Genomic DNA, 72,089 nt, shown 5'->3' on the forward strand with positions numbered 1-72,089 from the left:
ACACATCTGTTGATGTTCTGGTTTGGGACTATAATTTGTTGTCTAAATTTGAGTAGAATTTGTGACTCCAAGGAGGTGGGCTTAAAAAAATTGTTTTTGGAGATAGTTAATTGTTGTGCTGATGAGAAGCAGCTTTTTCTTTCATTTTGATATTTCATATGAGGCGTATTCTTACGTCATTAAAAAGTCTTCACACACACCCTGCTTGGATATGCCTCAGATGCACACACCACAACATGCTGAGCCAGTCTTCCCTCCCCTCCAGCTCCCTCCCCTCAAGCCAGCTGCTGCCCTTGCGCCTGCCCAGTTCGTTTTGATGGTTACAGAAATGCCTCTCACCCCCAGCAGCTTTTAATTCTTGTTCTTTTTAATTAATCTTTGCTGCCTTTCTATAGAAGACATAAGCCAAACAATACAATTAAATGACAGTCCCTGCTTATCTCTGAGTGTGCGTGGTTCTTTGGAGCTGGCACTCAGTTTGAAGCATGAGAAAAAGAAGAGGAAAAAGCAAGACTTTTCACATCCTGAACTGGCTTCTGCTCCCGTCATCCCTGGATTTTCTCTCTCTGTGCTTTGCCTTAGTATTTCCTCTGGCCTCATAAAGAAAAGGAAAGAACAAAACAACCCACAGATTATTAACTCTACAAAAGTCGTTCTCAAACAGCCTGGATGGTTGTCTGAAATAGGCATGTGTTGACTTTGCACAGGTGGTGAAACGAGTGGTCTGTGGCTAGTTTTCAGGCTTCCATGTGGAACCCTTCCGTGAGGCAGCCCTCATGAAGAGTGCTGATCCCAAAAATGCACACGCGTATGAGCAGAGCCAGCGGGGCTGGGAGTGGAAAATACCAGTGCGTAAACACGTTACAGAGACGGTGCCAGGAGTTGTGCCCCTTTCTCTAAAAAAAAAAAAAAAAAAAAAAAAAAGTTAAATAAATTCTGATGCTTTTTCCACTTTGAAATCTTTTTAGGATGTAAGAGGTAGAAGCAGTGTGCATCCCTGTGTAATTCTGCCCACTAGTCCACAGAGAGCGTGCCTGTTAAATAACCTCTTTAGGGATTTCACTTGTGCGAAGTTAAAGATCTTTTAAACATCTATACTAATCTTTAAAAATAAAGCAAAATGAGGCCAGGTGCAATGGCTCATGCCTGTAATCCCAGGACTTTGTTGGACTAAGGTGGGAGGATCACTTGAGGGCAGGAATTCGAGACCATCCTGGGCAACATAGCGAGACCCCTATGTCTACAAAAAAAAAATGAAGCACAATGGGTAAACCTTGAAGACATTATGCTAAGTGAAATAAACCAGTCACACAAAAGGGCAAATTCTTATGATTCCACTTACAGGTGGTACTTAGAGTGGTCAAATTCATACAGACAGGAAGTAGAAGGGTAGTTGCTGGAGCTGGGGAGTGGCGGGAGTTATAGTTTAATGTGTACAGAGTTTCAGTGTGGGAAGATGAAAAGGTTCTGGTGGATGGTGGTGACGATTGCACAAAAATATGACTACTTACTGCCACTTAACTGTACACTTGAAAATGGTAAATTTTATGTTATGCATATTTTGTCAATAAAAAAATGAAGCAAAGTAGGCAAGGAAATAAACTGAGGTAAAGAGAGTAGGATGGATATCTTTTCCTATCTGTTGGGGTCAGAATAAAGAAAGTAATAGGACTTTGACTTTTGGTTTCTTTTTGCTACATAAACTATGATTACTGCCTCTCTCCCACTTTTTAAAATTGTTGTTTGTTTTTGAGACAGGGTCTCACTCTGTCACCCAGGCTGGAGTGCAGTGGCGCAATCTTGGCTCATTGCAACCTCCGCCTCCCGGAATCAATCATTCTGTATGATTCCGCATACAGGAGGTACTTAGAGTGGTCGGATTCATAGAGACAGGAAGTAGAATGGTGGTTGCTGGAGCTGGGGGCAGCAATTCTCCTCCCTCAGCCTCCTGAGTAGCTGGGACTACGGGTGCGAGACACCATGCAAGGCTAATTTTTAAATTTTTTTTTTTTTTTTTTAGTAGAGACGGGGTTTCACCATGTTGGCCAGACTGGTCTCAAACTTCGGACCTCAAGTGATCCGCCTGCCTAGGCTTCCCAAAGTGCTGGGATTATAGGCGTCAGCCACTGTGCCCAGCTTCCCTTCCTCACGTTCTCTGGGAATAATGATAAGGGAAAAGGATCTTTAGCTCCAACTACAAAAAGGGCAGCAGAAATAATCTTGTCTCATTCCAAATAGATTTTCTCCCCTGCTCATGTTGCCTACTTCTCTTCTCACTCCTCTCTAAACAGGATGGCTGGATCTGATTGGCAATCGCAGCAGAGCCCAGCATCTTTCACATATAGAAGTACTCAATGAATAATACTTGTGAAAATTGAATTTCTGCCTTTTTACGAAATATGTATTTCATAAAGAAGCTTCTTTGTACTTGCTAAATGAGAATCTACTAAGAGGGAAGGATCCCTCCCACATGCAGGGGTTCCTCTGGACTGTCTTTTTTTTTTTTTTTTTTTTTGAGATGGAGTCTTACTCTGTCTCCCAGGCTAGAGTGCAGTGGCGCGATCTTGGCTCACTGCAAGCTCCGCCTCCCGGGTTCATGCCATTCTCCTGCCTCAGCCTCCCAAGTAGCTGGGACTACAGGCGCCCGCCACCATGCCCAGCTAATTTTTTGTATTTTTAGTAGAGACAGGGTTTCACCGTGTTAGCCAGGATGGTCTCGATCTCCTGACCTCATGATCTGCCTGCTTCCGCCTCCCAAAGTGCTAGGATTACAGGCGTGAGCCACCGTGCCCGGCCTGGACTGTCTTTATAGATCAGTGCAAAATAGGCAAGAAGGACAAAATAATATTTTGAGATTAAATTATGTTTCCTCCTTCGCTGCTGCTTTATTCAAGCACTTAGCTGAGGGTGTTCCTTGTTGAACTGGAGGAAATTTGGGGGCAGAACACTATAAACAATCCTTCAGAGAGCTTGTTACCTGTAGGCTCAATAAGGCCTCAGATAAGCTGGAGTTTGTCCCTCAAAATATTGATCTGTACAGTGTTTTGCTGAAATTTATATTTGTAGATGTTTAAAAATGAGATGTCACATAAAAATCTGGGTTCCTGGGTTTTCTTTCAAAATGTGAAGATAGCTCAAGCAACTTCATTTGCCTGCTTGGCAACAACCAGCTGGATCTGAACTTCAGCTGTTGCATTTAGGATGGCATAATAATTAGGATAATGTGAGCTGCTGTAACAAATCGCCTCTCATATTTCAGTGACATAGCACAAAAGAAGTTGATTTCTCACTTACATATGACAAGTCTGGTGCAGGTGATTCAGGGACCTGGGGCTCCCTCTTTGCTGTGTCTCCACTGTCCTTAGGGGCCAGGGAGTTTTTTGTTTTCAGCCTGTGGAATGGGAAAAAGGAAGTGGAGAAGCACACCCATTTCTCAACCACCCTGGCCTGAAAGTGACACACATCCACTTGGCCCACATTCCACTGGGGGGGCCCAGTCATGTGGCTCACCTAGATGCAAAGGGAGCTGGGAAACATGAAGCCGGTTTGAGCAGCCACTTCCTGCCATCAACCCTATCCCATGGATGGGGGAATCATAAATGTGCAGTGGCCGCGTGCACCTGTGCCACAAATGGACAGGTGAACTCAATTTGCCACAGTTCCCACTACTTGTTTCATATCCCTGAGTGGCCCCTGGAGGCATTTGAGTTTGTGGCTCTGGTTTAAGGTGTTTGTGGGCACAGTGTGAGGAAGAAACATGGAAAAGACAGATTTTCTCTAGACTGAAAAGGAGATTGCCCAGGGGCGGGAGGAAGACAGAGGTCAGTGGGTCCTGAGGCTGACGGTATGTGTGACTTGTGTCCCTGAAATACCATCTTGGAAACTGCAGGACCCCCGGGAGGAATGGCTGCAGGGGATGTCTTAGCAGATGAGACAATAGCCACCGCCACCCCACCCCAAATTCCTGTGCCCCTAGTGGGATACAGAAGTAGTAGGGAGCTCATCAACCCAAGCAGCCACATCAGCTTGGGCAGTGGAAACAACTCAGCCATATCTTTTGGGAACAGAGGACCAAATGGATGTGCTGTCCCTTCTCCCAACCCACTACATGGGACTGTGTATAGCCCTGGTGTTAGGAACTAACTCCAGGAAGGATGAAGGCTGACTCCCTTAGTCTCCAGTAGATAAGCTGCTAGGGGCAGCTACTAATATATAATAACTGAGTTATTTACGTAAAATAATGGATATGTGACGCTTCTTGCATGCCTGAGTTTCTGGGCTGAGATTTATTCTGTCTTGAATGTCGCGGTTTTCTTAATGAAGTTGCTGAGGAACGCAGGGGCCTTGTTCATTTTGCCTTTTTCTGGAAACTTTGTCCTCCAATTCCCAGATCCAGAGCAGTGCCTCTGCTCTCAGCCCCATACCGCCCACATTCTCATTAGGAAAAGCAAACAAAAGCCAAAGCCCTGTCCAGTTACAAGCCTTCTCTAAACGGGGCAGTTGGACTGTATATATTCCTGGCGCATCAATTTTACTCAGACAGGGAAAATATTTTTACATTAAAAGAAACTAGGTTAAATTATGGCAGAGAATGCAAAATTCACAGTTTAAAAATGATGAAATTCCAGACTTCAAAGGAACTTCTTTCTTGCAGGGTAGGGGGAGGGTATTCTGTTTCAGAACCCCATGCGGGTCTCCACTGGAGTTCTTTTGAGAAGGACACTTCTGTGGAAAAGTTTGAGCAGCTCTGGCCCTGCGCCTGGCCTGGCTAGGGGCCACCTTCTTCTGGTTTGGGCTGCAGCGCCCTATGGGTATCGCGTTCTTGTTAATATCTCCTCACGTTTCTAAACTCACAGCTTGTCAGCGCGGGCGCAACCTGAGAGCTGTCGCAGGTTTCCAGCTCACTCGTTTCCCAAAGGAGGAAATGGAGAATCAGCGACTTTAAAGGACTTGCCTGGCGGGCATCCACGCTTCCCAGGCTATCGCTCCTCCCTGCGTCCTTGGCCACCTCCGTTCTTTAATCCTGCAGGAACTCGGGACCCACGTGCAAATACAAAGAACCGTATCCACCCACCCCCGGCCCTTCTTCATCCTGCGCTTCCAACCTTGGGGGGGTCCTCTCTCTCCACTGGGGTATCTGACGCCCGTGGGGGTGCTTAGAAAAGTTTGGTAGATTAGTGACTGGTGGTTCTGGAACAAATACATCACAGCCCAAACTGGGGGCTGGTGGTGGAGAGGTGGGTGGATGGGGGCTACAAATCTGCTCGGCAACTGCCCTTTCGGCCAAGAGAGAGGAGCTGAGGTCCTCTGGGGTTGGAGGACTGGAACCGGCCAGATTGCGGGCTCAAGGGGCGAAGGCAGGTTGGCAGGGGCAGCCTCTTCCCGCCGCCCACAATCCTCGGGCGGGCGCGCAGCCGAGCCGGCTCGGCTGGCTGGCGCAATCTCGCGCGCTCCTTGCATTGATCAAAAATGGGGGTTGAAACAGTAAACGCGAGGAGGAGCAACTGCTTCGACTCGGCTCAGAAGCGCGACCAATGGGGATGTGAGCTCCTTCGCGCGAACCAATTAGCGCAGGGCCTGCGACAGCACGGGCCAATGGGGCGCCGACTGGGCGCAGGAACAAGGCGGGGGTTCGGAGCCGGCTGCAGACCCTCACCGCAGCGGCCAGGAACGCCAGCCGTTCACGCGTTCGGTCCTCCTTGGCTGACTCACCGCCCTCGCCGCCGCACCATGGACGCCCCCAGGCAGGTGGTCAACTTTGGGCCTGGTCCCGCCAAGCTGCCGCACTCAGTAAGTCCCCGCGAGCGGGCGCCGGGAGTGAGGTTCAGGCGGGAGCACGCACGCGGGTGGGTTTGCATCCCTGCGGGTGGCAGTCGGATTCCCGCTCCCTGCCTTGAGTCCCCTAGGCGCTTTGCATCAGCGTGCACAGCGGGATCAGCAGCTCCGGCAAGCGGGCTTCGGGAAGAATGCAGTTGGTGATGAAGCTCGGCGAGGCGTGCCCGTGCAGCTGCCCCTGGCCCTGACTGCTGGTGCGAGGCAGTGCACGACTCAGCTGGCCGGGGCCTGCTGTCCCGCCGGTGCCACGCACCTGCAGACGCCCGGGCTGTGCCATCTCCTGGGCCGGTCCGGGGGCTGGGGCGGGGCGAAAAAGAAAAAGCTCTGATCTCTGCGTTCGCCTCGCGCAGCTGTGCGGCGAGCCCGGACAGTGTGGAGCGGATGCATGAATGGACATAGTGTGAATGAGTGATGAACGGGAATGAACCGATGACAGGTTTTGCATATGCAGTGGATCACGTTAGCTGAAAGGGATTGCAAACTTAAAGGTCCGCGTGTGCGTGCCCCCCTACGCCTTACACCAGTGTTTGCTTTAGCCAGCACTTAGGAACACTGCTTTTCAGAAATGTAAATTTGAAAACCTTCAGTCCAACTTTCCCCTCCTTGTCCCCCATAGAACCTACCCTTTCCTAAAGCCTTTCTCCCCACCCCCCTCCTTTTTTTAACCTGCTTGTCCCCTAAAGGCGTTCGAGTATTCTAACTCTGGTAGACTTTGGGCTGCTTAACCCAATTCCCTGTTCATTTCGTTCTGGAGTAAACCGAGTGATTGAATTCTCTCCCGGGCCACAATCAGATCTTGCTGGTGGAACTCACTCTCTGCCTTCCCAGGCCCCAGCCCGGCTCCTCCCCTCCCCCGCCAAACCCACCGTCCCCAGCCCCACCCGCAGTGAAGAAGGCAAAGTCTCCGATGTGCCTTGAGCCCATTGTCAGGCGGCTGCCGCCGCCGTTAGATTTTTATTTTTCTAACCAGGATAGAGCTGATAATATGTTGGAGCAGCATGAGGCATAGCCAAGTATTTTACAATTATCAATTGTTGAGCAGAGTAGAAATCTCCCTGGGACAGAGCCTCCTCTGTGTTGTGGTAAGAACAGAGAATCCAATTTTAAAGGGGAAAGGACTTCTTACTTTTCTAGGGGCAGCGCTCACAGTAGCTGAGAGGACAGGGCTTATTTTTTCTCAGTGGTTACAGTTCATTTTAGGCGAGATTCCCTGCTCCAGCTGTGGAGATGTTTCCTGTAGCCTCCTCCTGCACCCCCCATGTTTTGGAGTGTTCCCAACGTTTGTTCCCTATGTAATTCGTTATTAATTTATTACTATAATTGTAATGGCAATTGTCATCAGTAATACAATTATTTGTTATTAATTTTTCTGGGAGGATTTTTGCCCTTGGACTGCATGTAACCTGGGGGGCAGGAGGGTGAGGGGGCAGGCAGATGTTGCTTTTTATGTATTTCCTTGATTTAGTTGAATTGTAAATATTAGAGAAGCTTTCAAACTTCTTTTGACTGTAACCTACAGTGAAAAACATGTTTACAAAATGACAAAGTATACACATTCAATTGTAACAAAAATAAATGCCTTATGAAATGATGTGTAGCCTAATTACCTGTGACATACACTATTTTGTATTCTATCCTGCTCTAGTCTGTTCTGTTTCATTAAAAAAATTAGTCGTGAGCTGGGGGTGGTGGCGCACGCCTGTAATCCAAGCAACTCAGGAGGCTAAGGTGGGAGGATCTCTTGAGCCCAGGAGTTTGAGGCTGTAGTGAACTGTGATTGTCCCACTGCATTCCAGGCTGGGTGACAGAGCAAGACCCTGTCTCTTAACAACAACAACAACAACAAAAATTGGTTATGATCCACAAAAGCAATGCATTCTTCAACTGGAAAAAAAAAACCTACTGGATTAGGGAGGTGTGATTTTTCAGTAGGAGTCTTTAAAACTCTTTGTAATTATTTTGGTTATAAACTTTTATAGAACTATTTTCAATGAATGCTGTCTATAAGAAAGATACAGTCTCAGGAGCAAGTTCAAAGATTATTCACAGATGAATGTTTCTCTTTACTAAAAGAAAAGATTCACTCTATTTTATTTGATCAGCTGGTGCTAACAAGCATCCAACATTTCAGAAAACAATAACACATTCTTAGACCCAGTCGTCAAGGCAGTCTTTTTTTTAAATCTAATTCTTTTTTTTTTTTTTTGAGAGAAGTCAAGCTCTGTCACGAGGCTGGAGTGCAGTGGCTTGGTCTCGGCTCACTGAAACCTCCGCCTCCCGGGTTCCAGCGATTCTTCTGCCTCCGCCTCCTGAGTAGCTGGGATTACAGGCACCCACCACCAAGCCCAGCTAATTTTTGTATTTTTAGTAGAGACGGGGTTTCACCATGTTGGCCAAGATGGTCTCAATCTCTTGACCTCATGATCTGCCCGCCTTGGCCTCCCAAAGTGCTGGGATTACAGGCGTGAGCCACCACGCCTGGCCTTGTCTAATTCTTTATTGTTAAAATACTGTTTTTTGAGACAAGTTGCAATCCAGTTTAGGTTATAGCTGTGTTTTAATGATGCCCTCCTTAGCAAGCATCTTAAAAAAAAAGGTGCCTCCTATCTGTAGACCTTCTCTGGCTGGTTGCTTTTGCACTTATTTTGTGTTCATTTTTAAAGCTTTTCTTTTTCTCTTTATTTTTTATTAAGGGAATCCTCACATACACAAAGATAAAAGTAGTGTAATGAACCTCCAAGGACCCATCTCTGAGACTCAACAATTATCAACATTGTGCCAGTCTTGTTGCAGCACCCTGGGACGAATCTTATTCACAGCAGGCTCTTCCTTCTTCCTGCCCACCCCACGCTTCCCAGTCTAGCACCTTAGACCAAAAGAGATCGGAAAATTGAGTTACCTGTATAATCTGGGCATAATTTTTTTATCGTTGTCCCTTTAACCCAGAACTTTATGCATTCTTTACTTTAGCTTTAGGAGAGTGGTGAATGAGATTTGTGAAGGGGACATTTTCTAGGGAATCAGTAAATTCGGGCCTTTGGAAAAAGTGTATCAACATCAGTCACATTGCCTAATTTCATGCTTACCTTGTGTGTAAGTTGCATAATCGCTGGCTTTGTGGACATGGGAAGGAAGGAGACTGGCTGTGGGTGGGGATGGATGCCTGGGGACCTCACTGTAGACCCTTCCTTGTCCCCTTGTCAGGTTTGTATGTGCAGAGGGAAAGCAGTGCAGAACATATTTAAATAACCCTATTTTCCTGTATTTTTTTCTAGGTGTTGTTAGAGATACAAAAGGAATTATTAGACTACAAAGGAGTTGGCATTAGTGTTCTTGGTAAGATTTACTTTTGAATTCTGTGAATGTCCATGTTTCAAAGGAAGCTTTTTTTTTTTTTTTTTTTTTTTTTTTTAGAGGCAGGGTCCTGCTCTGTCACCCAGGCTGGAGTACAGTGGCGTGATCATAGTTCACTGCAGCCTCCAACTCCTGGGCTCAAGTGACCCTCCTGCCTCAGCATCCTGAGTAGCTAGGACTATAGGTACACATCACCACACCTGGCTAATTTTTTTTAAATGTTTAAAACATTTTTTAAAGATCCCATGAGATGGGATCTCACTTTGTTGCCCAGGCTGATCTGAAACTCGTGGCCTGAAGCCATCCTCCCACATTGGCCTCCCAAAGTTTTGGGATTACAGGCTTGAGCCACTGAGCCCTGGCCCAAAGGGAACTAATTTAAATGCATCAAATATAGAATTACAGGGCCTATAGGGTCTTCCTATAGGCCTTTATAGATACATTTTTAAACTTTAATAGCTTGGGTTGCATGTCTGATAGAAACCATTTTGAAAATAGCATAAATGCTGGTGAGAGGTTCTGACATCTCAGCTTACCCTGTCATAATTGGTTTTTGCTAATCATAGGATTTAGGATCAGAAGATACTGTATATTTGCATAACAGTGCCTCCAAACATTTATAATATTGCTTTACATTCAATTTACAGTTTTTATTATACTTAAATACAACCTCATTAAAGTTTAAAAGTACATAAGCCTTTTATGAAGACCTCGCACATTGATAATCTTATTAAGTTTCCCCTATATTTTTTGGGAAGAGGACCTCTGCATTCTAAAACTTATTTTCTTTTATTTTTGGTGGTTCTGAAGACTGCATGGTATTAAGAGACCATAGGGTTAACTATATTGCTTATTTCTGTTAAATTTTGTTCCTGTTGGTTTGGGACATATACTTAGATTTCTGTGAAGTGAGATCACAGCACGGAATTTTGTGCTCCAGACCTAAAGGGCAACTGTTGCACATGGATTCCTGTTTGTGAGAAAGAGATGGTAAGAAGAATCACAGACAGCATCACGGAGTGATGAATTAATAAATAGCTTGCTCAATGAATGTACCACTTGAAAAATCCTTCTGCCATGACTATAAAGCTAAAATGTTTGCAATTTGAAAATCAGTTTGTATGGTCCCCTAAACTAAGTGAGCCTTGGCCCACAATTTGAATGCAGAATAACTGAAATTTCCCTGTATTGTTGTTTACTTGCAAATTTCGTAGGTATTTCTGTTCATTTGGTTTTGAGCTGGAATTTTTGTTATTGTTGTTTATCTTTCCTTTCACAGAAATGAGTCACAGGTCATCAGATTTTGCCAAGATTATTAACAATACAGAGAATCTTGTGCGGGAATTGCTGTAAGTTTTAAAAAGACCAAATCATGTTACTTTTGTTAGATACTTCCTAAATCTGGATGTCTTCCAGTATTTTCTACACTCTATTGTTTGTTCAGAATATTTCATAATTTAAAATAATCCTTGTAAGATTCTCTCCAATTCACTATTAGTACCTAATGCTTTTTGTTTGTTCCCCATCCCGTGTTTATACGTTTTTGTTTTTATTTTATGTGATATTTCCAAAGATTTGAAATCGTGTCTAGCAAAGATTTTTCAGCACTGTGGCAGTTAAACTGGCATGAAAGAGATGTAAATGACAAAGAAATGGTCATCTTTGTCAGCATAATTGACTATAAACTAGTTCAGGTGTTCTCGAAGTTTGAGTCTCATACGATTTGTCAGAGTCACCTGGTTAGGGGGAATATTAAAAAATTCAAGTGGGGCCGGGCAAGGTGGCTCATGCCTGTAATCCCAGCACTTTGGGAGGCCGAGGCGGGTGGATCGTGAGATCAGGAGATCAAGACCATGCTGGCTACCACGGTGAAACCCCATCTACTAAAAATACAAAAAAAGAAAAAATTAGCTGGGCATGGTGGCGCATACCTGTATTCCCAGCTGTTCGGGAGGCTGAGGCAGGAGAATCGCTTGAACCAGGGAGGCGGAGTTTGCAGTGAGCCGAGATCGTGCCACTGCACTCCAGCTTAGGTGACAAAGCGAGACTCCGTCTCAAAAAAAAAAAAAAAAAAAAAAAAATCAAGTGGCGGGCACCACTTAGCCCTGCTGAATCAGAATCTCTGGAGAGACGTTATTTTTAACAGGCTCTTTGGATAATTGTAAGAGTTCTGAACTGTAGGAACTGCTGCTTAGACGAAATCTCCTGGGTTATCTGTACTGCCTTTCCTATCCAGAGAATCCGTTATTCTTAAATAGATTGCTATTTAAAGGAGAGATTTTTATATATTATATAAACATGTTCACATAAACCTACGAATATAGCAAGTTTGAAAGCATACCATTTTTTTTTCCTGCTCACAGAAATAATGCACATTTATGGTAGGAAAAACACTGTAGCTCACAACTAAACTGAAATTAACTTTAACCCCACTAATCAGGGATAATCACTAATATGTTAGGACCCATTCTTGCATTATTACATTAACAAAATTGGAATTATACTGATTATTTCAAGTTTCCTTTTTCAAATTGCTTGATAAAATGATTCAGATGGGGCAGGCTTGGTGATATTTCTGTGAGGAGCCGTAGACGCTAATTGCAATGTGAATGTTCAGAGCTGGTAGCCATCTGCTTGGCTTCTCTCGTCCATTGGCCTGCTGAGTATCATGTCACATTCATAGGACAATCCTGTCCTTCATGGAGTGGGTATTTGAAACATTAGCCTGGGAGAGATGGCATTTGACCACATGGCTATGAACTTCCTCTGACTGGGGTCCCAGTTCAATTTAAGGGCCTATCTTTTCTTCTCCTAACCTGGTTCCTACCTTGTATACCTGTACCTAGACCTCGGCCTGGTTTCTTTCCATCTAATTCTTGGCCTTGTTAACTGCCCTGCATCTGAATAATGTGAACCTGGAACTCTGTCTTGGGTTATCAGTCTTCCCAGCTGCTAAGAACCTCATGGCCAGAGTCTCCTAAGACCTGCTGGTTGCTTGCTATCCTACTAAGCACTGAATATAGGCCATACATCTTTCAGGACAAGATATTTACACTCCTACCACCCCATTCCCCAAGACCCTGCCACATTGCCCTGCCCTTTATTAATTTACCTCTGTATCTTTGCTGGAGCTCTGTTTCCTGGCCATCTGGCTTCCGTACACCTATTCCCAGGCTCTGACCTTACTCAATGGCTTGGGTCCAGTTTCCATGGCCTTGTCCTTTTGGAGCTGGGCTTATTTCTACTGCCTGTAGCCATTCTCATCATTATCTTACTTTTTCATCCTGGAGTCAAAGAATTTTGCTTTTTATTTTGATGTATAATAGATACATGATTTCATGGGTAGGCCTAAAACATTATCGAAACCCCCTGCCCAACATCCACCTGGTTCATAGCATGGTGCATAACACAGGATTATTGGTTGCAAGTTATAGGACCCCCAACTCACTGGCTTAAGTAAAAAAGAAATGTATTATCTCACCTAACAGATAAATGCAGGAGAATTTAGGTGCTTCTAAATGACTGCAGGAAGGTGATTTTCCCCCATCTTCTGGCTCTGCTTTCTTATGTGTTCTCTGCATTGGGTGGCCACCATTTGTTGCAGGATTAGCTCCTACAAGTTTCTTCTTTCCCTCAACAGAAACAGCTTTCCTTACCTAGAAGTTTGAGTAAAGGTCTCAGTACCAAATTCCATTGGCCAGCCTGGGGCAGGTACTCATCCCCTTGAGCCAGGGTTGACTACAGTTGAACCATGTCGACTGAGAGTGGCAGAGGGGTAATTTCCTAAAGGAACATCAGGCTGTTGTCACTAAGAAGAGGAGGAAGAGCTTCAGGTCAAACAGTAACCCTAGGCTTTCAACACAGTCTCCAGTAAATAGTTGTCCAAGGATTGCATAAATAAATGAGTGAATTAGGGAAGACAAAGTAGTATTGGAACATTACCATATTTCTTGTAGTAAATCCACCCAAGTTAAAGCACTTGGTAGAGCATCACTTGTTCTCAATCTTTGACCACATGAGTTTATGTATTTACTGTTACCTGTGCTTCTGCCCAGAGCTGTTCCAGACAACTATAAGGTGATTTTTCTGCAAGGAGGTGGGTGCGGCCAGTTCAGTGCTGTCCCCTTAAACCTCATTGGCTTGAAAGCGGGAAGGTGTGCGGACTATGTGGTGACAGGAGCTTGGTCAGCTAAGGCCGCAGAAGAAGCCAAGAAGTTTGGGACTATAAATATCGTTCACCCTAAACTTGGGAGTTATACAAGTAAGTTCTGGGAGCTGAGCTGGGTGGTGACATGCTCAATGGTGGGTTACCCCAACCCAGGGCAATCTGTAGTTTTCAATTATTTTCTCCCCTTGACAGTTGTTAGTTCATTACCATTTAGATTGGGTGGCTGTACTAGCTAAGACTAGAGCCTATGCATACTCTTACTTTATTTTATTTTCTATTTTTTTTCTAGACAGAGTTTTGCTTTGTCACCCAGGCTGGAGTGCAGTGGCGCAATCTCAGCTCACTGCAACCTCCGCCTCCCAGGTTCAGGCGATTCTCCTGCCTCAGCCTCCCAAGTAGCTGGGATTACAGGTGCTGGCCACCACGCCTGGCTAATTTTTGTATTTTTAGTAGAGACAGAGTTTAACCATGTTGGCCAGGCTGCTTTTGAACTCCTGACCTCAGGTGATCCGCCTGCCTCGGCCTCCCAGAGTGCTGGGATTACAGGCGTGAGCCACTGTGCCTGGCCTATGCATACTCTTCTTGCAGAAGCTAGTCAGTAGTTAGTAGTAGTTTTTCAGCTAATTAGCTGAAAAAGTCCAGGGGCTGGTTTGGCTTTAGATATGGCTTGATCAGGGGCCCCAACAATGTCTCCAGGACCTGGTGGCTCCACAGGCAGAAAAAGCTGTCCCTTTCTTGAAAGGTGGCTGCAGCTGCTCCTGACCTTATATTCTCCCAAGTTTCAGTGCCTTTATGGAGCATTCCCAGTAACGGTCTCATGTCCTGTGCCCCATTCTGAATCAGTCCCTGTGGCCATGCCTGAGTTGCATTCTACCTCTGGGCTGTGGGTTTCATTGGCTCCCCTGGAACTACATGGGCTGAGAGTAGGTGAGGGCTGGGGTTGCAAGAAGAAGCTACTAGTCCAATGGATGTAGGATAGATGGATACTGGGTGACAAGTAAAAACTCAGATATCTCCCATGCCTTTTGAAAAAATTTACTTTATTTTATTTTGTTGAGACAGAGTCTTTCTATGTTGCCCAGGTTGGAGTACAGTGGCTCTTCACAGGCAGGATCATAGCACACTGTAGCCTCCAGCTCCTGGGCTCAAGTGATCCTCCCACCTTAGCCTCCTAAATATCTGGGACTATGGGCACATACCACCATGCCCACCTTCCCATGCCATTTTTGAAGATGATTTGTTCCCAGTAAAAGTCAAAAGGTTGGATCGCTCATCCTCTCAGGATGTTGGTAATGATGGTAACAAAGGATGAGGCTGGGAGGGTGCTTTCACTCGTGCAACACTTTGGAGTCAGTTAGTCTTTCCCTGCTAGGGGAGGCCTGTCAGTCTCCTGGTTGACTCCCATCTATGTAAGGAAAGAGGAGAGTGAAAAGTGCAAAGTCTCAAACTTGTCTTCTGTGATAGAAATTCCAGATCCAAGCACCTGGAACCTCAACCCAGATGCCTCCTACGTGTATTATTGCGCAAATGAGACGGTGCATGGTGTGGAGTTTGACTTTATACCCGATGTCAAGGGAGCAGTACTGGTTTGTGACATGTCCTCAAACTTCCTGTCCAAGCCAGTGGATGTTTCCAAGGTGGAGTATAAAAGGCAGGGTGGGGGGAACCCACTGACTCGGTTTCTGCAGGGACATTTTAATATATACAAGAGCGGGAAGAACCATGGGTGTTTGAGGCCTGCAGAACCCCTGAGCCAGTGCAGCTGCCAGTGAGCAGGCTGCCAGGTGCGAATTCCCAGCTGTTGCAGTGCCTGAGTCCTGCTGTTCCCAGCCTCGTGGTGATGTTTGCCTCACAGGGTCCCACTCGAGTCCTTGGGGAACTACCTGCTTTTGAGAGTGGTTCTTAGAAACGTGTTTGGTCAACAGATGGGGAGAGACTTGTCTTCAAGAGCAGATGCAGATTATCCCGAGCCCAGGGGACCTATGTGAGGGAGCTTCCCCTTGCCTGGTACCCACCTCCAAAAGCATCAACAGGATACCGTTTTATGAGTGGCTTGCCAAGGCAGTGCAGTGGGACCTGCGCTGTAGGTACATGCCCCAGGGGGCGATGTGGGTAAAGAATCTAAGAACAACAGTTGAACTGACTGAGTGGTATTCTCCCTTTTTAATTGGGATAAAATATAACAAATTTTACCATTTAATATAAAATATACCATTTTAACCATTTTTAAGTATACTGGTCAGTGGCATTGAGAGCATTCACATTGTTGTGCAGGCATCACCACCATCCATCTCCAGAACTTTTACATCTTCCCAAATGAAATCTGTACATTAAACACTAACTCCCTCTCTCCCCACCGTCCAGCCCCTGGCAGTCTCCATTCTAGTTTCTGTCTCTGTGAATTTGACTACTCTAGGTATCTCTAGAAGTGAATCATGTACTATTTGTCCTTTTGTGTCTGGCTTATTGCACTTAGCAGAATGTCTTCAAGGTTCTATTGCACTTAGCAGAATGTCTTCAAGGTTCGTCCATGTTGTACTGTGTGTCAGAACTTCCTTTCTTTTTAAAGGCTGAATAGTAATTGTTTAGATACACTGTATTTGGTTTATGGTCTGCTTTTTATTATTGCCAGGCACTGGCAATTTTAAATAACTATAAATTACTTTCCCCCACCCCCAACTTCCTGCCAACGCTCAATTTTCCTAAGGGTTTCGTGGAGAGAGGCATGGGAGAGGGTTCTGTAACTTGCACAACAGAATTACCTAAAGTACCTTTAAGCCTTTGTTTTCTATAATTTCTTCTCCCTCAAGCAGCTTGTCCCATCCCTTCTCTTTGTCATAGCAGTCCCTTTCTCAGCACCTTCTGACTGTTCTTTCATACAGATGTAAATAGATTAAAAAATCTGTTTTGGCCAGGTGCAGTGGCTCAGGCCTGTAATCCCAGCACTTTGGGAGGCCGAGGAGGGTGGATCATGAGATCAGGAGTTCAAGACCAGCCTGGCCAACATGGTGAAACCCCATCTTTACTAAAAATACAAAAATTCGCTGGGCATGGTGGCACACGCTGTAATCCCAGCAACTCGGCAGGCTGAGGCAGGAAAATTGCTTGAACCCGGGAGGCAGAGGCTGCAGTGAGCCGAGATTGCGCCACTGCACTCCAGCCTGGGTGCCAGAGCAAGACTCCGTCTCAAAAGAAAAAAAAATGTTTCTTCTCTTGGTAACCAGGGAGAGTTAGAGGCCCCACTTTAAAGACTCCTTTCTACTTTGGGGGTAGAAAGGAGGTGTGCAGAGCGAATGTGAATATGTGCCAGGACTTCGCAGTGATGGGCTTGGGTTAGCCCCATCCAGGTGAGGACCAGGCTGACGGATCATCCTCAGGCTTTGGAACTCTGAGTATGGGTTTGCTGTCCACATGGAGATTGCTTTAGAACATGAACTGCTCCCTACACAGGATAGAGTCATTTCCTTAAAAAAATTGTGCTTCGGGAAGAGTTGGGAAGTTTGCATACATGTATGAAAAATGGCCAAATCCTTCTTAAGCAGCATGTCTTTCTCTTTTTAAGTTTGGTGTGATTTTTGCTGGTGCCCAGAAGAATGTTGGCTCTGCTGGGGTCACCGTGGTGATTGTCCGTGATGACCTGCTGGGGTTTGCCCTCCGAGAGTGCCCCTCGGTCCTGGAATACAAGGTGCAGGCTGGAAACAGCTCCTTGTACAACACGCCTCCATGTTTCAGGTAACTCTGGGAGTCAGTCTTGTGGACCCAGGGAGGGGTCTCACTATTTTTCATCAAAGCGGAGGTTACATTTTAAAATAAAACATGTAAGCCTGGGCGCGGTGGCTCACGCCTGTAATCTTAGCAATTTGGGAGGCTGAGGTGGATGGACCACTTGAGGTCAGGAGCTAGAGACCAGCCTGACCAACATGGTGAAACCCTGTCTTTACCAAAAATACAAAATTATCCAGGCGTGGTGGCACATGCCTATAATCCCAGCTACTAAGGAGGCTGAGGCAGGAGAATCTCTTGAACCGGGGAGGTGGAGATTGCAGTGAGCTGAGATGGCACCATTGCACTCCAGCCTGGGTGACAGAGGGAGACTCCATCTCAAAATAAATAAATAAATAAGCAAACAAACAAACAAATAATAAGTAAAATAAAGCAAAGCATGTTTCCAGGAGCCGGTGATCAAATGCCCCAGATATCCTATCAGATTCTCTGCCCAGCTCACCTCTCCCTCTGCACCCTCTCTTTACCATTTGATCAGCTTTTCCTCTTGTTCTTTTCTGGGGATGTTGTTTTTTGTTTGGTCTTGGTAATCCAGGATCCGGTGGTTCACCATTAACCCAAAAGCTCTCTATACATGAGGTGCTGTGGCCTGCATCTCAAACAGCCAGTGCAGCTTTGGAGAAGAACTTTCAAAAGCTGGGCCTCCCCTGCCTTCATTTCTTTCTCTGTCGGGCCTGCGGGAAGCTGGCTGCCTGACAGAACATACTGGCTTAAATACCTTTCTGGGTTTTGTTGTTGTTGTTTTTTGAGACGGAGTCTCGCTCTATTGCCAGCCTGGAGTGCAGTGGCACGATCTCGGCTCACTGCAACCTCCACCTCCCAGGTTCAAGCGATTCTCCTGCCTCAGCCTCCCGAGTAGCTGGGATTACAGGCACGTGCCACCACGCCCAGCTAATTTTTGTATTTTTAGTAGAGATGGAGTTTCACCATGTTGGTCAGGCTGCTCTTGAACTCCTGACCTCAGGTTATCCGCCGGCTTTGGCCTCCTAAAGCGTTGGGATTACAGGCATGAGCCACCACAACCGGCCAACATCTTTCTGTATTTTAGCCTAATCTGAAGGGGTCCTTTTAGCCTGGCTCTCATTCGCTGAGTGGGGGCTGCGTTGCAGCACTTCAGGAAGAGCAAGGTTGCTCTGCCTCAGGATCCTATAACTCCCAAACTTGGGTATTTTGAGAAAATCTTCATGGCTCTTAAGATTTACAATTGCCTAAGGAGTCTAGTATTTACTAGCTGTGTGACCTTAGGCAAGTCACTTAACGTGTCTGTGTGGTAGGTTCTAGAAGTAATAGTAGTACCCCTTTCACTGGGTTGCTGTGAAGATTAACATACATATAAATAAATCTGTGTATATATATAAAAATTTTAAATTTTGCACTGAGTACCTGGTACTTGGTGATTGATAAATATTAGCTGCTATATTATTATTGTTATTGTGAGTTCTCAGAGCCTCAGCAGGAGCAGACACAAGGGAAGAGCTGGAGTTTGTAGATTTAACTTTCCAGGGCCACTATGATGCAGAACGGTGATGCTTTATGTGTATGACCGTTTAATCCTCCCAACCACCCTAGTAGGTAGCCAGTGTTATGATCATGATTCCCATTTTGCAAGTGAGGAAGCCAAGGTCATATTTTAGGAAGTGGCCTGGCTGGGGTGTGAACGCAGGCCATCTGACTCTAGATCCTGGGTATGTACATTCTGCCATTAGTGCTCTCTCTTCACCAGCAAAAGGATGAGTGTGGATTTGCATGTGTTTGCAGGATTCTGCCTTAGGAGAATAGTTCACTGTTGGAGTCCAGCTCTTCCCTCAACAGGATTTTCTTGTCTTCCTGGAAGTTCTCTTAAAGGAGCGTAGGAAAGAGGAGGCTCAGGTTGGTGCAGTTAGTGGTTCCATCTGGGCCAGGATTTTGTCAGAGCTTCCCCTCCTCCAGGTGCTGCTTAGGGAAAATGTCTTCTACATAATTTACTATGGAAAGGAAAGAGTTTTTTTTTGTTTTTTGTTTTTTTTTTTGACAGAATCTCGCTCTGTTGCCCAGGGTGGAGTGCAGTGGCGTGATCTCAGCTCGCTGCAACCTCCGCCTCCCGGGTTCAAGCAATTCTGTCTCAGCCTCCCGAGTAGCTGGGACTACAGGCGCCTGCCACCATGCCTGGCTACTTTTCGTATTTTTAGTAGAGACGGGGTTCCACCATGTTGGCCAGGCTGCTCTCAAACTCCTGACCTCAGGTGATCCACCCGCCTCGGGCTCCCAGAGTGTTGGGATTACAGGTGTGAGCCACCGCCGGAATTTTTTTCAATGTTAGAATTCTGGTGAAAATTCTGCTGGGTTTCTGCTTGGTCACACGATGCAGAGCAGCAGCTCCTCACATTGTGTCTCCCACTTTCCTCAGGGGAGTGTTCTGGGATGCACTCTCCTGGTCACCTCTAAACCCTACTGTCTTTTACCTTGGTTGAAATGTTTCTAAAATGCATGGTAGGGATGGGAGTGGGGCTGAGTCTTACCTCCCACTCGCCTGTCTTACCTCTGGGGAAGCACCAGTGGTCACTGGCCAACTGGGACACAAGAACTGGGCAGGCTGAGCGGTGAGGGTGCAGCTGGGGACCTCAAGTGCTGGCCTCCTGGAGAAGGGGCCGAGATGCCAGGCTGCACATGGCAGGTAGAGGTACGGGAGGCTGTCCTTACCTGTTTGGAGATGGGGCCAGGGCCTGCCTTGCAGCTAGAGGAGGCTTTCAGAGGAGCCCAAGACCATCACCCATTTCAGAAGTGAGAAGGTGGGAGGGGCAGGGAAAGAGTGCTGTTCCTGAACTGTCCCACAGCCTGTAGGCCAGCAAGTTGCGATCAGGGTACAGCTTGGGGCAGGGCAGACAGTCACTCTCTGGTACCTTCTTCAAGGGTTACCTTGAAGAGCATTTTTTAAAAAAGGAATGAACACGGCCGGGCGCGGTGGCTCACGCCTGTAATCCCAGCACTTTGGGAGGCCAAGGCAAGTGGATCACAAGGTCAGGAAATCGAGACCAGCCGGACCAACATGGTGAAACCCCGTCTCTACTAAAAATACAAGAATTAGCCGGGCATGGTGGCGGGTGCCTGTAGTCCCAGCTACTCAGGAGGCTGAGGCAGGAGAATCCCTTGAACCTGGGAGGCAGAAGTTGCAGTGAGCCGAGATCAAGCCAGTGCACTCCAGCCTGGGTGACAGAGTGAGACTGTCTCAAAACAAAAACAAAAACAAAAACAAAACAAAACAAAAACCATGCAAGGTTAGAAAATCATTGCTCACCCAATGAGAACAAGCTGCAAATGGAGACATCAAGATGTGTGCAAAATCCCCTCCCCAGTCTGTGATGTGAGGCTGATGGGGTACCTGGAGCCCTTCAGAACTTTGTATCACAGAGTAGAGTTCTTGAAAAGGCCTCACTTTTGAAAAGATGCCTTTTTTTTTTTCCCCACAGAGTCTAATGACCATAGGCCCTGGGAACTTTGATTTAATTGTGCTGGATAAAACTGCCTTCAAATCGTTGCTCTGTAGCCCTGAGTGATGAACTAGAGTGGAATAAAGAACACACTGCTGTTCTCTTTAACCCTTCAGTAGGACAAACTAACCCCAATTAGTGCATAGAGAAAAAGATCCCTAAACTTCCCTTCTGACTGCACAAAATATTTTTTACTTACCATGACTAACTGAATACACAAGCATACGTTTGTTTTAGCTGCAGTATGAGGTGAAGTAACTAATAAAAATACAAAACAAATAGACCATTAATCTTAGGCCACCTGTTAAAAGAATGAGAACAGGCCAGGCGCAGTGGCTCACATCTGTAATCCCAGCACTTTGGGAGGTCGAGGCGGGTGGATCACCTGAGGTCGGGAGTTCGAGACCACCCTGACCAACATGGACAAACCCCGTCTCTACTAAAAATACAAAAATTAGCCAGGCATGGTGGCACATGCCTGTAATCCAAGCTACTCGGGAGGCTGAAGCAGGAGAATCGCTTGAATCCAGGGGGCAGAAGTTGCAGTGAGCCAAGATTGTGCCATTGCACTCCAGCCTGGGCAATAAGAGCAAAACTCCATCTCAAAAATAATAATAATAATAAATAAATAAAAGAATGGGAACATGCAAATTAAGTTTGTGGGCCTGTTTGGAAGGCTTCACTGGTCCCAGACTACCTTCTCCCAGTGGGATGGGGATGCCTGGAATCCTGGAATTCACAGAGGGGTGTGTAGTGGAGCCAGTTTTGGGAGCTTTCCTCTGGGAAAAGTGCTCAACTCGGTGGCTACATTCACCGATTCCTGAGAAAACTGTGCCATAACATCAACTTCAGAACCTCATCTGCAGAGCTGGAGTCTTAGAACAGCCAGGGAGAGTTTTCCAGGGGACTTTCTGGTGTCCTTTTCTAAGCCCTGGTGCACAGGGACTATTTTGTATTGCTTTAAAAAATTTATAACAGTGATATACTCTTAGGCTGGGTGTGGTGGCTCACGCCTGTAATCCCAGCACTTCAGGAGGCCAAGGCGGGCAGATCACCTGAGGTCAGGAGTTCGAGACCAGCCTGGCCAACATGGTGAAACCCTGTCACTACTAAAAATACAAAAATTAGCCGGGCGTAGTGGCGTGCACCTGTAATCCCAGCTACTCTGGAAGCTGAGGCGGGAGATCACTTGAACCTGGGAGGCGGAAGTTGCAGTGAGCTGAGATCGTGCCACTGCACTCCAGCCGGGGTGACAGCAAAACTCTGCCTCAAAAAACAAACAAACAAAGAAACAAACAAACAAACAGTAACATACTCTTAGCAAAGACTTGCAAGTGGGCAGAGTCACCAGAGTAGCCACTGTTCACTACTTGCTTTGTATCCTAACAGACCCTTATCTGGGCATAAGCAAATATACAGAGTCATATATTTAATCATGCAAATGGAACTTGAACTTTACCATACAAATTGTTCTGTGAATTCTATTTTTCCACTCCACAATATACCATGAGCATTCTGCTATGTCAGCTCAAATGCCTATTTTTATTTTTTACTTTTAAATTTTATTTTTGTTAGAGACAGGGTCTTGCTCTGTTGTCCAGGCTGGAGTGCGGCAGTGTGATGATAGCTCTCAGAAACTGCAAACTCCTGGGCTCAAGTGATCCTCCCACCTCAGCCTCCTAAGTAGCTAGGACTACAGGCAAGTGCCACCATGCCTGGCTACATTAAAAAAAAAATTTATGGCGACAGGGTCTCAATATGTTGTCCAGGCTGGTCTCAAACTCCTGGCCTCAAGCTATCCTCCCACACTGGCCGCCCAAAGTGTTGGGATTACAGGCATGAGCCACCACACCTGGCCCTTTTTTGTTTTAAAATATATATGGTGTCCTGTAGAATGGACATACCTCGATTTATTTAATCATTTAATAGGCAGAGTTAGGAACCCTATCCTGTGTGTTTGCAGGTGGCATTTTAGAAATGAAGGCATAAGTCTTAAAAATGTCACACTGGTAGTGGGAAGAATTGAGACCACTCTATAAGCTGTGTAAGCATTTTAGATCCCTTGTGTTTTCAAGATTTTAGATGGTATGGGAGTTGAAACATGAGTTAATAAAGAACTGGAAGCCACGAGAGTCTTGTGTTAAGTAGAGCCGCAGGGGCTAGACATCAGTGCTCTGCAGAGGGCTGGGTGGGAGGGGAGGCAGGACCTCCTATCCCAGGGATGTCTTCAGTCTTCAGGACAGCTTGCTTGCTTCTGAGTTGTCCGCCTCTTATTGAGGCTTCATAGAGCCAAGTTATGGGTGCTGGCTCCAGGCAGCCCCTAAAAGTGGGTGAGCTTTCTGCTGGCCTTGTCTCCTCAGATCCCATTAAGAAAGCCAGAGAGCATGGGCGGCGAGTGTGAGCATAGCAGTCAGCTAGGGGTTCAGGCGTCGGTACTGAGGTCTGGCTAGGACGGTGGACCTGACATGGGCCCTTGCTGCACTTTGGATTTAGAGAAACCAAATCCACAGTGCAGCAAGGGCCCATGTCAGCTTTGAAACCCTGGGCTAACACAGAGCTGCAGGCAAAAGGGAAGCTTGGTCACCTGGAAGTATTGTTGGTGACCTGGACTCTGCTTGGATTCAATCACATGGCAGGGTGTGTTTCTGTGGTTCTGTGTGGAGGTGGGGGGTGAACAGGCTGCAGGTGTGGGAGAGGAGCAGTTGGAAGTGAAGTGGGAATTGCAGAGCATCTGATGAACAGAGGCCTGGGCAGCCTCGTGTCTGGAATGCACACCCACGTGCATGTGTGCTGTGTGCTGGACTTGGCCACTGTGACTGGTGTGTGGTGATAGCTCTGCAGTCCCACTCGCAGGGGAGCTAGTGGCTGGAGCCTTGCAGCCCCTGGCAAAGCAGAGGGCCTGGATACTTGTGGGAAGAGCTTGCATTCTTGGAGTCAGACAGGCTAGAGTTGGAGTCCTGGCTTTAAGCTGCTTGCCAGATGACTTGAGGCAAAGTTAAGCTCTCTGAGCCTCAGTTTCCTCATCTGGAAAATGGGATGACGGTGGCTCTAACCCGAGGATTATTGTGATCAATAAAGATAGGCTGAGGCCACAGTAGACTTCAGGAAGTACTCATTCCCTTCTCTTACTTTCTCTCTTCTGTCTCTTTTGTCCCTCTGACTTCTTGGACGTTAGCCAGAGAGCTACCGCTGAGGCTGTGGATATTCTCAGGGGCTGTTTCCTCTTCCTCCCTGCCTTCCCTTTCTGCCAGCAGCCACTCTTGCTCTTTCTTCCCAGTGCTGTCTGGGGAGGTAGGCTGGGGAAGCTTCAGGAGAGGTTGTTGGATGTTTGTGGCTGCTGGCTGCTCCCTGCCTAAGGCCCCTCTGGGCAGCCCGGTGTTGGCTTTTGCCAACATGAGCTGGCATGAGCCACCGCACCCAGGCCTTGGGTCCCACTTGAGACAGTGAATGAGCCAGTTGGTATAGGGGGCTTCCCTGTGACAAGCTGCTGGCTGTTAGAGCATTTTCCAGACCCCATAATGTCCCCTCCTGTTAATAAAGGAGGAAGCAGCTGGGTATCCCCACCCTAGATCTTAGCTGAGCATTGACTCCCAGTAAATTTTTGCACAATTCCCATAGGGGATCTTTGATTCACACCTCTGGAGAGGGCATAGTTGGCAGCTGACCTCCAGACTCCCAGCTCAAGGGAGATGGTGTCTTCCCTGGGCGACCTCTCCTCCTGTGCCCTGAGCTTTTACTGAGTACACGTGGAGCCTTTAGCACCTTCTTAAGGAGAGGGCTTTTCAGACTGGGGAAAACCATGCACCGCTCCTCAGTGTTTCATATTTTCAGCTTAAGTTTGAAGGGACTACTGACTGCCATTTGTGTGGCCCACCTGCCACGTGCCAGGCCCTGTGCTAAGCATTGGTCTGGCAGGAAGAAGTTGAAATACTTGGTTCAGAAAGGGATGGTCCTGAGCTGCGGGAAGGGCCCAGGTGCAGCTGGACTTCCTGGAACCAGGGACACAAATCCTCCTCCATCTGCTCTCCACTTCTGATCCTGGCTTCTCTCAGCGGGAATGTTGGCTTCATTTTCAGATGGGCCTTCTTCAGATGTTTCCTAGAAACATGATCCCCTAGGGCTCTCATCTCCTGTCTCACAGTTGCACTAATATTCTGCCGCTTTTTCTGCTCTCCCCACTCTTTCTCCCCACACCCAATTCAGAAAATCTCAGGGAAGGCCCTGATTGGCCCAGTTAGGTCCTATGCCGAACTCTGAGACCAGGGAGCCAGGGGCCTTGCTGGACCTGCATACTGGCTGGAGGGTGGAGTTGGGAAGAGCAGGATGGATAAAATGCCAGGTGTCCACCACAGGTAGGTGGATCTCCCGGTTCCAGATGGGAAAACCGAGGTGACAAATTCTGGGTAGTCTGTTAGTGAGTGGCTGCCCTACAATGGGAGTCAGGACTGGGAGGGGGAGCCCATCCTTTTAACCCCTCAGCCACAGTGCTCTCTGCTGGCTGGAAGGCACTGTGCTAAGGCTGTGGGTAGAAAAGATGAACAGCGTGGGCTTCTAGCCTTCCAAGACCACAGAGGCCAAACAACAGGCACACAGAAACTTAAAAGAGCAAGTGGAAAAAAACTATGCAGGTAATATGGGCAAGGCGCTCTGGGAGTTCAGGAAGTGAAGAGCTCGCTCTGGGTAGGGGTGGGATTGGGGTCTGCTGATGCCTTCTGGTGGAGATAAGGAAGTGTGTTCTGGCTCTCAAGAAGAGTTTACATTAGGGCTTAAGCTGGACAAGGAGGGACTGATATGATGTTTAGTGAAAAATCTGATTAAACCTTTTTCTGAATGGCCCTCAGGGATCTAGAATTGGGTTGACCCTAGTCCTTGCTTGATGACATGCTCTTGTTCACATGGGCCCTGCTTTTGTCTTGTGTATTTTCTTTATTTTTTTTGGAGACAGGGTCTCGCTCTGTCACCCAGGCTAGAGTGCACTGGTGTGATCATAGCTCACTGCAGCCTCGAACCCCTGGGCTCAAGCATTCCTCCCTGCTCTGCCTTCCAAGTAGCTGGGACTATAGGCACATGCTATCACACCCAACTAATTTTTCAATTTTTATGGAGACGGGTCTTGCTATGTTGCCTAGGCTGCTTTCCAACTCCTGACCTCAAGCGATCCTTCGGCCTCGGCCTTCCAAAGTGTTGGGATTACGGGCGTGAGCCACTGCACTTGACTATCTTGTCTATTTCAAATAATGTGTTTAAGTCTGTTTTAATGCACCTTAAACAGCAGTTTGCTTGAATATAGTTCTACTTTTGCAAAGATGAGCTAAACGGATTTTTTAAAAATCTTCATTTTAGCATCTACGTCATGGGCTTGGTTCTGGAGTGGATTAAAAACAATGGAGGTGCCGCGGCCATGGAGAAGCTTAGCTCCATCAAATCTCAAACAATTTATGAGATTATTGATAATTCTCAAGGATTCTACGTGTAAGTCAATGGATTTTATCTCCTATTTTGCCTCTTGTGAATTTAAAACTGTGTATATACTGTGTACCTTTGAAAAGTGGACATATTCACCTTTCTCTGAGACATTAAAATACTGGGAGTGTGTGTGGTCCTGGGCCCCATGAGCAGGGGAGTGGGTGGTGAGTTCTTCCCTCCTGTACCTCACCCCAGGGCTCTTAGGCTTTGGGACCTGTGTCCCAGTGGGTGGTGATGTTTCTCACACCAAAGACATCGCCCTGGGGAAGAATCTCAATTCACCCCCTGGGGTAGGTCCCGTCTACTCCCTCCTTTGTATATCTTCTGGGAAAAAAACAAATGTACTTTCTGAAATGTGTCAATTTAAGGACTCCTCTTAGCGATCTTTGGGATAAATACTCACTCCTGGCCTCCTCTTCTGCGTTATTTCCCTTTTTAAGAAAATTCACTCCTTTCCTTATTATAAGACAGATGCTGTTATCCCAGAGTCTGTGAATGGAATTGGCTTTGGCATGGGCTGACTCCAGTTTAAATATTCCCATGAACAAATGATTAATGAGTATGTCTTAACCACTGCCCCTGCACCTGGGAATTCTGCAGAAAATGTCTGGGTCTTGTATTAGTTTCCTGGGGCTGGTGTAACAAAGTACTACAGACTTAGTGGCTCAAAACATCAGAAAACTGATTCTCACTCTTCTGGGGCCAGAAGTTCAAAATCAAAATGTCAGCAGGGTTTTGCTCCCTCCAGAGAGCCATGCCTTGCCTCCTTTAGATTCTAGTGGCTCAGGGTGGTCCTTGATTTGTGGCTGCATCACTCCAGCCTCCACATCTGTCTTCACATGGCCTTCTTTCTGCCGTGTCTTCCCTTCCGTCTCTTAAAAAGAGAGGTCTTTGGATTTAGGGCCTGTCCAGATAATCCAGGATCATCTCATCTCGAGATCCTTCACATAATGACATCTGCAAAGGCCTTTTTTTCCAAATAGGTCGTATTCACAGATTCTGGGGGTTAGGACATGCGCATACCTTTTCAGGGTCACCATTCAATCCACAACAATAGGCCCTTCACCAAAATGCCAGATGGGAAGCACCTAGTGCGGTGCCTTGGATGCAGAGAAGTGTAACAGGTGGTATCTTCATTTGCTTTTCCCTTTCCCTTAAGGTGGGTACAGGTATACAAAGACCAGACTTTCTGCTGTGTACATGTATGTGTGCCTACACATATACATAAATGCTTAAACTCACCAAACTGAGAACCCCCTTCTTAGTGGCCATTGCTCTTTGGGGTTCAGTCTATAGTAACAAAAATATCTGCTTGATGGTAAGTTGGAAATTTGCCCTCTCTCAGATAATTCAGTGGCCACATGGGACCGACAAAACGATGCCTCTGTCCTAACTTAGAATTGTACTTTTTAGCCAAGACTTAACTAACACATCTCCATAACCACCCATGGGCGGGCAGTGCTGGTGTACTTTTTGGATGGCATGCTGCTGTCACCTTTGTTCTTGCAATGCTTGTTGCCTGTTTCTGTGAGCTCTTGACATGCAGTGGCCCTCCTCCAGCTGCAAGCCCAGGGGGAGTTAGGCTTGGCAGGATGGCTTGGCCTTTGGGCTCCTTTCCCAGGCACCATCTCAGGGAAGGGGTACACACTCTGCATTACTGCCTGTTCTCTGGTTCTGTGCAACAGAGAAGCAAGTGCAGGCTGGGGGCTTAGTGCTGGGGAAGCTTCCACACTAGACCTTGATGTGTGAGTTTGGAGGCCAGGATACCCTGCCTGTGCTCACTGAAGCCATTTAAAGTGCACGATCAGCAGTAGGTATCCAAAGATTTCATAGCCAAGGGCTAAAGAATGTGGCATGAGCCTGGAAAAGGGGTATACTCTTTGGTTGGAGTGAAGAGAGGGCTTTTGCATGAGCTTATTATGAGCCCTGGTCATGAGTGGAATTAGGCAGAGAAGAGGGCAGAAGTACTTTTAGAAAGGTTAGAATCATCCCCGCAAAGGCACTGAGGGAAGAGTGTACAGTGTGTTTGGGGAGCAGAGCATGGGCTGCTTGAAGGGCATGGTTTATGCTGGGATTGGGAAGAAGGTCCGTGGAAGTGTGTGAGGGCGTGTTTAGTCCACCTATTTATTCATTCATTCGTCTACTCACCCACCCATCCACCCACCTACCCATCTATCCATCCACTCATTCATTCATTCATCCATCTGTCTACCCATTCATCTATACATTCATCCACTCATCCATCCACCATTGACCCACCCATCCATCTATTCATCTACCACCTGCCTACCTATCCATCCATCTACCCACTCACTCATCCATCTATCCATCCATTACCCACCCATCCTTCCACCCACCTATTCACCCATCTACCCATTCACCCATCCACCCATCTATCCACCCGCCCATTCATTCACCCATCGACTCATCCAGACGTCCATCTGTCCACCCATTCATCCATCCATCCATTCATCCACCCACTCACCTACCCATCCACTCATCCATCAATCTTCCATCCATCCATCCATCCATCTATCCATCCATCCATCCATCCATCCATCTGCCCACCCATCCATCCATTCACCCACCCATCCACACACCCACCTATCTATCCATCTACCTACACACCCACCCATCCATCTATCCATCCATCACCCACCCATCTGTTCATTCACCCTTCCACCTATCTACCCATCTATCTATCCATCCATCCATCCGTCCACTCATTCATCCACCCACCCACCCACTCATCTGTCCATTCACCCTTCCACCCATCCACCCATCTATCTACCCACTTGTCCATCCATCCATCCATCCATCCACTCATCCATTCTCCCACCCACCCATCCATCTATCCATCTGTCCATCCATCCAACCGTCCATCCATCCATAAAATGGCTCCTGAGGACCTGCTCTGTACACTAGCCTTGTTCTAGACTCCTGGAAGACCGAGAAGAATAAATCATCTTCCCTGGCTCCCTAAAAAGTGCTGAGAACCTGAATGTGAGTAAAAGCACTTGGTGGGTATAGCGGACGGGAGACCAATTTTTCTACTAGCTTTTAGCTCTATATATTTCTCAGGAGATGTGTAGACATGATGTTAGAGGACAGAAAGAACGGTGATACCAGTGGGAAAAAAATTAAGGGCATCAGGAACAAAATAAGAAAGCATAGAAGGAATTCTGGGACTCTCCTGAATCCCCCCCGCCACCCCTAGGTCCTTTAACTCCAAGCACTAAACCTGGGCCTCTCCCAGAAGGCAGTCTGCCAAACTAATGTGGCAGGCAGGTCATCTCCTGGGCAGGTCATCTCCTGGGGAATCTGGTCATCCTTCACACCCAGAGCTCTTCACTCATTTCTGAACTGCCTTGACCCAGGACTTCCAGTCCTTTTAAGAATAAACCTCTTTCTAGGAACTCCCACCACCCCCTCAGTTGCCTGCCTGGAAAGCGTCATCCCAGGCACTTGGTGTTCTGTGGGACCTTGTTACTGGAGTAGAGAGGAGGCTGTACTCTGTCTCTCCTCTGTTTGTAGCTGGAGACTCCCAGGCTGTGCCTGAACTCACTTAGATTTTCAGGAAATTCTTCTTTTCTTTGGAACTATGGAAATAGTTGAGCAACATGGCCCCATGGGAGCTGGGCACTTTTAAAGAGGAATACCTAGAATTAGAATTTGCAATTTACCACCACCTTTGCTCCTCATTTTTGTCTCTGAGAAGATGCACCCCCTTCCCACTTCCATGCCCCCTGACTCGTAAACCAGCTCCTTAACATAGTTCCAGGTTGTTTGCTGGGGGTTTCACCAGCCCAGCCAGTGACATTGGCAGGGAATTCTGGGACTAGATAAGACAACTATCGAAGCCTCCAAGTTGATTCCATAGCCCAGTCACCCACACTGTGCTGACTGACCCCATGTTGAGCCCACGTGGGCCGTTTAGCACCTTGGGCTTAGAAGCCCCATTTTGCCACGGTGGTGCGTGTGACCTCGTGCAAATGACCTAACTGCTCTAAGCCACAGTTTTCTCATCTGTACAATGGAGGTAATGATACATACTTCTTAAAATTGTCAAGAGAATTAAAAGGAAATGCTTCTGAATCAAGAGTATATAATATAAGGATTGAGAGCATTTTTACATTAAGGATTGAGGACTCTTGTGCTGGTTAATTTGTATAAAGTGCTAGAAACAGTGGTTGGCACATAGGAAGCATTCCTTGCATGTTAGTTCTTAATATCATTATTTGTGGTTATTGTTATATAAAGCAATTATGATATTCCTGACACACAGTGCTTATATAATATAAGCTTATGTAATATAATTAATTATATAAGTATATAATATATATTAATTTTATTATATAAGGATGTCCAAGTGACAGATTCCATATCTGGATCTGAGGTCACCTTTATCACCTTATGTGGGTACCAGGCCTTAGGAAAGAGAAGGAGGCAGGTGATGGGTCTAGCGAAGACCCTAAAATAAAATGAAGCAGGCAGAGTCCTAGGCACCTTACACGTGTGAATGCATTTTGTTGTCATCACAACCCTGTGAAGTAGACATTGAGCCTATGCAGCAGAAGCACAGATAGGACAAGGATGCAGCTGGAAAGTGGGACCAGCCAGGCTACGAACATGGGGGTGGAAGGCTCATTCCAGAACCTCTGCTGCTGTCTATGTCCAGGAGTGCAGAAGGCCTTAAACATACAACTCAAGCTATAAAGTAAAAGAATGACATATTTAATTACATGAAAATTTTAAAATTTTATATGGCTTAAGACATCATAAACAGAATCAAAAATGACAGAATGAGAAAGATTTTGTAGTATATTAAACATAAAAGTTACTATCCTTAATTTAGGCAAGAACCCACAGATGAATGAAAAAGGATAAAGAAATAAAAGTGGGGGTGTGGTGGTTGCTAACAGTATGAGGAAACAACTCAGAAGAAATGCAAGCTGCCTCATAGACAAATGGAAAGATGCCACCTTCATTAGTTCCTTAGGAAATGCAGATTAAACCCATGAGATATGTTTTGCCTTTCATCTGCACACATTAAAAGGATTGATAACATCTGGTGCCAGCAAGGGCATGCACTTTTGGTGAGAGTATAAATCTGGACAAATTTGGAGCAAAGATTGCAGCACTCATTATAATTCAAAACTTACATGGGCTTTGACCAAGGATTTTGATGTCTACAGATTTACCCTTCCCCAGCACTCTGCCTGGGTACAGTGGTGTGCACAAAATTAGGGACCAGCAAGTCCAATGTAAGATGTAATGGTGAAAATATGGAGTTGTGCCCATCAGTAGGGGTCTGATGAAAACAATTAGGATCTGTGGGTAATATGGAATGACTGCATTGAGAAGGATGAAGCGGGTCTCTTAGCAGACATGGGAAGATGACTGTGTTATGTCATCAGACCAAAAGGAGCAAGAGCAAGTGTAGGAAAAGACAAATCTATTAGTCTTTAAAAACTACAACAAGGCCAGGGACAGTGGCTGATGCTTGTAATCCTAGCACTTTGGGAGGCCAAGGTGGGAGAATTGTTTGACCCCAAGGAGTTTGAGACCAGCCTGGGCAACATAGTGAGACCTCGTCTCTACAAATAATAATAATAATAATAAATTAGCCGGGTGTGGTGGTACATGCCTGTAGTGCCAGCTGCTTGGGAAGCTGAGGCGGGAGGATCGCTTGATCCCAGGAGGTCAAGGCTGCAGTAAGCTGAGATTGGACCACTGCACTCCAGCCTGGGTGACAGAGTGAGACCCTGTCTCAAACAAAAACAAAAACAAAACTACAAGAGTTATATATACATACATATTTACACATAGACACACATACATGTATACATGCATATACACACAGACGTACATGTGTATATCTAAAATGATCTTCAGGAATGCACAGCAGACCATTAGGGTAGCCACCTCTTGTGGGAAGAGGGGTGGCAGATCTTCATATTTTTATTCTAGATTTTTATAATCATGTACAAATTTAAAATTAATTTTTTGTTGACAAAACCAGGCAGTAAGGAGAGGCCTACATAGGGTTGCATTTGGTAGGCTTCTCTTCACATACTCTTCTTTCTCATTCCCTGTGTATCTGACACATCCTTTCAGAGGGGCCTGACTGTGGAGTGATGTTTCTTCACCGCCTGCTCATCTCCTGTGACTTTCTTGCGTTCCCTTCTGAGCCTTACCACCTTCGTGGGATGGGTGTCCCTGGCTGAAGGTGTACCTCCGCCATGTTCCCCTCCTCCAGTACCTTGGAAAGTCCCGGTGTGTCCCTGAGCAGCGTGTCTCCGAGGGGATTGTCTGGAACTCTCATCCCCACAATAGGAAGGGTTTTTCAGTCATGGGGGAACACTGCGTTCCTGTCTGACCTCCTGGGGTTCCTCATTTACGTGGTCGGTGAGCTGTTGAGAGGCTTCAGGAAGTCAGGAGTGAGGAGGCCTGCCTAGCTCTGTGAATGCAGCTTTCCTAAGTTTCTCTGGCCATGGAACCACTTTCCCAGAATGCCTGTTGACATCTTCGTGCTCCACCAAGATGTTGGGAAGTGCGGCTCTTTCCCTGGTTCCCACTTGGACTTTCTCCTTAAATCTTTGCAGCCCTGGGATTTCCAGCTGGTTCCATGCCCATCCATAGCCCACATAGTCTCTCAGTCTGCCTTGGCCCCTTCTCCTACCTCGGCCCTCAACCCATTCAAACAACAGACCTGGTCACCTCTGAAATTTGGTGTTAACTCCAGGGATTGATTGCTCACTGGGGAGCAGGGGCTAGATCCAGCCCACAGTGGTGCTTGACGGGGTCACCCATGTTTAAAAACACAACTTGAGCCAATATTGGGCTCTTAGAGATCTGGTTTCTTATTCCATAATCCATGTGCCTGTGAAAATGGGAAAAAGAAACTTTGACAGGGATAGCCATATGTTTCAGGAAAAAAAAAAGGGAGAGCCTCTTTTTCAGACTAGTCCTCCACGTTTAAAATGTGAGAGAGCTTGTTTGCACCTTCCACACCGGCCCGTCCTACTCATTTATGTGAGTGGTGCGGGGACATGCTGGCTTAGAGTTTGCCGCCCATGCTTGAAGCTCCTCGGTGCCGGCACCTTGGTACAGGCCCTAGCTCTTTTGACCTAGAAAGCTTTTTTGTTTGTTTGTTTCCAGCCATTTCCTTTTTTTAATTTACAGTTTGCGTTCAGTGCAAACCCATAGCATGAGATGTTACTATGAATCAAAATGTAAATACACAAACACAATATAGAATCCAAAACAGAGGTGCAGCATTCAGGAATGAAGCAGAAGACAGGTTCATTCACATGCACAGTAGCTTCAGGGCTGTGTGATCTGGTTGTTCCCATGTAGCCTCCTAAAGATGGAAAAAAATGATTTTGGTCATCAAGACTACTGTGGCCATATTAGATACTGGAACCGTAGGAAGTTCTTCATAAGAGCTTTCCAGCAGGTCTGTGTGTTCCCAGTTTCTTCACCCCCCAGTCTCTCCTCTGTGTGCTGTAATTATTTTTCTAAAACACAGACCGCATTTTGTTGTACAAACTGGATTACGCCTCATTGCTCAAGGATCCAGTCCAGTTCCCAGCAGGGCACTCCACAGCCCCGGCCCTGTAGGTCTTCCAGCCACCCCAGCCAGGAAGCCAGTGCTCCAGTTAAGTCAGCAGACTTGCCGGAAGCCTTTGTGCCTTTGCAGATGCAGCTGTCTGCCAGATGCCCTTTCTTCTCATCTGTTGGAACCATGCCTTGTCCCCTCCCCTGAAACCTGTCAACCTTGCCGCTGCTGAATTCCTTATCTGGCTTCTCTGCCTTTGCAGACCTTGGCTGTTACAGCACTTCGTACGTATAATTGTGATTCCCTCCGGAGCCATCTCTCTGTAGATTGGGAGCAGTTAATTTCCCTTAATCTTTTTTTCTCCCCCCAGCCCCATACTAGAGACACTCTCCCATGGGTAGTGCATAAATATTTGTTGCATGACAATTTAGTCTTTAATTTCTCACTTTTATGACATTATTGCTTTGTGATATCTTCTACTTTCATGATAGGATGGGTAAATTGCAGGGAGAGGAACTGTAAATACGGATGCTTAATTCTTCCTGCTTTCAATTTTTTTCTCTTAAGTTGAATGTGCTTTTTGTTGCTCCACCTCTCTGATTGGAGCCTCACATTGGGAGCCTGAGGCAGTGGAATATCAAAAGAGGGTAGCCGTTGAATGTTTATTTTCAATGTCAGCCGTGAAACCTACCACTTCGAATAGTGGGGCCTGGAATTCAGGCTCAAAGTCTTTTCCCCATATTTGTTTCCCACTTTGGCCTCTCTTTTGCTTGAAGCTGTGTACTAGACTCTCATTAACTTTAACAAGAATTACGGATGTGCCCTCAGGGGGCCTCTCACACTGCCTTTATTTGCTGTAATTTTAATGAATTCCACCCGTAGAAGTGTAAGAATAAAAGAGGATATACTTGAGCAAAGGGAAAGAGAGGGTTATTACACATTGTACCTTTTTTTAAAAAAATTGCAGAGTAATGTCAGCTATTCTTCCATTTGTCTCCTTTGGTTGCCAGTGAAAAATAATTTTGGCTGCTTATTTTCCAAAGCAGAAACTGAAGTCAAACACGAACCTTTCCTAGATAAAGATTCACTCATAATCATTTTCGAGAGTTGATATGTACCTTATGCAAGGTGCTGGGAATAAAAAGATGAATTTATTCCCATAAATATGTACACGTACTATGAACCCAGAAAAATTTAAAATAAAAATTTTTAAAAAGATAGATGTATTAACAGGTACTTATATAGCATTTAATATGTTGCAGACATAGTTTTAAATTGTGTCAGTTATTTGTTTCTGCATCATAGAACACCTTAAAACTTAAGTGACTGAAAACAACCACCATTCACTTGCTCGTAGTTTTTTGGGTCAGCAGGTTGGGCTGAGCTCAGCTAGGGGGTTCTTCTGCTGGTCTTGGGATGCCTCATTCTACTGAAGTCATCATCTGGTTATTCATTTGGAGCCAGATGGTCTACAGTGGTTTCACATATCTGGCAGTTGGTGCTGGCTGTTGGCTGGGACACTTATCTCCAGCACTGTAGCTCAGACATGCTTAAGTGACAGCAATATATATATATATATATATATATATATATATATTTGTTGTTGTTGTTTGTTTGTTTGTTTTGTTTTTGTTTTTGTTTTTGAGACAGAGTCTTGCTCTGTTGCCCAGGCTAGAGTGCTGTGGCACAATCTTGGCTCACTGCAATCTCCGCCTCCCGAGTTCAAGCAATTCTCCTGCCTCAGCCTCCTGAGTAGCTGGGATTACAGGTGTGTGCCAGCACGCCCAGCTAATTTTTGTATTTTTTTTTTCAGTCGAGATGGGGTTTCACCATGTTAATCAGGCTGATCTCAAACTCCTGACCTCGTGATCCACCTGCCTCGGCTTCCCAAAGTGCTGGGATTACAGGTGTGAGCCACCGTGCTTGGCCATCACAGCGATATTTTAAGAGAGTGGGAGGAGAGGCTGTAAGGTCTTTTGAGACCTAGGCTTGGAAGGTGCAAAGAGTCTGTTGTAATCTCTTGGCCAAAGCCAGTCAAAAGGCCAGCCCAGATTCAAAAGATGGAAAACTAGATTCCACTTCTTCTTATTTTTAAATGGGCCACAAAAATTCTCTATAAAGACTGACTTATTTAATGCTTACAACAACTTGAGGTAGTTGAGGTAGGTTCCTCTATTATTCCCACTGTTCAGATGAGGAAGGTGAGGCATAGCAGAGAGGTTAAGTAACTTGCTCAGGGTCACACAGCTTGGGGCAATACACCATGGTAAGTCCTTTGGAAGTTGCTGCTCATTATTTTTGCCTTACAGCCACTATAGGACCAACTTATTATTTCTCTGCAGCCTTGCAGAGAAAGAGGTCACTCACATTTGCCATGCAGCTGCCATGTGTTGGAAGCTTCATATATGTAGTACCACTAAACCGTCACAACTAGTCTGAAATGGAGATATTATTATTCCCAGTATTCAGGTGAGGAAACTGAGGCTGATGGAAATTAAGTACACGTCATACAAGGGGATGATAACCTACTGTTCCATATGCAAGAGTTTGTTTTCCCTAAGTAAACAATAAATGTGCTGGGGCAGATTTTTTGTTTTTTGTTTTTTAAAAAATCTTCTGCTTGCATCTAGGAAGTGTTAAGAAAAAAAAATCTGTTGATTTGTTTATGACAACCCATACATTTCAGAAAAGTAGCTGGAATAATAAACATGTTTTTCAGTTGTCCAGTGGAGCCCCAAAATAGAAGCAAGATGAATATTCCATTCCGCATTGGCAATGCCAAAGGAGATGATGCTTTAGAAAAAAGATTTCTTGATAAAGCTCTTGAACTCAATATGTTGTCCTTGAAAGGGCATAGGTGAGTACATCTGCAATGCACGAGCTTGGCAAAGAATTAGCTTAGTTTTTCAAATGCAGAATAAAACAAATCTATAGGAGCCTGCTTAGCTTGGAGTAGCAGTTATGTAATTTGTTGGGCCAACCCAGTTGTTATAAGGATGTGCCTTCTTCCTGTTGTTTATGGAACCCTTTGCATAATTCCCCAGCTGAGAGTATAATGGAGCTCCATCTTCCATGAGGGTTTTGGCAAAATTACCTTTGAAAATCTCTTACACTGCTCGTATAGCACAGAGGTTGCCATTCCATCTCTGATGAGGCCAGCACCACTCTGTTCTGGAGGTAGAGAATCATTATTATTCCAACTGAACATCAAATTAGTAGCTAGTCTTGCATGCTCTATGAAAAATAAATGTCCTCACATGAGAATAGCAGCAGGGAGATGCCCAGCCCCGATCTTGCTGGCACTGTCACGACAGGCTCATGAATGTTAAACAGAATCGCTATCTTCTTCCAACTTATCTTTTCTTCCCCACATCTTGCTTGCTTTCTTTGCCAAGAGTGAATAGTTCGAATGACTCTAAATGTGAGCATGGTGAACCTTCACAGCTTAAGGGAGAATTTTCTGATGACTGAGACGTGTGAAGCTCTGTGCCAGGTGTCGGGAGTTTTTAGGTAGGAGACCGGAAATGATGGTCTCAGGTGCTGCAACTCTCAGGAGCCAGTGGCTAGAAAAAGGTGTTTTGATGCGAAATTAGACGTTTTTGTTCTCAATGCCTGGATCTTTGGTCATTCTAGGTCTGTGGGAGGCATCCGGGCCTCTCTGTATAATGCTGTCACAATTGAAGACGTTCAGAAGCTGGCCGCCTTCATGAAAAAATTTTTGGAGATGCATCAGCTATGAACACATCCTAACCAGGATATACTCTGTTCTTGAACAACATACAAAGTTTAAAGTAACTTGGGGATGGCTACAAAAAGTTAACACAGTATTTTTCTCAAATGAACATGTTTATTGCAGATTCTTCTTTTTTGAAAGAACAACAGCAAAACATCCACAAATCTGTAAAGCTGGTGGGACCTAATGTCACCTTAATTCTGACTTGAACTGGAAGCATTTTAAGAAATCTTGTTGCTTTTCTAACAAATTCCCGCTTATTTTGCCTTTGCTGCTACTTTTTCTAGTTAGATTTCAAACTTGCCTGTGGACTTAATAATGCAAGTTGCGATTAATCATTTCTGGAGTCATGGGAACACACAGCACAGAGGGTAGGTGGGGCCCTCTAGGTGCTGAATCTACACATCTGTGGGGTCTCCTGGGTTCAGCGGCTGTTGATTCAAGGTCAACATTGACCACTGGAGGAGTGGTTTAAGAGTGCCAGGCAAAGGGCAAACTGTAGATCGATCTTTATGCTGTTATTACAGGAGAAGTGACATACTTTATATATGTTTATATTAGCAAGGTCTGTTTTTAATACCATATACTTTATATTTCTATACATTTATATTTCTAATAATACGGTTATCACTGATATATGTAGACACTTTTAGAATTTATTAAATCCTTGACCTTGTGCATTACAGCATTCCATTAGCAAGAGTTGTACCCCCTCCCCAGTCTTCGCCTTCCTCTTTTTAAGCTGTTTTATGAAAAAGACCTAGAAGTTCTTGATTCATTTTTACCATTCTTTCCATAGGTAGAAGAGAAAGTTGATTGGTTGGTTGTTTTTCAATTATGCCATTAAACTAAACATTTCTGTTAAATTACCCTATCCTTTGTTCTCTACTGTTTTCTTTGTAATGTTTGACTACGAGAGTGATACTTTGCTGAAAAGTCTTTCCCCTATTGTTTATCTATTGTCAGTATTTTATGTTGAATATGTAAAGAACATTAAAGTCCTAAAACATCTAAGCCCTTGTCAATGAATTTCTCTACCTGCTTTTTAGACAAATTGTTCTTTTTAAAACTTTATGATGGGAAAGCTTGAGGTCTAAAAATAGCACCTGCTAAGGGTAATTTAGTTCAACCAAAGATCTAAGACTTAATTCTTGTGCATCCATTTAAAAAAATTCAACACGGTGTGGGAGCTTTCCATTTGCTTTTGGAATGGGCGTTATCAGCAAACCACCTTCCATTGCAGCTGAAGGTGTAAAGTTCTTTTTTTTTAGATGGAGGCTCGCTTTGTCGCCCAGGCTGGAGAGTGTGGTGGCGCAATCCTGACTCACTGCAACCTCCCCTCCCAGGTTCAAGCAATTCTCCTGCCTCAGCCTCCCGTGTAGCTGGGACTACAGGTGCTGGCCACCATGCACGGCTAATTTTTGTATTTTTAGTAGAGACGGGGTTTCACCATGTTGGTCAGGCTGGTCTCGAACTCCCGACCTTAGGTGATCCGCCCACCTCTGCCTCCCAAAGTGCTGGGATTACAGGCATGAGCCACCGTGCCCAGCTCTGAAGGTGTAAAGTTCTATGAGCTTTGTCCCATTTGCCCCAGAAACATGCCACTAGGACTGTTTTGAGCTATCTTCCTGGTTTATTTGATTGCATAATGACTCCACCAGTGTCTTGTCCCATCTCTGCGCTGGTTAGTTGGCTCCCCTGTTCAGGTCACAGCCTCCAAGGCTTGGTTCTGTCATCTGTAACAGGAGGGTTGAAATAACTCCCCCACGACTTACCTTAAGGATGTTTAAAAGTTTAAAACAAGGGCTCGATGCAGGATGTGAATAATTACCACAATGAAGTTTTAAGTAGCAAAAGCCAGGCAGTCCATGGATTCCAACTAAGTGTTCACACATAAAAGTCATGCTCAGAGTCAGCCTCCCCTCCTTCCTCACCCTTTCATATGTGGTTGCACATCCCTGTCATGTGTATCAGACCTGTGCTTCTCAAATGTCTGCTAATTTTCATTCCATTGCTATGTCAGCTCTGCTATGTCAGCCCTCAGTGGATTATTCAGCAGTCTCTTCTCTGCCCCCATATTCCCCTCCCACCACAGCCAGTTGAACTATGACTTCCCCTTGTGCTCTTTGTTGATGCATACAAAGTCCAGTACTCCCAGCCTGGCAGTCAGGACTTTGTAGCATGGGACAAGGCCTCTTGCACCTCTCCTGTGTTTGTGATTCTTGGAAAGTGGCATGCATTTGCCCACACTATGACATAAGCCTGGAGTTTCTGTGTCCACTCAGGAAGACCAGATGACACCCGCCAACCTCTTCCTAAACTCATTTGTGTCCTTTCCATTGGGACAATGTTTTCCTTTGTTTCACCAGGGGGATCCTTTTCTCCCATTATACCATCTCTGTTTTGTTCTTTACTGTGCCAACGTGGCTGCATATGTGCCTTCCCCATACAGCAGCATGGAAAGAACGATGGTTCTCTACCTCCAGCACCTAGTGTCCTGCCTTGCGCTTCGAGGTGCCCAGTGAAGTCTGTTCTTTTTAGAGACAGGGTCTCGCTTTGTCACCCAGACTGGAGTACAGTGGCGTGATACTAGCTCACTGCAGCTTCGACCTCCTAGGCTCAAGTGATCCTCCTGCCTCAGCCTCCCCAGTAGCTAGGACTACAGGTGTATGTCACTGTGCCTGGCTAACTTTTTAAATTTTTTTGTAGAGACAGGGTCTCGCTATGTTGCCCAGACTAGTCTTGAATTCCTGGCTGCAAGTGATCCTTTTGTCTGGGCCTCCCAAAGTGCTGGGATTGCAGGCAAGAGCCACTGCGTCTGGCTGAATGAAAAATCTTAATGTAGGTCATGTTGGTCTTTCTGAGTACTGTAAACTGAGCTTGGAGTAAAGGCAGAGAGGTATGATCTGTCACATAACATGGATCTTTTGTTTTTTTTTATGGAGTCCGTCTCTGTTGCGCAGGCTAGAGTACAGTGGTGTGATCTTGGCTCACTGCAACCTCTGCCTCCTAGGCTCAAGTGATTCTCCTGCCTCAGCCTCCCAAGTAGCTAGGATTACAGGCACTTGCCACCACGCCTGGCTAACTTTTATATTTCTAGTAGAGACAGGGTTTTACCATGTTGGCCAGGCTGGTCTTGAACTCCTGACCTCAAGTGATCCACCTGCCTTGTGCTCCCAAAGTGCTGTGATTACAGGCATGAGCCATCACCACATACATGGACTTTTAATATATATATTTTTTCAAGAGCTTAGTATCCAATTTCGTTATCTACTAAAATGGTCAAATATGATTCTGTGGTTGAATGAGGAAATTTAGTGTCTTGTGAGTTCCCCCAGAATCATCTTTATAAATCTGAAAGCTTTTGGAAAATGGTTAACTACCACATACAGACAAGGGGTAATCACTGGTGTCTGGCCAAACAGGGAGGTTCTGGAATAGATATTGCTGGAAAATATTCATCAGAGCAAAAAACTTGACCTTTGTATGTCTCAAGGGAATGAACTGATGCCAACCTGCTGACCACGCAGAGAGGGGTGAAAAGGGGAGATAAAGATACAGGCTTCTGGGTCAGCAAGCTGCAGGAGTCAGAACTGGTTGGTCTTTCCTTGAAGATTAAAATGGAAAGCAAGGTAGATTGCAAGGTGTCTTTGCAGCCTTGCAGAGGCTGGGAGAGGGGCTGCCTCATATTCCTTTGGAGCCTCTAAATTGTACTTCTTCCCCAAATGAAACTTGGAACTTTTTTTTTTCTTTTAAAATTGGTTAAGGCCGGGTGCAGTGGCCCACGCCTGTAATCCCAGCACTTTGGGAGGCTGAGGTGGGCGGATCACCTGAGGTCAGGAGTTCGAGACCAGCCTGACCAACATGGTGAAACCCCGTCTCTACTAAAAATACAAAATTAGTTGGGTGTGGTGGCACATGCCTATAATCCCAGCTACTCAGGAGGCTGAGACGGGAGAATCACTTGAACTTGGGAGGCAGAGGTTGCAGTGAGTCAAGATTGTGCCATTACACTGTAGCCTGAGCAACAAGAGCAAAACTCTGTCTCAAAAAAATAAATTAATTAAATAAAATACAATTATTTACAACGTGTAATCATTATAATGCCATACAACCAAGAAAAACCAAATTTTTTTCTTGTGTTCCTTGTGTTTACCTCTATGCCCTGCTTTGTCTCCAATACTACAATTCTGTTCTTTGCATGAGAAATAAAATCATGTTCTGTCCCTAAGGCCTAAATCCCCTGCTAGAGCCCATTGATTGAAATGCCTAATGCTGTCTCATCATAACTTACCTGAAGCTGGCAGGTTTGGCATGCACTTAAGTGAATTATGTGAGGTAACAAAGAAGTAGTCCCTCCTCCCTCCTCTTAGAGCTGAAGGGGCTCTACAAGCTGAAGACACATAAAAATGGACAAAACATTAGATGTTGTCCAATTCTGCCAAAGGCATTACCAGGTCTGGCCTTGCCCTCCATGATTAATGTTTGTTGTATCACGTTCTTTGGAAGGAAAATAAAACGAGGAAGAATTTTTTCACATTTGATGGGAATGAGTATAATTAAAAAGTGAAATGCTACTGAGTCTGCTAAGAAATCGATCATTTTAATTGGAAGGAAGATTCCTGGTTTCTGTCAGTAATTGGGCTCTTGGTAATTTAAAGATGGAATTCCTGACAGTTTGTGATAAATTGGCTTCTTTTGGGCTAAAGAAGGTAAGAAGTTCTAATTACCCCTGGATTATTATTCCAGAGTGGACAGAATCTTGGTCTTGATCCTGATCAAAGAGATTGGAAGAGAGATAGAAAAGCTAGCAATGAGCAAAGGCTTATTGAATTTATTTTAAGAAGCTAAAGAATAAAATTGTTCATTTGATGTGACAGAAATAAGAGCTTGTGGTATCTGAAATCCTAGAGATGTCGATTGGATTTTCTAAGAAAATAGGAAATAAGGCATATTAGAAGAAGTTTATGTTTGCAAAAGTTAGGTTATGCAGAAAGCTCTGCTTATTTGTTAGCACACACGAGAATATTAACAAACTTAGACCTCACTTAGGGACAAGTATGGAATTTGTGCTTTGAGTGTTTAAACATATAAGAAATCTGCATTAGGTTTAAGGAAGTGTAAAATGTTTTAGTCTAGTGACAAAATAAGTTAATAGGAATATAGGCAGGGCCCTGATTAATGTATCCACTGACCCTGTCTCTGTGGGTAGCCTGCCTTTGCTTCTATATATATTGCCTAAGAATACCTGAACCTGGGAGGTGTTCCAAGATGGCCGAATGGGGACAGCTCTGGTCTGCTGCTCCCAGTATGATGGACGCAGAAGACGGGTGATTTCTGCATTTCCAACTGAGGTACTTGGTTCATCTCATTGGGACTGGTTGGACAGTGGGTGCAGCCCATGGAGGGCGAGCTGAAACAGGGCGGGGCGTCACCTCACCCGGGAAGTGCAAGAGGTCAGGGGATTTCCCTTTCCTAGCCAAGGGAAGCCATGACAGACTACCTGGGAAAATGAGACACTCCCCACCCAAATACTGCACTTTTCCCAAGGTCTTAGCAACCAGCAGACAAAGTGATTCTCTCCCATGCCTGGCTCAGTGGGTCCCATGCCCACAGAGCCTTGCTCACTGCTAGCGCAGCAGTCTGAGATCAATCTGTGAGGCGGCAGCCTGGCTAGGGGAGAGGCGTCCACCATTGCTGAGGCTTGAGTAGGTAAAAATGTGGCCAGGAAGCTCAAACTGGGCGGAGATCACCGCAGCTCAACAAGGCCTACTGCCTCTAGACTCCACCTCCATGGGCAGGGCATAGCTGAACAAAAGGCAGCAGACAACTTCTGCAGACTTAAACATCCCTGTCTGACAGCTCTAAAGAGAGCAGTGGCTCTCCCAGCACAGCATTTGAGCTCTGAGAACAGACAGACTGCCTCCTCAAGTGGGTCCCTGAACCCTGTGTAGCCTAACAGGGAGACATCTCCCAGTAGGGAACAACAGACACCTCATATAGGTGGCTCCCCCTCTGGGATGAAGCTTCCAGAGGAAGGATCAGGCAGCAATATTTGCTCTCTGCAATATTTGCTGTTCTGCAGCCTCCGCTGGTGATACCCAGGCAAACAGGGTCTGGAGTGGAACTCAAGCAAACTCCAACAGACCTGCAGCTGAGGGACCTGACTGTTAGAAGGAAAACTAACAAACAGAAAGGAATAGCATCAACATCAACAAAAATGTCATCTGCACCAAAAACCGATCTGTAGGTCACCAACATCAAAGACCAAAGGTAGATAAAAATCACAAAGATGGGGAGAAATCAAGCAGAAAAGCTGAAAATTCTAAAAATCAGAGCACCACTTCTCCTCCAAAGGATCGCAGCTCCTTGCCAGCAACGGAACAAAGCTGGATGGAGAATGAATTTGACGAGTTGACAGAAGTAGGTCAGAAGGTCGGTAAATTACAAACTTCTCTGAGCTAAAGGAGGATGTTTGAACCCATTGCAAGGAAGCTAAAAACCTTGAAAAAAGATTAGATGAAATGGCTAACTGGAATAAACAGTGTAGAGAAGACCTTAAATGATCTGATGGAGCTGAAAACCATGGCATGAGAACTTCGTGATGCACGCACAAGCTTCAATAGCTGATTGGATCAGGTGGAAGAAAGGATATCAGTGACTGAAGATCAAATTAATGAAATAAAGTGAGAAGACAAGGTTAGAGAAAAAAGAGTAAAAAGAAACGAACGAAGCCTCCAAGGAATATTGGACTATGTGAAAATAGCAAATCTACGTTTGATTGGTGTACCTGAAATTGATGGGGAGAATGGAACCAAGTTGGAAGACACTCTTCAGGATATTATCCAGGAAAACTTCGCCAAGCTAGCAAGGCAGGACAACATTCAAATTCAGGAAATACAGAGAACACCACAAAGATACTCCTCGAGAAGAGCAACCCCAAGACACATAATTATCAGATTCACTAAGGTTGAAATGAAGGAAAAAGTGTTAAGGGCAGCCAGAGAGAAAGGTCAAGTTACCCACAAAGAGAAGCCCATCAGACTAACTGCGGATATCTCAGCAGAAACCCTACAAGCCAGAAGAGAGTGGGTACCCATATTCAACATTTTTTTTTTGTTTTTTTTTTTTTGAGACGGAGTCTCGCTCTGTCACCCAGGCTGGAGTACGGTGGTGTGATCTCTGCTCACTGCAAGCTCCGCCTCCCAGGTTCACACCATTCTCCTGCCTCAGCCTCCCAAGTAGCTGGGACTACAGGTGCCTGCCACCATGCCCAGCTAATTTTTGTGTGTGTGTGTATTTTTTAGTAGAGATGGGGTTTCACCGTGTTTGCTAGGATGGTCTCAATCTCCTGACCTCATGATCTGCCCACCTCAGCCTCCCAAATTGCTGGGATTACAGGCGTGAGCCACTGCGCCCAGCTCAACATTCTTAAAGAAAAGAATTTTCAACCCAGAATTTCATATCCCACCAAACTAAGTTCATAAGTGAAGGAGAAATAAAATCCTATACAGACAAGCAAATGCTGAGAGATTTTGTGACCACCAGGCCTGCCTTACAGGAGCTCCTGAAGGAAGGACTAACCATGGAAAGAAACAGGTGGTACCAGCCACTGCAAAAACATGCCAAATTGTAAAGACCATCAATGCTATGAAGAAACCTCATCAATTAATGGGCAAAATAACCAGTGAACATCATAATGACAGGATCAAATTCACAAATAACAATATTAACTTTAAATGTAACTTGGCTAAATGCCCCAATTAAAAGACACAGACTGGCAAATTGGATAAAGAGTCAAGACCCATCTCATGTGCAAAGACGCACATAGGCTCAAAAATAAAGGGATGGAGGAAGACCTACCAAGCAAATGGAAAGCAAAAAGAAGCAGGTTGCAATCCTAGTCTCTGATAAAACAGACTTTAAACCAACAAAGATCAAAAGAGACAAAGAAGGCCATTACATAATGGTAAAGGGATCAATTCAACAAGAAGAGCTAACTATCATAAATATATATATACCCAATACAGGAGCACCCAGATTCATAAAGCAAGTCCTTAGGGAACTACACAAAGACTTAGACTCCAACACAATAATAATGGGAGACTTTAACACCCCACTGTCAATATTAGACAGATCAGCGAGACAGAAGGTTAACAAAGATATTCAGAACCTGAACTCAGCTCTGCAACAAGCAGACCTAACAGACATCTACAGAGTTCCCCACTCCAAATCAACAGAATATACATTCTTCTCAGCACCACATTGCACTTATTCTAAAATTGACCACATAATTGGAAGTAAAGCACTCATCAGCAAATGTAAAAGAACAGAAATGACAACAAACTGTCCCTCAGACCACAGTGCAATCAAATTAGAACTCAGGATTAAGAAACTCACTCAAAACCGCACAACTACATGGAAACTGAAAAACTTACTCCTGAATGACTACTGGGTAAATAACGAAATGAAGGCAGAAATAAAGATGTTCTTTGAAACCAATGAGAACAAAGACACAACGTACCAGAATCTCTGGGACACATTTAAAGCAGTGTGTAGAGGGAAATTTATAGCACTAAATGCCCACAAGAGAAAGCAGGAAAGATCTGAAATCAACACCTTAACATCACAATTAAAAGAACTAGAGAAGCAAGAGCAAACAAATTCAAAAGATAGCAGAAGGCAAGAAATAACTAAAATCAGAGCAGAACTGAAGGAGATAGAGACACAAAAAGCCCTTCAAAAAAATCAATGAATCCAGGAGCTGGTTTTTTGAAAAGATCAACAAAACTGATAGACAGCTAGCAAGATTAATAAGGAAGAAAAGAGACAAGAATCAAATAGATGCAGTAAAAAATGATAAAGGGCATATCACCACTGATCCCACAGAAATACAAACTACCATCAGAGAATACTATAAACACCTCTATGCAAATAAACGAGAAAATCTAGAAGAAACGGATAAATTCCTGGACACATATACTCTCCCAAGACTAAACCAGGAAGAAGTTGAATCTCTGAATAGAGGAATAACAGGCTCTGAAACTGAGGCAATAATTAATAGCCTACCAACCAAAAAAAGTCCAGGGCTAGATGGATTCACAGCTGAATTCTACCAGAGGTACAAAGAGGAGCTGGTACTATTCCTTCTGAAACTATTCCAATCAAGAGTAAAAGAGGGAATCCTCCCTAACTCATTTTATGAGGCCAACATCATCCTGATACCAAAGCCTACCTAGAGACACAACAACAACAAAAAAAAGAGAGAATTTTAGACCAATATCCCTGATGACCATCAATGCAAAAATCCTCAATAAAATACTGGTAAACTGAATCCAGCAGCACATCAAAAGGCTTATCCACGACGATCAAGTTGGCTTCAACCCTGGAATGCAAGGCTGGTTCAACACATGCAAATCAATAAACATAATCCATCACATAAACAGAACCAATGACAAAAATCACATAATTATCTCACTAGAGGCAGAAAAGGCCTTTGCCAAAATTCAACAGCTTTTCATGCTAAAAACTCTCAATAAATTAGGTATTGATGGAACATGTCTTAAAATAATAAGAGCTATTTATGACAAGCCCACAGCCAATATCATACTGAATGGGCAAAAACTGGAAGCATTCCCTTTGAAAACTGGCACAAGACAAGGATGCCTTCTCTCACCACTCCTATTCAATCTGGTGTTGGAAGTTCTGGCCAGGGCAATCAGGTAAGAGAAAGAAATAAAGGATATTCAATTAGGAAATGAGGAAGTCAAATTGTCCCTGTTTGCAGATGACATGACTGTATATTTAGAAAACCCCATTGTCTCAGCCCAAAATCTCCTTAAGCTGATAAGCAACTTCAGCAGTCTCAAGATATAAAATCAATGTGCAAAAATCACAAGCATTCCTATACACCATTAACAGACAGAGAGCCAAATCATGAGTGAACTCCCATTCACAATTACTACAAAGAGAATAAAATACCTAGGAATCCAACTTACAAGGGATGTGAAGGACCTCTTCAAGGAGAACTACAAACCACTGCTCAATGAAATAAAAGAGGACACAAACAAATGGAAGAATATTCCATGCTCATGGATAGGAAGAATCGATATCATGAAAATGGCCATACTGCCCAAAGTAATTTATAGATTCAATGCCATCCCCATCAAGATACCAATGACTTTCTTCACAGAATTGGAAAAAACTACTTTAAAATTCATATGGAACCAAAAAAGAGCCTGCATTGCCGAGACAATCCTAAGCAAAAAGAACAAAGCTGGAGGCATCATACTACCTGACTTCAAACTATACTACAAGGCTACAGTAACCAAAACAGCATGGTACTGGTACCAAAACAGATATATAGACCAATGGAACAGAACAGAGGTCTCAGAAATAATGCCACACGTCTACAATCATCTGATCTTTGACAAACCTGACAAAAACAAGCAATGGGGAAACGATTCTCTATTTAATAAATGTTGCTGGGAAAACTGGCTAGCCATATGTAGAAAGCTGAAACTGGATCCCTTCCTTACACCTTATACAAAAATTAATTCAAGATGGATTAAAGACTTAAACGTTAGACCTAAAACCATAAAAACCCTAGAAGAAAACCTAGGCAATACCATTCAGGACATAGGCATGGGAAAAGACTTTATGACTAAAACACCAAAAGCAATGGCAACAAAAACCAAAATAGACAAATGGTATCTAATTAAACTAAAGAGTTTCTGCACAGCAAAAGAAACTACCATCAGAGTGAACAGGCAACCTACAGAATGGGAGAAAATTTTTGCAATCTACTCATCTGACAAAGGGCTAATATCCAGAATCTACAAAAACTCAGACAAATTTACAAGGAAAAAACCAAACAACCCCATCAAAAAGTGGGCAAAGGATATGAACAGACACTTTTCAAAAGAAGACATCTATGTAGCCAACAGACACATGAAAAATGCTCATCATCACTGGTCATCAGAGAAATGCAAATCAAAACCACAATGAGATACCATCTCACGCTAGTAGAATGGCAATCATTAAAAAGTCAGGAAACAACAGGTGCTGGAGAGGATGTGGAGAAATAAGAATGCTTTTACACTGTTGGTGGGAGTGTAAATTAGTTCAACCATTGTGGAAGACATTGTGGCAATTCCTCAAGGATCTAGAACTAGAATTACCATTTGACCCAGCGATCCCATTACTGGTTATATACCCGAGTGACTATAAATCATGCTACTATAAAGACACATGCACATGTATGTTTACTGCAGCACTATTCACAATAACAAAGACTTGGAACCAACCCAAATGTCCATCAATGATAGACTGGATAAAGAAAATGTGGCACTTATACACCATGAATTACTATGTAGCCATAAAAAAGGATGAGTTCATGTACTTTGCAGGGACGTGGATGAAGCTGGAAACTGTCATTCTCAGCAATCTATCACAAGGACAGAAAACCAAACACCGCATGTTCTCACTCCTAGGTGGGAATTGAACAATGAGATCACTTGGACACATAGTGGGGAACATCACACACCAGGGCCTGTCATGGGGTGGGAGGCTGGGGGAGGGATAGCATTATGAGAAATACCTAATGAAAATGATGAGTCAATGAGTGCAGGAAACCAACATGGCACATGTATACCTATGTATCAAACCTGCACGTTGTGAACATGTACCCTAGAACTTAAAGTATAATAATTTTAAAAAATTGTTTTTTAAAAAAGAATACCTTAACCTGAGGAATAGGTTGGATTTTAGGTTGATGCACTGGGTTATCAACTTATGCACTCGATTATCAACTTATTTTGAATGGTGTGTATATTACATATTTGCAGCTATCTATCTGTATCTCTATATGTTATACAGATAAAATTTCAAACTTAGAGAAAATTTGCAAGATTAGTGCAAACACCTCTTATTCTTTACTTCACCCATATTCACCAATTATTAACATTTAGCTTCACTGCCTTTGGCATTTACTCTTTTCATATATACATATTTTTTTCCTGAACTGTTTAAGGATAAGTTGAAGACATTGTGCCCTTTTATCTCTAAATAGTGTTTACTTCCTAAGAACAAGGACATTCTCCTACATAATTACAGCACAATTATCTAAATCAGAAATTTAACATTGATACATTTAACTAATCTACAGGCCATATTCAAAATTAGCCAATTATCCCAGTAACATCTTTTGTAGCTATTTTGTGAGCTCAGTATGCAGTTCACAGTCATGCATTGCACTTACCTCTCATGTCTCTTAATCTAAATATGAACTAGTTCATCGGCTTCTTCACTCTTCATTTTATTGACGATTTTTGAAATGTATAGGCCAGGCTGGGCACAGTGGCTCACGCCTGTAATCCCAGCACTTTGGGAGGCCAAGGTGGGAGGATTCCTTAAGCCCAGGAGTTTGAGACTGGCTTGGGCAACATAATGAGATCCCATCTCTCCAAAAAAAAAAAAAAAAAAAAAATTAGCTGGGCTTAGGGGTGCTGTGTGCCCATAGTCCCAGCTACTCTGGAGGCTGAGGTTGGAGGATCACTTGAGCCCAGGAGGTTGGGGCTGCATATTGCTCCACTGCACTCCAGCCTGGGTGACAGAGTGAGACTCTGTCTTAAAAAAAAAAAAAAAAAAAAAAAAAAAAGAAAGAAAAGAAAGAAGAAAAGAAGAAAAGAAAAGAAAGTATAGGCAAGTTGTGGCATCTCTCAGTTCGGGTTTGTTCAAATTTAGTTCTTCATGACTGTTTCAGGTTAAGCATTTTTGGCAGGGTTACCATGGAAGCGATACTGTGTCCTCCTCAGTGCATCCTGGGAGGAGGCACCTGATGTTGGTTCGTCTTATCGGTGATATAGTCGCTGGTGTCTTGGTTCATGTGGTGTCCACGAGGTTTCTCCACTATCAAGCTATTACTTGTCTCTTTGTAGTTAATAAGTGATTATAAGGAGATGTTTTAAGACTCTAAATATCCTGATAGTCACCAAATAAATTGCATAGACGTTCCACAAAAAGGATAATACGAGAGGAATTATTTGATGGGAAAGGTGAAGTGATTTATTACTGCTTTTCTACCAGTATTTCTTGCAACCTATTCTTCCTCCTCCCAAAAAAAACACCTTAAAGTATAAGCAAAAGTGTGCAAAAGATACACTGGGAAGTCAAAAATCAGTAGTAGTAGGATATATATTCCAGCAACCCTGAGAGTAACAAATGCATTTGAGAATATAAATAGTCTGGGCAAGTGTGCTTTTTGGTGAACCAGGAAAGGAGGAAAAGAATTCCCTGATCAAAATATAGGGACTCAACTTGTAGAATTTTCATTCCCCGTCTGGTCAAGTTTGTTTATCTCTCAGTATTTTCAGAAGTGCAGCCCTTTGGCAACACATACCTTTAATCGAATAGCCAGATCATGAGCCATACAGCCTGATTATACTTTGAAAGATATCATATAACAGCCTAAAGTTAAAGCTGCCTCTGATGGCTCTGGCTCAGCAGAATAGTCCCCAAGAGAATAATAAAATCTTGGCTTCCATCTAGCCGGGTAAAAAGCCCAAGGCATCTTAAATGCCTGAGAAACGAGACTTGAAGTTGAAATCTAAGAATTTACAGGTCATTTGGGGGGAGAAAAAAAAAGATTATCTTATCCAGCAGAGTGAACAGCAGATAGAGCCGAATCATTCCTTTCTGCTCCCTTCCCCAAGTTTAAAAGCCTAGTTTCTTGAGGTCGAAAGTCCAGGGCTGAAGCAGAAATATATTCAGGAGTTATTGGGAAACGACAGGTGAGCAGGTTAATCTCAGGTAGCAAACATTCTGCTATAAAATACACAGGGAAACACTTTAGGATTTCAGATGCATTTAAATCTAGGGCAATGTTACACACTTTCTAAGGAAATAGGTTCAAATTAAGGCTTCAGCTGTCACCCCCTCTATTAAGCCACCCCAAATTCTCCCGGCTGCACATTATACAACAGATACAGTAGTTACTCAGCATCTTCCACGAGCAGGGTTCTTGTGGATACAGGGACAAACAAAACAATGAATGTTTTGTATCAATTAGGATTTGATGTTCACAATAAATAGAAAACTTGATCCAAACTACCAAAAGCCAAAAAAGAAGAAAAATTGTTGATTGATATAATCTGCTCTTGCAGTCAACGATCCAGTCCCACAAGAGCAAGAACTCACTCTCTAGAGAGACTGAATTAATCCCTCATGAGGGTGGATCCTTCAAGACTCAAATGCCTCTTTTCCAGTTTGTCCCTGGATCTAAACAAACAAACAAACAAACAAACCAAAAAGATCCCACCACCTCTCAACACGTTTACATTGGCAATTAAATTTCAGCATGAATTTTGCAAAGACACACCATATCTAAATCAGAACTCAGGGCCAGCCCCAGGTATGGTTCGCTCCAAAGGGCCTGCTTTTTTAGGGCTCAGTGACTTTGCCCTTCTTCATGTCTTGTTTTATTCTAATCACAGGGCACAGACATTCCTGACATTGCCTCTTCATATGAGGTTGCCCAGGTGACAAAAACGGGTATCTCAGCCTCCCCAGTGATGGTGTCAAGGCTTGTTCTGATTGGACCATCTTAGGTCAGATTCTCATTTCTAAACCAATGAGGAAGGGCTATGCTAATTGGCAGAAATAAAAATCAGGGCCCACCTTGGAGCTGGGTGTGGAGTCAAGCACACCTAAACCAAATGGAAGCCTGGGTAGTTCGCTAAATAAACTCTGCTTTCTTTTGCCCTCTTAGAGCTTACAGCCTAGCTGGAGAGCCAGACATTAACAAGTAAACAATTGGATGTAAAATATGAAGTGAAGCAACACAGAGCTGTGAGACTGTATGTCAGAGGGGCACCATCCAAACTGGGATGTGGGAGGTAACATCTGAGCTAAGATCTGAACGGTAGAGCAGGAGTTAATTTTTTTGAAAAGCGATTAAGGAGAGATGAGCAATTTGGGCATCTTTGAAAGGACATTTTTCATTTGACTTTCTCTTAAGAGAGTTGGTATGTGATACTCAAAATGTACAAGCAATATGGTACCCTCCAGAGGCTGACGTTCTTGCAAGTGGCCACAGGAAGAAGCACTCTCATATATTGTTGATGGGAATACAAAAAGGTATAACTCCGATGAAAGGCAATTTGGCAATATCTTTTTTTTTAATTTTATTATTATTATACTTTAAGTTTTAGGGTACATGTGCACAATGTGCAGGTTAGTTACATATGTATACATGTGCCATGTTGGTGTGCTGCACCCAGTAACTCGTCATTTAGCATTAGGTATATCTCCTAATGCTATCCCTCCCCCCTCCCCCCACCCCACAACAGTCCCTGATGTGTGATGTTCCCCTTCCTGTGTTCATGTGTTCTCATTGTTCAATTCCCACCTATGAGTGAGAACATGCGGTGTTTGTTTTTTTGTCCTTGTGATAGTTTGCTGAGAATGATGGTTTCCACTTTCATCCATGTCCCTACAAAGGACATGAACTCATCATTTTTTATGGCTGCATAGTATTCCATGGTGTATATGTGCCACATTTTCTTAATCCAGTCTATCGTTGTTGGACATTTAGGTTGGTTCCAAGTCTTTGCTATTGTGAATAGTGCCACTATAAACATATGTGTGCATGTGTCTTTATAACAGCATGATTTATAATCCTTTGGGTATATACCCAGTAATGGGATGGCTGGGTCAAATGGTATTTCTACTTCTAGATCCCTGAGGAATCACCACACTGTCTTCCACAATGGTTGAACTAGTTTACAGTCCCACCAACAGTGTAAAAGTGTTCCTATTTCTCCACATCCTCTCCAGCACCTGTTGTTTCCTGACTTTTTAATGATCGCCATTCCAACTGGTGTGAGATGGTATCTCATTGTGGTTTTGATTTGCATTTCTCTGGTGGCTAGTGATGATGAGCATTTTTTCATATGTTTTTTGGCTGCATAAATGTCTTCTTTTGAGAAGTGTCTGTTCATATCCTTTGCCCAATTTTTGATGGAGTTGTTTGTTTTTTTCTTGTAAATTTGTTTGAGTTCATTGTAGATTCTGGATATTAGCCCTTTGTCAGATGAGTAGATTGCAAAAATTTTCTCCCATTCTGTAGGTTGCCTGTTCACTCTGATGGTAGTTTCTTTTGCTGTGCAGAAGAAGCTCTTTAGTTTAATTAGATCTCATTTGTCAATTTTGGCTTTTATTGCCATTGCTTTTGGTGTTTTAGACATGAAGTCCTTGCCCATGTCTATGTCCTGAATGGTATCGCCTAGGTTTTCTTCTAGGGTTTTTATGGTTTTAGGTCTAACGTTTAAGTCTTTAATCCATCTTGAATTAATTTTTGTATAAGGTGTAAGGAAGGGATCCAGTTTCAGCTTTCTACATACGGCTAGCCAGTTTTCCCAGCACGATTTATTAAACAGAGAATCCTTTCCCCATTGCTTGTTTTTGTCAGGTTTGTCAAAGATCAGATAGTTGTAGATATGCAGCATTATTTCTGAGGGCTCTGTTCTGTTCCATTGGTCTATATCTCTGTTTTGGTACCAGTAATTTGGCAATATCTTAACAAATATATGTGTATTTAACATTTGACCTGGCAACCCCATGTCTAGGAACTTATCCTGAAGACATAATTCTAACAATATGAAAATACATATGCACAAAAAGTTATTTTACTGCACCATTATTGATACTTGCCACACATTAGAAACTACCCAAAATGCTCAAACAGAGGAAATGGTTCAACAAACTATGGTACATTCACAAAATGAAATATTAACACCTTGCAACTGTAAGATGGTCCATTCACTGGAATAGGGGACAAAGGAAGAAGTGGGTATTGTGCATCATTCGCCTGTTTGATTCAGATGCACTTCCTGGCTTTCCACTGCTCTGTTCAGTGTCACAGGGGGCTGGCCCTGAAAATGTCACCTTCCAGAGCTCTTTGTCAACTCTTCCAGGTAGGTTCAGCCAATGGAAAGCATTGGCAGGAGGCTGGAGAACAGGAGCAAGAGAGAAGCCAGAGTGTTTCTTCCTCTCTGTCTACTCAGGCTGTTCCAGCAGCTGCAGCTGTGGCAGGGCTACTGGCTGCTCTGTCTCTGGAGTCCCTACCCTCACCAGGCAGCTCTGTGCTAGGGCTGTGGCCACACCATCTCCTTCATTCACCCCCAGCCATGGGGTGGCTGTGGCTTCCAGCTGTTGTGACTCTTTGGGCTGTTTTGACCTCCCGTTTGGCCTTTTGGCTTTTCCATCATCAGGTGAAATATGCTTCGTTGAATGACCTTTCGTGGGCTGTTTTTCTGACCAAACATTGACTAATGTGGGTGAGTTGAGTTTCAAGTGTCCATATGAGACATTCAAAGGGAGATATTTCACAGGAAGTCATATATAGAGGTCTAAAGCTGTGGAGAGTGGTCTTGGAGGGAGACAGATTTCAGCCAGGGGAGTCGGAGGAATCCTCCAGGGAGACAGCCAAGGAAGAGAGCAGAGGACCTAACACAGAACCCGAGAAACACCAAAAGGAAAGAGAAGCTCAGAAGAAGACCGAGAGGGCATGGTGTGAGGGAGAAAACCATTAGGAGGGTGGTGGCACAGAAACCCAGGAAAGAGCTATTTTCAAGCTAGAGGCATCATTTAAGAGGTTCAACTCTGCTTGGAGGTCACAAAAGATAAGGATTGAGACATAGTGCTTTGGATTTGTCAACAAACAAATCATCATGGGCTTCAAGGAGAGCAGTTCCTGTAGAATATTGGGGCAGAAACCAGACTGCAGTGGACTGAAGGGGAGAGGGGAGGGGAGCAACAGGAGGCAGGTGGAGAAACCCAGTGGTGGAGGGAAATACTAGAGGACTGGACAGAGGGACGCCAAGGACAGAGGAGAGGGAGGGCATTTCCCACAGGGTAGAGCCTGTGGCTATTTCAATGTGGGCGGGAAGGAGTCGAGTCAGTAGAGAAGGAAAGTGTAGGATGTAGGAAGAGAAGATGGCCTGCTGAGCCCACGGGACACTGGGCTCATGTCTTCGCTAGGATGTCACTAAGTGGACATTCCCTTTCTCTAGTTTTCCACAGGCTCTCTGGAGGGTGCCCCTTGACTCCTTGGGTCGGCAGCCCTTGATTCATTTGCCTTTCTTTCTCTTCTCTTTCAGTACATCGAAGTTATATGCTATGGGAAGTTTAGATTCTTTTGCAGAAAAATTAATAGTATTATTATATTTTTTCAGAAACGGGGTTTTGCTATATTGTTCAAGCTGGTCTTGAGCTTGTGAGCTCAAGAGACCCTCTTGCTTTGGCTTCCCGAGTAGCTGGGACTATAGGCACGTGCCACAGTGCCCAGTGATAAATTTTTTTTAATTGACAAATAATAATTGTACATATTCATGGGGTACATGGTGATATTTTGGTGCATATGATGTACAGTGATCAGATCAGGGTAATTAGCATATCCATCATCTCAAACATTTATCATTTCTTTGTGCTGGGACCGTTCAATATTCTTCTGGCTATTTGAAACTATATATCATCCTTAACTATAGTCATCCCACACTAGTATTGAACATTAGGACTTATGCTTCCTGTCTAGCTGTAATTTTGTAGGCTTTAACAAATCTCTCCTTATCCTTCCCTTCCCACTATGGGAAGGTTAGGCTCTTGAATCAGTACATCAGACCAAAAAAATTCCGTTGATAATGGTTAATTATTTTTGAAAAATTCCCTAGGCCTATACCATTTGGGAGACCTACATGATTGTTTCTCAAAGAGCCGAAGTAGTCCATTTTTCTCCTCTCATTAGGAGAGATTGCTGTTTCTTTGAGAACCAGATGAAGGGGTCGCTTGCCCTTAGGAATATTTTTGCTTGTGTAGAGCAGGCAAAACTCTACCTGTATACTCTTAGGGTCATGGCTGGGCTTGAGAACTAAATTGACATAAGATAGAAGAACAGGAGAAAAGCATTTCAGTTTTATGTGACATGGGAGCCCTTACAAAGAAATGAGGCCCCAAAGAAGTGGCAAAACCCACATGCTTTTATATTAGGTTGAACAAAGAGAGGCAGTTATAGAAAAGTAACTAAATTATATGGGGAGGCCAAAAGAAGATAAGAATTATTTGAACAAGGTCTGTGTGTACAGAAATCTCCTGGCCATGGCTTCCCATTGAAGAATGTTTCTTTTCCCCTGGCACATCTTTCACGCTTGAGTTTTTATCTTCTGTTTTTAGGAAGAAATGGGAAGATTAGGATGTTCTTCTTGCATCTACTATTTTTAAAGTACCTTTTGCTCAAAATAATTCTTATACCAAAGTGGTATATTTTGGGATGCATATTCTGTCAACCTTCACTTGAAAAATGCAAAAAGCAAGATGCTTCTGGAATGAGAGACTCCCAAGGACTGGGACTTCTTGAGAGAACAGCAGATCGACACTCCCCATTTCCCTCTGACTCTATGCTCTGAACTCATTGAGCAGATTGGTGAGTGAAATCATGGACATGGTTTCAATGATCATTTTCTCTCTTTTTAATTCAGAACAAATTTAATTGAGTTTATATAAGATATATAAATTAAATATCCATATTATGGGGCTTGTCTGTATCCTCATGATCGCCCTTCCCTTGTTCTTTTCCTACGTCCACCTCCTCTGGGCCTTCAGAACTGAACCCCATGTCATCAGTCCACCCAGCTGCTCCACGGAGCGTGTCTTCCTCCTTCTCATCTGGTTGTTGGTGACAACCTGTTTTTCTCCCTGACTTGTGGTGGTCTCATCCCTCCCTGGTGGCTGTAAGCCCAGGGAGATGGACTTTGAGCAAGTGGCTGTCAACTCCATGGATAGGTGGAAGTGATGAGGACACCCAAGTGAGCCAACCCTGAGTCATTTATACTGATGGGCATCATGGAGGATGGAAAAATTAACAGCCACACAGAGCCTCAGAGGTGTAGAGACACATATGCTGGGATCCACATGTTACACACCCAGCCTTGCCCTTTGCGGTTCTCTGTTTTGACTCCAGTCAGGTTTCTGTCCTTTCGTTTCTTAGGAAGGTCAGTACCAGCCCAGGGATAGTCCCCTGATTCTTCCTACTGCCAAGCCCTAGTTAAACTTCATATCCACTTCCTTGGGTTGCCCTGTCAATCAGTTTAACATGGGGAGTGACTTCCTGCCCTAGGCTACCTTTCTGGCATCCTTCTTTATTGATGATCTTAATGCTGTGTTTTCTTCCAAATGTGTACAACTCATATAATGCAAGTGTAATCAAAATTATACAAAGAACTAAACATATACTTCCCATTATACTCTAGAGGCACCAGTTGGTGTTAAATTAGCTTGTTTCTTCACTGCTCTTATTCTTTGGACTGTTTTTTCATCCAAGTCTGTTTTTCTTCAGATGATTTTCTGAAGAAAATTTATATATATTTATATAATATACATAATTACTATAAATATAGAAAAGTATTTATATATTTATATAAATATAGAAAAATTTTTTGAATTTGGTTAGATCATTATATTTTACCCTCAATTTCAATTTACCATTACTCTCTAATAATCATTGAAGTGCTATTTTTGATATGTTCATACAGGGATTCACAATAACAAAAATGCTTTTGAAAAATAGTCTGTTTGCAGAGGAGCTCACATACAAGAGTGAATTCTTTTTGTTTTTTTTTTTTTGAGACAGAGTCTCACTCTGTCGCCCAGGCTGGAGTGCAGTGGCGCGATCTCAGCTCACTGCAACCTCCGCCTCCTGGGTTCACGCCATTCTCCTGCCTCAGCCTCCCGAGTAGCTGGGACTACAGGTGCCCGCCACCACGCTGGGCTAATTTTTTGTATTTTTAGTAGAGACAGAGTTTCACTGTGTTAGCCAGGATGGTCTCGATCTCCTGACCTCATGATCCGCCTGCCTCAGCCTCCCAAAGTGCTGGGATTACAGGCGTGAGCCACCGTACCCGGCCACAAGAGTGAATTCTTAATTCTTTCCCAAAACCTAGCTGATCCTGGCTGGAATTGCTTCTGCATCTGTGGGGTAAGCTAGGGGTTGGCTGTCAGAGCAGCCCATGGGGCTGATGAGCCACATGTCTCTCATCATCCAGCAGGTCGCAGGGGCTTGTGCTTGTGGCTGCAGCAGGGCTCCAGGTGGGAGAGTAGCAGATGCAAGTCTTCCAAAGGCTTAGGCTCCCAAGTGGCCCACCATCATTTCTGCTACATTCTTTTTTTTTTGTTTTTCTTTTTTGAGACAGGATCTCGCTGTCACCCAGGCCAGAGTGAAATGGTGTGATCTCAGCTCACTGCAGCCTCGACCTCCCCAGCTCAAACGATCCTTCCACCTCAGCATCCCAAGTAGCTGGGACTACAGGTGCGTGCCACCATGCCCTGCTATTTTGTTGTTGTTGTTGTATTTTTTCTAGATATGGGGTTTTGTCATGTTGCCCAGGCTGGTCTTGACCTCTTGGGCTCAAGCCAGCTGCCCACCTCAGCCTCCTAAAATGCTGGGACTACAGGGGTAAGCTACTGCACCTGGCCATTTCTGCTGCATTCTGTTGGCCAAAGCAAGTCAGAGTCAACCCAGATTCACAGGATGGGGAAACAGACTCCACCTCTTGATGGGAGAAGCTGTAAAGTCACATTGCTAAAGGGGAGGATATAAGGAGGAGACTAGTTGGAACCATTTTTGCAATTTTGGAAGATAACTGCTATCTTATTCAAGGAGGTCACACAACCTCTCACTTTTCAAACATCCCAGATTTCTATAAATCTCCATCTCTGGCTTGGTGGCCCCTAAGAATTCTCAATCCATTTTGGTGAGGGGACATTTAGTGATGAGTGTTGTCTTGCTACATGAGTAGTTCTATTATTGGCATTCCCTTGCTACTCATCCATTATTTATAATGCTTTCCTGTATGTATGTGCAATTATATTTCTGTGTATATTTTGAGAAATAAATTGCACTGGTCCCTTTTCTTTCTCACCCCCTAGAGATGTTATAGAGACAGTAAAAGTGTCCAAATTTGTGAGAAATTGGAATAATCAAGCATTACCTGGATGGAATGCTATTAATGATAGCAATTCACGCTAGAGTCCCTTTCATCTGAGACACTCAGGGTCTGTTAAGAGATTAAAAGTACTAAAAGACACTGATCTAGAGAATTCTTATTATCTTGTGCTCTGAAAACTCAGAATTTCATTGGTTTGAATGGGCCTGAAAATACATTTTTATTACTAGGGGCATAGAAGCCTCTAGCAGCATTCTTAATAAAGCAAGGTGAGTTATAAGCAATCCTTGGATGAAGGGTAAATGTACCATACTCCATTTTAAGAAAAATACAATATAAAAGCCTTAGCATGGAAGAAAATCTTTATATGATCTTTTAAGAAAACTCAAGAAAAATAGAGACATGACACAATATTAAATTTAAAGCCAGGGACTTAGAAGCAAAGAAAAGCAAAGACAGTCTGATTAAGGTTGTTGCATTATTCTGGCATTTTTTATGTCTCTGCCGTTTCTCTGGCCTTTTTAGATCATAAGCTTTTAGGGCACATAGAACAACTCCATCTTGATATAGTACTGAGCAAACGCACCAAGAGGTTCTCAATAAATGGGCATTAAATCCTAAGTCCAGAAGGGACCTTGAGATGTCCTCTGTTCACTCCCTACTACACCTGGTGGTACTGTGTTTTAAGCAACCCAGAAAAACAGATTCCTTTTTCTTTAAGTCTCCAAATTCAGAGACTCCACAATATGAATTCATTTCTCACCTTTGCCTTGTGCTCTTTTTTAATGTCAGTTTTTTTATTGTGGTAAAAAACACATAACAAAATTTACCATCGTAACTATTTTTAAGTGTCTAGAATAGTAGGGTTAACTATACACACAGTGCTGTACTACAGATCTCTAGAACTTTTTCATCTTGCTAAACTGAAACTCTACACCCATTGAACAACCACCATCCTTCTTCCCTTCCCTCCCAACCCCTGGCAACCACCACCTTACTTCCTGTTTCTAAGAGTTTGACTGTGTTAGGTACTTCATATGCAGTATTTGTTTTTTTATGATCTGCTTATTTCACTTAGCAAAATGTCCTCAAGATTCATCCATGTTGTTGCATGTAATAGAATTTTCTTCCTTTTAAAGGCAAAATAATATTCCATTGTATGTATAGACCCCATTTTGTTTATCCATTCATCCATCAATAACATTTGGGTTGCTTCCACATCTTGGCTATTATGAATAATGCTGCTGTGAACATGGGTGTACAACGTCTCTTCAAAACCCTGTTTTTAACTGTTTTGGATATATTCCAGAAGTGGGATTTTTGGATCATATAGTAATTCTATTTTTAATTTTCCTAGGAATGTTCATACTGTTTTCTATATCAATTGCACCATTTTACATTCCCACTAATAGTTCACAAGGGTTCCAGTTTTTGTGCATCCTCTCCAACACTTGTTGTTTTCTGTTTCTTTTTTTTTTTTTTTTGTAGTGGTTTTACTAATTGGTGTAAAGTTATATCTCATTGTGGTTTACCTTTGCATTTCCTGGATTGTCAGGGATATTTAGCATTTTTTCATATGCTTGCTGTTCATTTGTATATTTTATTTGGAAAAATATCTATGTAAGTTGTTTGTTCATTGTTAAATTGTTTTTTTTTTTTTAATTTTTATTTTTGAGACAGAGTTTCATTCTTGTTGCTCAGGCTGGAGTGCAGTGGCATGATCTCAGCTCACTGCAACCTCCGCCTCCCAGGTTCAAGCAATTCTCCTGCCTCAGCCTCCTGAGTAGCTGGGATTACAGGCACACACCACCACGCCTAGTAGAGATGGGGTTTCACCATGTTGGCCAGGCTGGTCTCGAACTCCTGACCTCAGGTGATCCACCTGCCTCGGCCTCCCAAAGTGTTGAGATTACAGGCGTGAACCACCACGCCCAGCCAGGTTATTTTTGTTGTTGTTGCTCAGTTATAGTTTAAATAATCTGGATATTAATTCAGTTATTTACCATATTATATGGTCTGCAAATATTTCTTACCATTTTGTACTGCCTTTTCACTGTTTATTTTGATGGGCAGAAATTTTAAAGTTTATGTAATCACATTTATCTATTTTGTTTTTGTTGCCTGTGCTTTTGGTGTTGTATACAAAAAATTATGCCAAACCAAATCCAATGTCATGAATCCTTTCCCCTGTGTTTTCTTCTAGAAGTTTTATAGTTTCACATCTTATACTTAGGACTTTAATTTTTTTTTTTTTTTTTTGAGACGGAATCTCACTCTGTCGCCCAGGCTGGAGTGCAGTGGCACAATCTCAGCTCACTACAACCTCTGCCTCCCAGGGTTCAAGCGATTCTCCTGCCTCATCCACCTGAGCAGCTGGGATTACAGGAAACCGCCACCATGCCTGGCTAATTTTTGTATTTTTAGTAGAGACAGGGTTTCACCATATTTGCCAGGCTGGTCTTGAACTCCTGACCTTGTGATCTGCCTGCCTCGACCTCCCAAAGTGCTGGGATTACAGGCGTGAGGCACTGCTCCTGGCCAGGACTTTAATTTTCAGTTAATTTTTGCATAGGGTATAATATAAGGGTCCACTTTCATTCTTTTGCATGGGAATATTCCATTTTTACAACACCATTTGTTAAAGAGACTATCCTTTCTGTGTTTTGTAGTTTGGCACCATTGTGGAAGATCATTTGACCATATATGTGAGGGCTTATTTTTGGATTCTTTATTCTGTTCCATTGGTCTATGTGTTTGTCCTTATTCCAGTACCATACTGTTTTGATTACTGTAGATTTGTAATATGTTTTGGAATCATGAAATGTCTGGCCTCTAGGTTGTTTTTCTTTCTCAAGATTGTTTTGGTTATTCAGGGTTCTTTGGGATTCCGTATGAATTTTAAAAATATTCCCCCTATTTCTGCCAAAAAAAATGCCATTGAGGTTTTCTTAGGAGTTGTGTTAGATCTACAGGTTGCTTTGGGTAATATGGATATTTTAACAATATTAAGTCTTTCAATCCGTGAACATGGGATGTTTTCCACTTATTTGTGTCTTCCTTGATTTCATTCAGCTTTGTTTTGTAGTTTTTAGAATACAAGTGTTTTGTCTCCTTGGTTAATCCTAGGTATTTTGTTCTTTTTGATGTAATTATAGATGGCTTTATTTTCTTAATTTCCTTTTTCAGATTGTTCATTGTTAGTGTATAGAAATGCAACTGATTTTTGTGTGTTGATTTTGCATTCTGACCCCAGGAGTAGAAAATGTCTGCAATGTGAATACTATAATCCACTTGCTTCATGAGCATTGGCCTGTACCACAAAGTCAAGGTAAGCAGAGGAGCCCTGTAGGCCTTGACTCCAGCTCCAGGCTGCTAGAATTAGAGGTAGATGATCTGGGTTTAAAAACTGATTCTCCCAGTTGCTAGCTGTGTGATCTTGGGTAAGTTATTTAACCTCTCTGTGCCTTTCTCTCCATCAGCAGCATGGGCATAATAATAGACCTTCCCCCAGGAGGCTGGATTACTGGAATTAAATGAGATAATAGATACATGCCTGTAGCAGCACCAGAACAAAGTAAGCATGCAGTGTATGTCATCTCAGCTCTTATTTTTATTAGGAGACAGGTATTGTTAGAAGATACAGTGTAAACAGGACTAAATATACTCTAAAACAAAAGCTCCTACAAAAATGTCAGTCTCCTTTCTTCCTGAAGCTTGCACAAACAGGAAGGGAATGGCTGGAGTAAATAACCCCACACTAGGGACCTCTTGCCTCCAGCAAACAGGGTCTAAGAATTACTACAAGGGCAGGTATGTCAGTCCCTGTCACCCTAGGCTTCCCTTTGATTTCTCTCCCTTATCCTCTGTGGGTGGATTTCCCTTTTATTGCAGGAAGAGAGAAGGAACTTGCATTAAAACTAAATCTATGCTTACTTGGAAACTTCATGACTTTTTAAATTGAAAAAATTCCTGACCAAGAGAAAGAAGCCAATTCAGGATAGGCTTTAATTGGCTATTAGAGCACTTACTGGGTGGTGGAAATCACTCGGCCTTTGGCTTCAGGCCGTGCGGGGCATCCATGGCAGGCATTAATAGCCCATTAACGCACACCCTGTCACTGCTTTATTTCCTAATTAATACTGCCTGCTTTAGGGATAGCAGAACACAGCTATAAAATTGTTTTATCTATTGCTTCAGCAATGAGGGAGAAAAAAATGTTATTAGCATCTCATGCCTGTCACACATTTGTGGCTGGACTAGAAAATCAGAAGGATCAGTATGGGATTTATTTTCTGAATCTTCACCCCAGAGTGGAGAAAGGTCAATCCCAAACCAAACCCCAAGGAGGCTTGAATTTTGATGGTATTGTCAGCTCTTGGGTTTCCTTTAGCATCTTAGAAATTTGTGAAGCAGAAAGAAATGATCAAAGGCAGGGCAGATTAGCCTTGTTCTCCTTTCAGGCTTGAGGAGAGAGAGAAGGGGAGGACGGCCGCATACAATTGGGCAGGTTGTGCACTGTGCAAGGGCCGGGGGCGGGGGGGTGCCTCTAAGACAGCCCAATTTATACCATAGATATAGAATGTTTACATATCTTGCCAGGTGTGGTGGTTCATGCCTGTAATCCCAGCACTTTGGGAGGCCAAGGCAGGTGGATTGCTTGAGCTCAGGAGTTTGAGACCAGCCTGGGCAACATGAAGAAAACCTGTCTCTTCAAAAAATACAAAAATTAGCTGGGCATGGTGGTGTGTGCCTGTGGTCCCAACTACTCTGGAGGCTGAGGTGGGAGGATCGCTTGAACCTGGGATGCAGAGGTTGCAGTGAGTGGAGATCATGCCACTGCACTCCAGCCTGGGTGACAGAACAAGACCCTGTCTCAAGAAAACAACAAAGAATGTTTACACATCTTATAACTTTCTGACAGATGGAAATAAATGTCTTAAAGTAGTATTTTTTCTTCTGTTTCTCTTATACTGTAGAAGAGTGTTTCTCAACAGGAGTTATTTTGTCCCCTAGGGGATATTTGGCCATGTCTAGAGATATTTTTGGTGTCACAAGTAGGCAATGTGCTTCTTGCATCTAGTTGGTAGAGGCTGGGGATGCTATGAAGCATCCTACAGTGTTCATGGCAACCTCCCACGACAAAGAATTACCCAGCGCACAATGACACTAGTGCTGAGGTGGAGAAGCTCTGGTCCAGAGGATAAAGGCAAGGTTCTCTGTGTCTCAGTCTGACATCTCTTCTCTGCTTGTTCTGGATAAATGACTGCTGGAGAGGATGTGAACCATTTCTGACATTATGCCCTAGCAGCCCATGGCGCACCCTAGGTGCCTGCAGGGGCCAACACGCCCAGAGGAACATAAGGCCACCTGACACAGGCCCATGTCCCTGGCAGGGCGGAAGATCAGGGTGGCAGCCATCCTGGGAAAAGCCTTCCTGTCCTGGGGACCTCAGTTCATCAGGCTCAGGTGTCTCTTCTTTTCATCCTGTGGCCTCTGAGATGAACCGGCTTTCCTTGTCTTTCCAAACCTTCCCAACTTGTGATTCCTTGACTCTGAAGAGCGGGACAGAGTATCCTCAGATTTGCCTTCCACATTGCCTCCAAGACCCGTTTTGGAAGGTTTTGTGGATGATCAATTGGGGGATAGGGGCAGTAATTTTGAGACACAACAGAGAATTCTCCGGCTGGTGACTGGGTTTCAATCCCAGCTTTTCCACTTGCCAGATGCATGGCCCGTTCACTGAACCTCTCTGTGCCTCAGTTTTCTCATCTGTAAAATGGGGTTGATTACAATAGTGCCCATGTCATAGGGTTTTGGTGAGGATTGAGTTAATACATGTGATGTATCCGGAGCAGCTTTTGGCATGTAGTAAACACCACATAGGTGCTAGCTAATCTAGGCCTCCTTTCACATTCATATTCATACTCTTGATGGCAGTGGCAAGCCATCCAAAGCGGCCACTACCATCACGTTGGCTGCAGCAGGGAGGCACAGGCAGTGACGGCAAGAGTGGCTGTGGGAGCAGCGTGGTCGAGCATGGAGGGGTGGGCAGAGAGGGGCCCCGAGGTGGAGCTGGGCCCAGAGCAGTGCTGCACTCCACCGAGCCCGTAGGAGCCAGGAGCAGGCAGGAGCCCCACCCTCCCAGGTGCAGCTGCAGCCACCCAAGTCGCGGCTGTGGACCCAGGCATCTCTGCACTCTCAAAGGTCTGGAAAGGGCCCCCGTTTCCCCCAACAGGCTCGGAGTTGTCTGCTCCCCGTGCCTGGCCCCTCCCCACTCCTGCTGCCTGCTCCAATCTCAGAGCAAGGCTGGGCCCAAGACTGGGCACTGTTGCAGCCTGACCGGGTGTGCACAGTATTGGGGCAGCGCTGACATGCCAGCCCCCTGCCATCTTGGCCCCCTCCACGGGCAGACTTTGGGCACCAACTAGCATGGGAGGAAGGCCTAGCAAGGGCTGAGGGCAGTTTGGTGTGGGCCTGTAGGCCCCCCTTGGCACGAACAGCCTGGGCGCCATGAACGGTGGCGGGAGGCAAATGGCTCCTGGGTGGAACGGGGTGGGTCCCCAGGGAAGTCCCACCTTTAGGCTGGGGAGTGCCTGAAGCCTGGAGGCCTGGCTGCTGGTCCCGCGGGAACTTGTGGTGCTTTTCCCAGGCACTCCCATGGCCTCCCATGGACCAATCAGCACACACTTCCTCCCCTCTGAGGCCCATGAAAAGCCCCAGACGCAGTCAGACCAGAAGAGACGTTGGGCCAACCAGCTGCAGAGGGAAGCTATCTACCCCAGGGTCTTCTCTCTGTTGAGTGCTGAAGAGATGACGGCTTGACCTGCCTGCAGAGAGGAGCTACCGTCTCTGCTGAGAGCTGAATACTTGTCTGGACACCCTGGCTACAGAGAAGAACTACCCACTGCAGGTCTCCTCTGAGCTGCTCTATCATTCAATAAAGCTCCTCTTCGTCTTGCTCATCCTCACTTGTCTTTCTGAGGAGAATACCTCATTCTTCCTGGATGCAGGACAAGAACTTGGGACCCGCCGAAAGGCAGGGATGCAAGAGCTGTAACACAAACAAGGCTGAAATACACCCCTTGTTCACCACATTGAGGGTGACAAGGAGAGAAGAGAGAACGAGAGAAGAGCTGCGGCTTTTCGAGGACCCCAGACCCAGGAGCTCCTTGAGCCAGGGATGTGACACTCTCTTTAAGGCTCTGCGGTTCCTGGAGTCTTCAAGCTTCTGGGTGCCACCATGTTCCCTGGTGTCAGCTGGGAACTGCTTGTGGCACGCCTGGTCCGGCCGCAGCTTCGCAGGGAGCTGGCGCTTGTGCCAGTGCCTGGAGCTGCCCGCCCTGCTGCAGCCGGTATGCCTGGCTGTGCACAGTGGCCCAGACCCCAAGCATGCTCACACACCCCTCGCCACTTTGCGTTCGGCTCACCTTTGGCAGGCATGGGATCCAGGCCAGTAGCGTGAGCTGAGTGCGCCTGCCAGGCTGAGTGGGCGGAACAAGCCCAGCAGGTCAGAGCAAAACTCGGGCAAAGGCACCACTAGCCACAGAGGTTACCAGCTGGCAAAGCGACACGGTAAGGATCCCATAACAATGTTTTCAGTTAGCTGTGACTGCCATAACAAAATATGGCAGAGCCCAGCAACCAGAGAGCTTAAACAACAATTTATTTTCTCATAGTCTGGGTCTGGAAGTCCAAGATTAAGGTGCTAGCAGGTTTGCTTTCTTCTGAGACCCCCCTTCTTGGCTTGCAGATGCCACCTTCTCACTGTGTGGACATCGTTGTCCCTCTGTGTGTGCCTGTGTCTGGTGTCTCTTGGTGTTTCCAAATTTCCTCTTCTTAGAAGGACACCAGTCAAACTGGATTAGGGCCCACCCTCGTGGGCTTGTTTTAACTTAATTACCTCTTTGAAGAAACCCCATCTCTACAAAAAATACAGAAATAGCCAGGCGTGGTGACACATGCCTGTAGTCCCAGCTACTTGGGAGGCTTGAATCCAGGAGGCGGAGGTTGCAGTGAGTCGAGATCATGCCATAATACTCCAGCCTGGACGACAAGAGTGAAACTCTGTCTCAGAAAAAAAGAGAAAGTTTACAAATTTGTGTTGGGCTACATTCAAAGCTATCTTGGACGACATGTGGCCCATGGGCTGCTGGTTGGAGAAGCCCACTCTAGTCCCTGGACCGTACAGCAGGAAAATGTTGAACAATACAAGCCTGATCTGTAAGAGCTTAGAGTCGGGGGAGGGCAAGAGACAAATAAATAATTCTATCTTTGTACTTCTATGAGTAAGGCAGTGCCTGGTGTTTGTGGTTCTCAAAGCATGGTCCAGCATGGAGCTGCAGCAGGAGACTTACCGAGAGTCTTATTAGAAATGCACATTCTCAGGCCACATCCCTGATCCATTGAATCTAAAAGTCTGAGACTGGGAAAGGGTCTGCGATCGTGTTTTAAGAAGCAGTGTAGGCTGTTCTGATGCTTGATGGAGTTTAAGAATGATTGCTGGAGATGAGAATGGGTTGGATGCAGTGTCTGGCAGGTAATAGATGGGTACGTGGGCTCAAGAGTTAGAAAATTGTAGATTCCTATCTCAAGCCAGAGACACCTGAGTTCCAATCCCTGCTCCATTCCTGATACCAACCTAAATAACAGAGAGAGCCTGTCTAAAAGAAAATGATGTCTATATGGGCATCGAAAAATTAATTACAATTAGAAATTAATTTTTTCACAGTTCCAGAGGCTGGAAGTCCAAGATCAAAGTTTTGGCAGGTTTGGTTTCTCCTGGGGCCTCTCTCCTTGGCTTGCAGATGCCACCTTCTCACTGTGTCCCCACATGCCTTTTTCTCTGTGCTCACACATCCCTGGTGTCTCCTCTTCTTTATAAGGACACTAGTTGGATTGGATTAGATCCCACCCTTTTGGCCTTATTTTCACTTAATTACCTCTTTAAAGGCACCATCACCAACACAGTCACACTCTGAGGTGCTGGGAGTTAGGGCTTCAACAGATGAATTTTGGGGGGGACACAATTCAGTTTATAACACTGGGAAAGAATCTAACATAGGCTGGACGTGGTGGCTCATGCCTGTAATCCCAGCACTTTGGAAGGCCGAGGCAGGTGGATCACTTGAAGTTGGGAGTTCGAGACCAGCCTGGCCAACATGGCAAAACCCCCTCTCTATAAAAAAAATACAAAAATTAGCCAGGCGTGGTGGTGTCTGCCTATAATCTCAGCTATTCGGGAGGCTGAGGCAGGAGAATAGCTTGAACCCGGGAGGCAGAGGTTGCGGTGAGCCGAGATTGCACCATTGCATTCGAGCCTGGATGGCAGAGCGAGATTCTGTCTCAAAAACAAAAACAAACAAACAAACAAAAAAAACGAACCTAACATAGACTGTGTTTAACTGTGATACCAGGTGAAATGAGAACCACAATCTCAGGCATAAAGCCCTTCTCCTTCTCCATCAGATTCAAGGCAAGAGCTCAGGCCCAGTTTTGCATCTACCTTATTTATGTTCCCATGTCAATAAACAGTAGGTGTTTCCCTTCCTTCACTTTCCTTTTCTAGCTATTGAGGGGCAGGTTAGAGCCACACTCTGACAGTGATCGTGTATCTTAGATTTTTGTGGACAATCATGATTTTAAACATTTTTGTCTGGTGGTCCACCTAAGAACATGTCATTTTCATACAACAGGCTCCCAAATTAGGTTTAGAAATTATGGCCACAGTGCCTACTGCACTTAAGATGCAACTTGGAGGGGTGGGGAGGGAGTGGCAGGTGACAGGAGGCAAAGCCAGCAGTCAGAGAAGGAGCAGAGAAAATCTGTAACTCTAGAACAAGTCCTGGGATATAATAGTTTACTGTAGCAGCAAGCACTAGTCTCTAGTTTACTGATAACTCCATTCCTCAAAGAGTCTACTAGAAGGAACACTGAATTCACAATTTTCTAGCTGTAAAATGGACATTTTAATACCTGTTTGTTTTCTTTGAAGGTTATTTCAAGGACTAATGCTAATACCAATAAAGCCCTTTATTTATTTAAAAATGAACTAAAGTAACTTGGAAAGTATTACTTTTGCTCTCAACCACTCTTCATAGCTACCAAGCAGCAGCTCTATTTACACTGAATCCTGGAAGTATGAAATGATCCTCTTTATACCCACAAAATATTCTTGTGCAATGTGTGCAAATGGTTAGCATCCAGCGCTCAGGCCTCGTCCGGGAGCCACTGCATGATGGGCTCAAATCAGTACACATTACAGCATCCTCAAGGGTCTTTGGCAAAAGCCTATAGATTACTTTGCTGAAGGCATTTGTTAATCGGACAGCAGACCCTGAGTGGCAGGAACAATGCAATTGTGAGCTGGGAAAAGCCCCTCCAAAAATCAACAGATGCAAGCAAACCAGTCTCAACGGTGAGGGCTGATTATGATGTGGCTTGTATTTTGGACAATAAACTCTGTTTATGATAGCCTCCCGGTCATTAAAAATCTCTGCTGTAAGAGAAAACTGAGGCCAGGCGCAGTGGCTCACGCCTGTAATCCCAGCACTTTGGGAGGCCGAGGCAGGCGGATCACGAGCTCAGGAGATCGAGAGCATCATGGCTGATACGGTGAAACCCTGTCTCTACTAAAAATACAAAAAAATACAAAAAAAAAAAAAAAATTAGCCAGTCGTGGTGGCGGGCGCCTGTAGTCCCAGCTACTTGGGAGGCTGAGGCAGGAGAACGGCGTGAACCCGGGAGGCGGAGCTTGTAGTAAGCCAAGATCACGCCATTGCACTCCAGCCTGGGAGACAGAGCAAAAAAAAAAAAAAGAAAAAAAGAAAACTGAGCTATTAACTTCTTCAGAAAAAAATAGGGGGAAGAGTGGTCATTTCTTTCATAAGCAGAAGGGAAGGTGCTGCTCAGTAAAGATCAATTAAACATCTCTGTTAAAAGGCTGCTTGGGAGCGGGTGCCAATAGAAACTCCTCCATATTAAGCCCATGTTCCTACATTCCTCCAGCCTTCCCCATCTCTGTTATTTTGCTCTGGGGAAAATTTTAAGGGGACACTGGCTATTGTAATTATATAAGGTGACAGTGGCTCTCACGTCTATGGCTGAATGATCTTTGATGTTGAATGACTTCTCATGCATTCAGTAAGGGCATCCCCAGACAACAACAGGCAAATCAAATGCTTTTCTGGACTCAACTGAACATCAGCCATCTTCATGAGAGAGTTAAAAAAAAAAAAGCAGCCAGGTGCTGTGGCTCACGCCTGTAATCCTAGCACTTTGGGAGGCTGAGGCGGGTGGATCATGAGGTCAGGAGATCGAGACCATCCTGGCTAACACGGTGAAACCCTCTCTCTACTAAAAAATACAAAAAATTAGCCGGGTGTGGTGACGGGCTCCTGTAGTCCCAGCTACTCGGGAGGCTGAGGCAGAAGAATGGCATGAACCCAGGAGGCGGAGCTTGCAAAGAGCTGAGATCGTGCCACTGCACTCCAGCCTGGGTGACAGAGCGAGACTCTGTCTCAAAACAAACAAACAAACAAACCCAGAAAAAAACACAATAATAGGTACCCCAAAAGATTACATGGTGGTCAGAGCTACTAAATCCTGGGATGCAGGAACAGCTTGAGGGGCCCTGGGTGGTTCATTGTGTAAAGAGCATAGTTCAAAGCTCCCTGTAATCCCCACCATTTTCCACTTGAAGCTTCATCGTAGTCCTTTAAAATACTGTATGTTTCTATTCTTATGTTTATATTGTGTCCTTATCATGTAAGCTGGAACTCTTGTTCAGAATTAACTGCCTTGTTTTCTGAGCTCTGGTACAGTCTTCTTATATTTCAATTATCATACTTCCTAAAAGTTAATTTTTCAAATATCTGTATCTTGTCCAAGATGTAAACTCCTTTTTTATCTTTTCATACTCTCTCATCCATTCATCCCGAGATTTGGTTTGAGGCTTTGCACATCACAAGTGTATTGAAATAAGCTTGCAAGTATCACAGTCTGCATCTTGACAGTCACATTCCTAAGAGGAGGGCTTGCACTCCGGCTGGAGTTACGTGAGAATCCACGTCCAACGAATGAATATGGCTTTAAGGGGGACACTTCCATTTTCACTTAAAACCAGAAATTGTTGAACTTAATTATCACCAGCAGTAATTCAGACATCAAAGCTCTAGGCCTCTCTGTATTAGTTTTCCATTGCTATGTATCAGAAATGTAGCAGTTTACTGTAATAAAAATTTATGAGCTCACAATTTTTATAGGTCAGAAGAATAGGCATGGTGTGGCTGAATTTTCTGCTGTGCTCAGTGACTCACTGGGCTGATGTCAAGGTATTGGCCAGGGCTCTGGATCTCATCTGGGGCTTGGAATCTTCTTCCAAGCTCAGTAGCTGTTGGCAGAACTCATTTCCTTGTGGTTGCAGGACTAGAAGCCGTTTCTTGCTGGCTGTCAGCTGGGGTGCTCTCAGTTCCTAGAAGCCACCCACCTTCCTTGCCCCACAGACCCCTTCATCTCTAAGCCAGCAATGGACACTCTCCCCTCTACTTTGGCTCCTCCTTCCACTGTGATTCTCTCTGACTGGCCTGTCTCTGACCCCTAACTCAGGTTTCAAGGGCTCCGTTGATTCCATCAAGCCTATGAGGATAATTGCTCTACCTTAAGGTCAACTGATTTGGGACCTTAATTACATCTGTAAAATCCTTTCAGAGTAGCACCTAAATCAGTGTGG

The 72,089-nt window shown here is 44.5% G+C and overlaps 1 protein-coding gene across 1 annotated transcript; it reads left to right on the plus strand.

Annotated features, from left to right (window-relative positions):
- Positions 1-5,434: 5,434 nt before the first annotated feature.
- Positions 5,435-38,381, plus strand: PSAT1 (phosphoserine aminotransferase 1). The gene is made up of 9 exons (XM_016961000.4): positions 5,435-5,790; positions 9,111-9,171; positions 10,469-10,538; positions 13,245-13,450; positions 14,822-14,994; positions 16,920-17,089; positions 25,951-26,079; positions 36,354-36,491; positions 37,268-38,381. The coding sequence occupies exons 1-9, from the start codon at positions 5,470-5,472 to the stop codon at positions 37,371-37,373; spliced, it is 1,374 nt and encodes a 457-aa protein (XP_016816489.3). The 5' UTR covers positions 5,435-5,469; the 3' UTR covers positions 37,374-38,381.
- The last annotated feature ends 33,708 nt before the right edge of the window (positions 38,382-72,089 follow it).

The sequence above is a fragment of the Pan troglodytes genome, chromosome 11, assembly GCF_028858775.2.
Source record: "Pan troglodytes isolate AG18354 chromosome 11, NHGRI_mPanTro3-v2.0_pri, whole genome shotgun sequence".
NCBI lineage: Eukaryota > Metazoa > Chordata > Mammalia > Primates > Hominidae > Pan > Pan troglodytes.

What these genes read in the sequence shown, in the direction of transcription:
- PSAT1 (XM_016961000.4), top strand. Translation starts at nt 5,470, where the DNA reads ATGGGGGTTGAAACAGTAAACGCGAGGAGGAGCAACTGCTTCGACTCG. An exon ending in CCGCCAAGCTGCCGCACTCA is followed by an intron (nt 5,791 to 9,110) that starts GTAAGTCCCCGC and finishes ATTTTTTTCTAG; the next exon opens with GTGTTGTTAGAGATACAAAA. An exon ending in TAAACTTGGGAGTTATACAA is followed by an intron (nt 13,451 to 14,821) that starts GTAAGTTCTGGG and finishes CTTCTGTGATAG; the next exon opens with AAATTCCAGATCCAAGCACC.